Source organism: Phaseolus vulgaris, chromosome 10 (genome assembly GCF_000499845.2).
Source record: "Phaseolus vulgaris cultivar G19833 chromosome 10, P. vulgaris v2.0, whole genome shotgun sequence".
Classification (NCBI taxonomy): Eukaryota; Viridiplantae; Streptophyta; class Magnoliopsida; order Fabales; family Fabaceae; genus Phaseolus; species Phaseolus vulgaris.
Genome location: NC_023750.2, coordinates 16,662,510 through 16,733,547, shown reverse-complemented (window position 1 = coordinate 16,733,547; position 71,038 = coordinate 16,662,510). Strand labels below are relative to the sequence as shown.

The following is a 71,038-nucleotide window of genomic DNA, read 5'->3' as shown; positions in this document are numbered from 1 at the left end:
CCTTTGACACGTGGCACGATCTCACGGCTCTTAGTTAGCGCCCCTTGGGTTGCAAGTATAGAGGGCCTTATAGTCGGTCTTGGGGGGAGAACTGGACCTTGGTTTCAGGCGCACCATGATGCGGATAAATAGCTGGAGAAAGAAGAAAGGAAAAGGGTTTTAGCAAGCGATGCCAAGGCAGAAAGGGGAACAAAACCCTAGAAAATGCCAACCACACGAAGAAACCCAGAAAGGGGGAGAAGAGAACGGAGAAGAACGGAGGAGCGAAAGAATACAGAAATGCAGAAACATAAACAGTCCCAGGCAGTTCATCCATACATTATAGTCATGCAGCAAAGGGAGTCAACAAGGGTAGGAAAAACCGTACCTTTAAGGGTCGAAGGGTGTGGTGAGCGGAAGCACGAAAAAGCAGAGATTGCGAGAGAAGAAATTCGGAGAAGATGAATAGTGCGAGAAGGCAGAGAAAGTGGATGAAACAGTGGTTTCGAGCGCGGAGTTTGGGTAACTTAAACGTTACGAGGAGCGCGAGGGGCAATAGATGGTGACCGTGCGATGATGCCACGTGTCGCAGGACTAGGCGCTCACTGGGACCGCAAGAGACTCTTGGGGTTGACCGCACGATGAACCACGTGGCAAGTGATTAAGCGTGGCCCTAAAAGGGGTTGCTTTCCCCGTTTTAGAGGATGTTCAATCAGCCATTAAGGGCACCCCAATGGTTCAGAGAATGTCACGTCACTAACTCGAGAAGTGTCACGTCAGCAAAGAATGACACGTCACCAGGGTGACACGTGGATGGCGTGGGCGAGACCTTAGTCTTTGCGCTGAAGACAAGTCTTCAGCTTAAGACTGGGGGGCTTGTGTACCATCCCGCATCCGAGCGTTGAAAAAGTCAAGGTCAAAGTCAACATAAGGCGTCGCCTAGGTGAGGAGACGCCAAGTGCAAGCATCGCCGAGGCGGGGCGTCGCCGATAGGAAGCGTCGCCAAGGTAAGGCGTCGCCTAGGTGATGGCATCGCCAAGTCAAGGCGTCGCCCAGCTAGGGCGTCGCCAAGGTCAAATGTCACAAAAGCAAGGCAATCACAGTGTTGCTCCACGATACCCATGGGTAGGAAAGACCATGGAGGGAGTGACACCGTGAGAAGGCCTCAAACCCCGATAACCCGGGGTAGCAATAAAGAGAAGAGAAAGGTGGCTTCAAGGCCATAGTAATAGCGCCAGTGTAGAGCAATCTGACTCGTGAAGTGCCCATGCCGCCCCAGAGACGCCCTTGGGATAGTTACGACTCATGAGAAGGGTCAGGCCCGGGGGAACCCAGGTGCAGGGTACGAGAGGAAGGTAGACACGCTCTCAAAGTGAGTGACTAGAGGTTTGGGGGCATGAGTTGGCACCCAGGAAGTCACCCCTTGCGCAGATGCACTCCCAGGTAGGAGGACTCACACGAGGAAATACCCCCAGATGGGGTCACGGCGCTGTGAGGCCCTCCACGTGTACAGCAGCCAAGTCAGAATAGAAACGTCATTTTGTCAGGTACAAGGTAATTAAAGTTATTTAACACAGTTTACGTTTCGAGCATTTAAGGTACTATAAATGCTCCCAAGCGGTTTAAACGTCTTAAATGCGCTAGACGTTTTATAATTAAATGCGCTTTAAGGTGCTTTGAATGTGGGGGTAGTTTAAATAGCGCCTTGAATGTTGGAAACGGGGTTCGAACTTTTGGCAGACTTTCCCAGAGTACACTCTAGTTGCTTGCTCGAGTCTTGAGATTACGCACAAGGGACTAGAGAGAGAGAGGTTGTTTGCCAGAGGGAGAAAAGATACACAATACACAGTTTCTTTTGACCGCCTTCAGAGTGCCATTCACGTTACTCCGATACGGAGGTGTAGAGTTTTGGTGTTTCTTGCTAGCTGACTTGAGCGTCGGAGTGCAAACGGCCGCTAGGGCGCCCTTTTGTCCTTCTTTGCAGGAATCCACAGGTAAGCAGTGGGAAGGAGTCCCTAGCTGACGGGTGAGGTTGCGCACAAAGACGTCCCAGGTCAACCGGCCGGAACAACATTCACTCCGCAGCTCGTCTCTCAGGGCGTTCTCCAGCCATGAAAACTCCAGTCCTTTCATCGTCATATCGCATTTAAGTTTTTAGACTTAGGCCCTCGCAGTGCTAGCTTCCTCCCGTTGAGTGCGATTGTCGAACTCGTATTGGCTCAAGGAGTCCCTTAGAGCCTCACCCATCATCTTGTGAAGACGTTTCTCCACGCACTCAGCAGTTATGGCGCTAAGGTGAGCGGCGTGGGCCTTCAAGACTTCTTTAATGGGGGTTGGGAGAGCTGGGGTTGGAGGAGGTGTTGAGGGTTGGTTCTCACCACCACCCTCATAAGCTTGGATGGCGAGGGGAGCATCAGGGCATGGTGGTGAGATGGCTAGCTCCACTGCAGGTTGGGGGGATGATTGAGCGTCCAGAACTTGCTCTTGAGCGCCCCCAACAGCTGAGGTGTTTGATTGGAGAGCATCCCCAGCGCTCTCAAAGGGTGTGGAGGCGCTGGGGGGGTTCTCTGCATAATTTGGGCTTGTGCTTTCAACCGCTGGCGGCTCAGTTGTGGTTGCTCTTTTCCTTTTGCAAACAAGCCCATCCTCAGTGCTCTCGTCCTCTTCTTCGTCCGATACCACCGTGGGAGTCTTCCTCTTGGACCTTTTTAATGGTAGTTTTTTCCTCTCAGGGGCAGGAAGAGTGGCAGGGGAAGGTGAGCCCGCTTGGGGGAACTTGCCCAGGGCAGCAGCAGCTTCCACAACTGAATTTGGGACGGTTTGAAAGTCCGCCGCTAGGTCGTGACATTTCATTATAGAGCGTAGCCTAGCCATGTGCTCCTTCCCCAACATTGTATCTGCACAAAGAGATCAATGTTTGGAAATCAATTCAGTTCAAGCAATTAATAATGCATAGGAAAGCAAGCAATGGGAACACTAATGCATGAATCAAACAGCCAAGAACAAATGCAGATCAGTGTAATGCAAGCAAATTTGATAAAAAGTAAAGTGGACTTAATACAGAAAGAGAAGTTTGGAGAAGAAGGGAGGGCAGACCTATGTGAAAGTCCAGTTGACTTTCAGCAATTCGAAGTTGATGATGGAGAGGGTGGCCAAAGTGATGTTGGAGGAGGCAACTACTTTCCAGAAGTTGCACAAGTCTTTGTCAAGCTCCCGCATTTTTTCTGGACTCCTAGCCCTCCGAAAATTGTCCTTGGACTCCTTCTTCCCCTTGTTCACCCAGTACAAGGGGAATCCATCAAGAAGGGTAGGATCCCGATCATGGCGGCACACGCGGACAAACTTGCCCTTCCAGTCTTTGTAGAATTGCTGGAAGATTGAGATGATGGATCTCCCAGCAATCCCATTAAGGCTCACCCACAAACGATCCCCTGGCTTCTTGGCCTCGAACAGAAATAGGAATACATCTATAGAGGCTGGGTGGCCTAGATGTGCGCATATGATTTGGTATGCCCTGACGAACGCCCAGCTGTTGGGGTGCAGCTGGGCGGGGGCGATGTCAAGCTCAGTCACAAGCTCCCTCTCAAAGCAAGTGAAGGGGAGTCTGAGCCTGACCTTCTTGAATACGGTTGCGTAGACAAAGCAAAAGGGGTGACCGTTATTCCCTTCATTGTCAGTGCAGATAGGTTCCCCAGGAAGACAAGGGCGAATGGCCACCTTGTCATCATGTTCCTTACTAAAGGAAAGGTGGGCCTTGTCTCCTCTCTTCAAACGAAGAACATCTGCTTCAGTGTTAATAGAGGAGGTCTCGCTCAACAAGGCTGGAGTGGCCCAGGGTATAGTAGTTTGTAGTCAAGGGTGGGGCGTACAGTGGCATTGGTTTGTGGAGGGGTTGGTCGCGGTTGGTCGGGTCAAGAGGGTGCAGGTCTCTCAGCCCGGCTTGAAGGGACGCTGGGATCCCTAGGTGGGTTACGAGATGAGGAAGGGTTTCCTGATGAAGGGATTCTGCGTGTTTTTGGAGGTGGGTTTCGAGAAGAGGCAGGGGGTTTGGTTTGATTCTTGTACGAGCCATCAGGAGAGCTGCAAAGAAGACGAAAAGAAGATGAAAAAGGGAAGAGTGGAAGGTTGATAAACAGAATGACTCGATTGAAAAACGAAAAAAAACAGCATGAACAAGGGGGGCTCGCAGAGAAGAGAAAACCTAAACGCAGAAAAAGCAAAACAGAGAACAAACAGCCCACAACGTATGCTCTAGACAGTCAATGGATGATGTAAACAGATTAAAATGCAGCAAATATCAGTGGGAGAAGTAAAAATGTTACCTTTTGATGTGCGAAGATGCTTCAAGGAAAAAGGTGATTGAGGGAGATGAAGCGTTCGCTAGGGTGCTTCGAAAGTTTGAGAATGAAGAAGAAGATAATGGAACAGTAAAGTGGCGCGAGAGTTTTAAGAGTTTCGAACGTTACAAGAAGCGCAAACGGCAGTGAATGATCGTCGTTGATAAGTCCACGTGTCAGTTGACAGGAGGGGGTTGGTGAAATGTCGAATCAGTAAATAGCGTGGGCGTTAGCGCGCAAAGCCACGTAGGTCGCCGAAATTTCAACTTCTTAGTCTTTTCGTTGAACAAGTCACAGCTTAAGACTGGGGGGCTTGTGTACTGATCAGGTCATCGGGTGTGATGACGTGGACAAGAGAAAGGTGGGTGGTCAAGAAGGCAACATAGTCGCCGTTTATGGAAGTGGCGTTCTGCGGCATACATAATTGGTTGTCGCCGCTTTGTGTGTCACCAACGTGTTAAATAATGGAAGATCAGGTGGTCTGACATCGCCCAAGAGAGGCATCGCCGAGCAAGGACATCGCCCAAGAGAGGCATCGCCAAGCAAAGACATCGCCCAAGAGGAACAGTCGCCAAGTTAAGGCGTCGCCAGGAGAAGACGTAGCCAAGCGAAGATATCGATGGTGTTACCCCCCGATGCCCTGGGTAGGAAAGACCGTGAAGGGGGCGACACCATGAGGAAGCCTTGGACCTTAATAGCTTAGAACAGTAACAAAGAAAGGTGGCTTCAAGGCCATAAGTTCTAGTACCAGTAGGGGGTAAACCTGACTCGTGAAGTATCCACGCCACTGCTGGGAGACCCTGGTACAGATACGACCCATGAGAGGGCCATGATCAGGGGAGAACCACGTGTATGATACGAGAGAAAGGTAGATGCACCCCCAGGACAAGTGACTAGCGTTTGGGGGGCATGAGTTGGCACCCAAAAAGTCACCCCACACGCCAGAAGCACTTCGAAGGAAGAATGGCCCACACAATGAAATAACCCTAAGTTGGGTTGCGACGCTATGGGACCCTCTCCGCAGAATAACGATCAAGTCAGAAGGGCATGTGGCAATGCACACGTGCTCATTAAAGGTTTCAGTGAAAGTTTGCTAAGGTACGCGTTAATTTAGTTTACGTATCAAATGTTTCAAGGCACATTTTTATACGATTTCAATGCGCTTCAACGCGCTTTAAATGCAGGAGGTGTATAAAAAGGGGCCTTGGGACATTTGAAAAGGGAGAGTTTTTTACCTAATTCTCATAATTACACTGTTCTGTCCGGTTGACCTGGGACGTCTTCGTGCGCGACCTCAACCGTCAGCTAGGGACTCCTTCCCACTGGTTACCTGTGGATTCCTGGAAAGAAGGACAAAGGGCGCCCTAGCGGCCGTTTGCACTCCGACGCTCAAGTCAGCCAGCAAGAAACACCAAAAACTTTGCACCTCCGTATCGGAGCACTGTGAATGGCACTCTGAAGGTGGTAAAAAGGAACTGTGTCTATTGTATATTTCTCGTTCTGGCCAAAAACCTTCCCTAGTCCCTTGTGCGTAACCTCAAGGCTCGAGCAAGCAACTAGAGTGTTTCTGGGAAATTAGCCAAAAGTTCGAACCCCGTTTCCAACATTCAAGGCGCTATTTAAGCTACTCCTGCATTCAAAGCGCCTTAAAGCGCATTTAATTATAAAATGTAGCGCATTTAAGACATTTAAAACGTTTGGGAGCATTTATGGTACCTTTGTTCCGTCCGGTTGACCGGGACGTCTTCGTGCACGACCTCAACCGTCAACTAGGGGCTCCTTCCCGCTGGTTGCCTATGGATTCGTGCAAAAAGAAGAGGACAAAGTGGCGCCCTAGCGGCCGTGTGCACTCCGACGCTCAAGTCAGCCAGCAAGAAACACCAAAAAACTGTCCACCCACGTATCTGAGCACCGCGTGTGGCACTCTGAAGGTGGTCAAAGAACTGTGTATCTGTGTGTGTGTTATCTCCTTCAGGCAAAAATATCTCCCAGCCACTTGTACGTAACCTTAAGCACGAGCAAGCAACTAGAGAGTTCTCTGCTAAATTTGCCCAAAGTTCCAACCCTCTTTCCAACATTCTCCGCGCTATTTCAACTACCCCAGCATTTAAAGCGCCTTAAAGCGCTTTTAATCTCAAACGTAACGCACTCATTAAAGCGCTTAATTACAAAACGTAGCGCATTTAAGACGTTGAAACGCTCGGGAGTCATTATAGTACCGGAATGCTCGAAAGGGAAACTGTATTGAATATCTTTAATTACCTGGCACCTGACTAGAGGGTGTTTCTATTCTGGCATGGCTGTCGTACACGTGGAGGGCCTCACGACGCCATGACCCCATCTGGGGGCGCTTCGGCCCGCCTGGTGACGTTTCTACGTGTGAGTCCTCCTACTGAGAGTGCTACTGCGCTAGGGGTGACTTTTTGGGTGCCAACTCATGCCCCCAAGTATCTAGTCACTTACTTTGAGAGCGTATCTGCCTTCCTTTTGTACTCTGCACCCGGTTGCCCTGGGCGTGACTTTCCTCTTGAGTCGTATCTGCCCCACAGGCGTCTCTGGGGCGGCAGGAGCACTTCACGAGTCAGGCTGCCCTTCACTGATACTATTACTATGGCCTTGAAGCCACCTTTTCCTTCTCTTTATCACTTTCCCGAGATATCGGGACCTAAGGCCTTCCCACGGCGTCGCTCCCTCCATGGTCTTTCCTACCCATGGGTATCGGGGAACCACACCGTGATTGCCTTGCTTTAGAACTGTTTGATCTGGCGACGCCCTGGTTGGGCGATGTCTTCACCTAGGCGGCGCCTTCATCTGGGCGACGCCTGGCATTGGCGACGTTTCCTCTTGGCGCCTCTATCCCTAGTCGACGCCTTGCGTTGACCTTTGACTATCCAGTCGTTGACTTTGACCTTGACTTAGTCAACGCCCGGATACGGGACGGTACAACCTTAAACGCTCGAAACGGAAACTGTATTAAATAACCTTAATTACCTTGTACCTGACAAAATGGCGTTTCTATTCTGACTTGGCTGTTGTACACGTGGAGGGCCTCACAGCGCCGTGACCCCATCTGGGGGCGTTTCTTCGTGTGAGTCCTCCTACCTGGGAGTGCATCTGCGCTGGAGGTGACTTTTTGGGTGCCAACTCATGCCCCCAAACATCTAGTCACTCACTTTGAGAGCGTATCTGCCTTCCTCTCGTACCTTGCACCTGGCTACCCTGGGCGTGACCCTCCTCTTGAGTCGTATCTATCCCAAAGGGCGTCTCTGGGGCGGCAGGGGCACTTCACGAGTCAGGCTGCCCTACACCGGCGCTATCACTATGGCCTTGAAGCCACCTTTCTCTTCTCTTTATCACTACCCCGGATTATCGGGACTTGAGGCCTTCCCACGGCGTCGCTCCCTCCATGGTCTTTCCTACCCATGGGTATCGGGGAACCACACTGTGATTGCCTTGCCTTAGTGATATTTGATCTTGGCGACGCCCTGGTTGGGCGATGCCTTAACTGGGCGATGCCTTCACCTAGGCGACGCCTTACCTTGGCGACGCTTCCTCTTGGCGACGCTGGCACTTAGCGTCTCTTCACCTAGGCGATGCCTTACGTTGACCTTGACCCCCGACGTTGACTTTGACCTTGACTTTGTCAACGCCCGGATACGGGACGGTACACAAGCCCCCCAGTCTTAAGCTGAAGACTTGTCTTCAGCGCAAAGACTAAGGTCTCGCCCACGCCGTCCACGTGTCACCCCGGTGACGTGTCATTCCTTGCTGACTCAACACTTCTCGAATTGTTGACGTGACACTCTCTGAACCATGGGGGTGCTCTTAATGGCTGATTGGACATTCTCTGAAGCGGGGAAAGTAACATCTTTTGGGGCCACGCTTAATCGCGTGCCACGTGGCTCATCACACGGCCAGCTTCTAGTGTCCCTTGCGCTCCCCTTGAGCGCTTAATCCTTTGACACGCGGCACGATCGCACGGTCCCTGATTAGCGTCTCTTGGGTTGCAAATGTAACGTTCAAGTTACCCATAACCCCGCGCTCAAACCACTGTTTCATCCATTCTCTCTGCCTTTCTGCACTGTTCATCGTCTTCGAGCCCTTCCTCTGCAATCACTGCTCCCTCCTTCGCACTTCCCTTCCCTCCACATCTCGACACCAAAGGTATTGTTCCGTCCAGTTGACCTGGGACGTCTTCGTGCGCGACCTCAACCGTCAGCTAGGGACTCCTTCCCACTGGTTACCTGTGGATTCCTGCTAAGAAGGACAAAAAAGCGCCCTAGCGGCCGTTTGCACTTCGACGCTCAAGTCAGCCAGCAAGAAACACCAAAAACTATGCACCTCCGTATCGGAGCACCGCGTATGGCACTCTGAAGGTGGTAAAAAGGAAACTGTGTCTAGTATATATTGTCTCCTTCTGGCCAAAATCGTTCCCTAGTCCCTTGTGCAAAACCTCAAGGCTCGAACAAGCAACTAGAGTGTTTCTGGAAAATTAGCCAAAAGTTCGAACCCCCTTTCCAACATTCTCGGCGCTATTTAAACTAACCAAGCATTTAAAGCGCCTTAAAGTGCTTTTAATCATAAAACGTAACACACTTAATTAGCGCGTCTAATTAGAAAACGTCGCGCATTTAAGACGTTGAAACGCTTGGGAGCCTTTATAGTACCTTAAACACTCGAAACAGAAACTGTATTAAATGACTTTAATTACCTGGTACCTCACTAAATGGTGTTTCTATTCTGACCTGGCTGTCGAACACGTGGAAGGCCTCACAGCGCCATGACCCCACCTGGGGACGTTTCTACCCATCTGGGGACGTTTCTTTGTGTGAGTCCTCCTGCTTGGGAGTGCTACTGCGCAAGGGGTGACTTTTTTGGGTGCCAACTCATGCCCCCAATCATCTAGTCACTCACTTTGAGAGTGTATCTACCTTCCTCTCGTACCCTGCGCCTGGCTACCCTAGGCGTGACCCTCCCCTTGAGTCGTATCTGTCCCAAAGGCGTCTCTAGGGCGGCAGGGGTACTTCACGAGTCAGGCTGCCCTACACTGGTGCTATCACTATGGCCTTGAAGCCACCTTTTCCTTCTCTTTATCACTACCCCAGATTATCGGGACCTGAGGCCTTCCCACGGCGTCGCTCCCTCATGGTCTTTCGTACCCATGGGTATCGGGGAGCCGCACTGTGATTGCCTCGACTTAATGATATTTGATCCTGGCAACACCCTGGTTGGGCGACGCCTTCACCTAGGCGACGCCTTGCCTTGGCGACGCTTCCTAGGTGACGCCTTGTGTTGACTTTGACTCCAGACGTTGACTTTGACCTTGACTTTGTCAACGCCCGGATACGGGACGGTACACAAGCCCCGCAGTCTTAAGCCGAAGACTTGTCTTCAGCGCAAAGACTAAGGCCTCGCCCACGCCGTCCACGTGCCACCCTGATGACGTGTCATTCCCTGCTAACTCAACAATTCTCGAATTACTGACGTGACACTCTCTGAACCATAGGGGTGTTCATAATGGCTGATTGGACATCCTCAGAAGCGGGGAAAATAACACCTTTTGGGGCTACGCTTAATCGTGCGCCACGTGGCTCATCACACGGCCAGCCTCTGGAGTCTCTTGCGCTCCCCTGGGGCGCTTAATCATTTGACACGCGGCACGATCGCACGACTCCTGATTAGCGCCTCTTGGGTTGCAAATGTAACGTTCAAGTTACCCTGTACCGTCCCGTATCTGGGCGTTGACTAAGTCAAGGTCAAAGTCAACGACTGGACAGTCAAAGTCAACGTAAGGCGTCGCCTGGGTGTAGAGATGCCAAGAGGAAGCGTTGCCAAGGCCAGGCGTCGCCCAGGTGAAAGCGTCCCCAAGACAAGGCGTCGCCTAGGTGAAGACGTCGCCCAACCAGGGCGCCGCCAGATCAAACAGTTCTAAAGCAAGGCAATCACGGTGTGGTTCCCCGATACCCATGGGTAGGAAAGACCATGGAGGGAGCGACGTCGTGGGAAAGCCTCAGGTCCCGATATCTCGGGAAAGTGATAAAGAGAAGGAAAAGGTGGCTTCAAGGCCATAGTGATAGTACCAGTGAAGGGCAGCCTGACTCGTGAAGTACCCCTGCCGCCCCAGAGACGCCTTCGGGACAGATACGACCCAAGAGGAAGGTCACGCCCAGGATAACCGGGTGCAGGGTGTGAGAGGAAGGCAGATACGCTCTCAAAGTAAGTGACTAGATACTTGGGGGCATGAGTTGGCACCCAAAAAGTCACCCCTAGCGCAGTAGCACTCTCAGCAGGAGGACTCACACGTAGAAACGTCCCCAGATGGGCAGAAACACCCCCAGATGGGGTCACGGCGTCGTGAGGCCCTCCACGTGTACAACAGCCATGCCAGAATGGAAACACCCTTTAATCAGGTGCCAGGTAATTAAGAGTCATTCAATACAGTTTCCCTTTCGAGCATTCAGGTACTATAATGGCTCCCAAGCGTTTCAACGTCTTAAATGCGCTACGTTTTCTAATTAAACGCTTTAATGAGTGCGTTACGTTTGTGATTAAAAGCGCTTTAAATGCTTGGGTAGTTTAAATAGCGCGGAGAATGTTGGAAAAAGGGTTGGAACTTTCGGCAAATTTACCAGAGAGAACTCTCTAGTTGCTTGCTCGTGCTTTGAGGTTACGTACAAGTGACTGGGATATTTTTGCCTGAAGGAGACAACATACACACATATATACAGTTCTTTTACCACCTTCAGAGTGCCATACACGGTGCTCAGAGACGTGGGTGGACAGTTTTTGGTGTTTCTTGCTGGCTGACTTGAGCGTCGGAGTGCACACGGCCGCTAGGGCGCCTCTTTGTCCTCTTTTTTGCAGGAGTCCACAGGTAATCAGTGGGAAGGAGTCCCTAGCTGACGGTTGAGGTCGTGCATGAAGACGTCCCGGTCAACCGGACGGAACATTTGGCGCCCACTGTGGGGCCGATATAAAACATCTGTCCCATCACAAGTTCGAGATAGTTTACCAGGTCACAGTAACGTTGGAGGAGGTTGGAGTGACAATGGCCCCCACCAGACGAAGAGCAGCACGCGCAGCCCCAGCAGATCTATCCATGCAACAGGTCCTGGAGATAATGAGGGGGCTGCAGCAGGACATGGCGGATTCGAAACTGGAACAGGAACGCATGCAGGCAGACCTCGATGCCTCGCATGAGCGGAACGAAGAGCTCCACCGTGTGAATGAGGAGTTGCGCCAGGGCCTGAGAAACGATCGGAGGCGGCCTGGACAGGACGAGGCGGAGAACCATTCCCCACCAAGGGAGTTTTCCACTCCCTTCTCGCAGGCGATCCTGGACGCAGCGATCCCGAACACGTTCGCGGGACCCAAGGTGATCTTCACCGGGATGGAGGACCTAGAGACGCACCTGGCCGCTTTCCACACACAGATGGTCCTGATAGGCGGTTCTGATGCTGCCAAGTGCAAGCTCTTCATGAGCACCTTGACCGGGATGGCTATGGACTGGTTCATTAGCCTCCCAGAGGGCCATATCACATCTTTCCGCCAATTGTCACGGTTATTCAGAGAACAGTACTTAGCCAACAAGGCCCCGCCGCCGGTCTCCTACGATCTGTTTGATGTGAAGCAGTATCAGGGGGAGACCCTGAAGGAGTATATCAATCGCTTCGGGGCCCAGGTTGTGAAGGTTGGTACAACAGAGGAGCCTATGATCGTGTACGCATTTGTGAAAGGCGTATGCCCCGGCCCCTTTGGAGAATCCATTATCCGCAATCGCCCTAGGACCTTCGCTGAATTACGGCGTAGGGCGGTAGAGCACATTGCTTCGGAAGGGGAGGTATGTGTGAAGCGCACCAGCGTCGTACCCTCACGCCCGAGGGGACCAACGCGAGTTCAACCCGTCAGAGTCAATGAGACCACGATGGGAAGAAAGAAGCCAGAGGCGAGACGCCCCTATGAGGCCAGAAAGCCCCAGCCCCGGGGCCCAGCAGGAGGCGAACGCCCCGCCAGAGAAAGAGCGAGACCAGCGAGGTCCACACCATTGCTGGAGGTTTCTCTGGCGGAGGGCCCACCGCCTCCCAGCGGAAGAAATACGCGAGGGGGGTAAATTCAGTTGAAGAGAGGCTCTCGGGGGAGCCTTGGGAGTTAGATATTGTGTTCACAAGAAGAGACCTCCGAGATGTGGTACCCCACGACAACGACCCCGTCGTCATCTCAGTCGTCACCGCCGTAAGGAAGGTGCACAGAGTGCTTGTAGACCAAGGGAGCTCGGCAGATGTCATGTTTCTGTCGACTTTTAACAAGTTACGGCTGTCCCCCGATCTGTTGAGTCCATATACTGGATGTTTGTATGGGTTCGGGGATAACCAGGTAGAAGTCCGGGGGTACCTGGAGTTGAGGACTACGTTCACCGACGGAGAGGCTTCCCGTACCGAGAGCATCCGGTACCTCGTCGTGAACGCTAATTCTGCCTACAATATTTTGCTGGGCAGACCGGCGTTAAACCGTCTGAGCGCGGTGTCCTCCACCCGTCACATGAAAATGAAGCTGCCGGACCTCAGTGGCCGGGTGATAGTCATCAGGTCAGATCAGGAGGAGGCGAGGAAATGCTACGAAAACAGCCTGAAAACGAAGAGAGGCGTATTCATGGTGTATGAACGTTCGCTAAGCGCGGACGCGACGATGATTGAGGCGACGCCCGCTGGGCTGACGCCTGAAGCGGCCATAGCGGAGAGGGCGATGCCCGAAGCAGATGTGCCAATGGAGGAAGGCCCTGACGACGCAGCGCCCGTAGAAGAGGCGGCGCCCGTCGAAGAGGCGGCGTCCGTCGAAGATGATAGCAGGGAGCAGCCTGCGGCTAACGCCATAGAAAGGGAGATTGGCGGCAAAACTTTCAAGTTAGGAAGTTCGCTAAGCCCAGAAGAACAGGAAGGGGTGGCAGAAGTGATTTCGCGACACCTGGATGCCTTCGCATGGTCCGCTTCGGATATGCCAGGCATCGACCCTGATTTCCTGTGTCACCACCTCAGCATGGACGCCACGGTCCGCCCCGTGCGTCAGAGAAGGAGGAAGTTCAATGAGGAACGACAACAGGTGGTGAAAGACGAAACGCAGAAGCTGCTAAGTGCTGGCAACATTAGGGAGATTCAGTACCCTGAGTGGCTCGCTAACGTCATCTTGGTGAAAAAGGCGAACAGAAAGTGGAGAATGTGCGTTGACTTCACGGACCTGAACAAGGCGTGCCCAAAGGATTCCTATCCGTTGCCCAGCATCGACGCCTTGGTAGACAGTGCGTCCGGCAGCAAGGTGTTAAGTTTCCTGGACGCCTTCTCAGGGTACAACCAAATCAAGATGCACCCAAGAGACGAGAGCAAGACTGCGTTCATGACGGAGACATGCAGTTACTGCTATAAGGTGATGCCCTTCGGGCTGAAAAATGCGGGCGCCACGTACCAGAGGCTAATGGACAAGGTCCTGGCGCCAATGCTTGGGAGGAATGTGTACGCTTATGTTGATGACATGGTGGTGGCGTCGCAGAATAGGGTGCAGCACATGGCAGACCTGGAGGAGTTGTTCAACACAATATCCAAATACCGCCTCAAGTTGAACCCCGAGAAGTGTGTCTTCAGGGTAGAGGCCGGAAAGTTCTTGGGTTTTTTGCTCACCGAGAGGGGGATAGAGGCGAACCCCGACAAATGTGCGGCTATTATCGCCATGCGGAGTCTGACATCGGTAAAGGAGGTGCAACAGTTGACAGGGCGGATGGCGGCGCTCTCGAGGTTTGTTTCCGCCGGAGGAGAAAAGGGGCACCCGTACTTCCAGTGCCTCAAGAGAAACAGTCGCTTTGCATGGACTGATGAATGCGAAGCGGCTTTCGTTAAGCTGAAGGAGTACCTGGCGACGCCTCCGGTTCTCTGCAAGCCGGTAACGGGCGTGCCCCTCCGGTTGTATTTTACTGTAACGGAGCGGGCCATCAGTTCTGTGTTGGTCCAAGAGCAGGACCAGAGTCAGAAGCCCATCTACTTCGCAAGCAAGGCCTTACAGGGGGCTGAGACGAGGTACCAAGCACTGGAAAAGGCGGCGCTAGCGGTAGTGTTCTCTGCTAGGAGGCTCCGTCATTACTTCCACAGTTTTACGGTGGTAGTGATGACCAACCTCCCTATACAGAAAGTGTTGCAGAAACCCGATGTGGCAGGAAGAATGGTACACTGGGCAGTGGAACTATCAGAATTCGACATCCAGTACGAGCCTAGAGGATCCATCAAAGGGCAGGTGTACGCGGATTTTGTAGCAGAACTTTCGCCCGGAGGTGAGCAAGAGGTGGAGGCGAGTGCGCAGTGGTTGCTCTCGGTTGATGGCTCTTCAAACCAACAAGGGAGCGGTGCGGGAATAGTATTGGAAGGACCCGACGGCATACTGATCGAGCAGGCCTTGCGTTTTGCCTTCAAGGCAAGTAACAATCAGGCAGAATATGAAGCCCTGATAGCAGGAATGCTCTTGGCCAAGGAGATGGGCGCACAGAACCTCCTGGTGAAGAGCGACTCTCAGTTGATTACGGGGCAGGTGTCGGGTGAGTTCCAGGCGAAGGACCCACAGATGGCGGCGTATCTAAAATACGTCAAGTTGTTGAGAGGGGCGTTCAACGCTCTTGAGTTGATACACGTCCCGAGGGAGCAGAATGCCAGAGCTGACCTGCTCGCAAAGCTGGCCAGCTCAGGCAAGGGGGGTAGACAGAGGACAGTGATCCAGGAGACTCTCAAAGCTCCGCGTCAATTCGTGGAAGACAACGGGGTGGATGTCCTCCAGATTTATGCATCAAGGGGAAGGCCGAGGAGTCACTCCTCTTTGACCCAAGATACGCAGAGGGCGCCCCGCATCAGCATATACGCGGGTGTGCCTGAGGAAGAGCAGATGCAGGTCTGTGTTTTGTCCAAGGGAGACACCTGGATGACGCCCTATAAACGATACCTGGCGGATGGGGCTCTTCCAGTGGACCCTGAAGAGGGTAAGAAAGTCAAAAGAAATGCCGCAAGATATACCTTGGTGGATGGAGTGCTGTTCAAGCACGGCTTCACTCACCCTATCCTAACATGCGTCAGTGGCGATGAGTGCACCAGGATAATGGCGGAGCTACACGAAGGCATCTGCGGAAGCCATGTAGGAGGAAGGTCCTTAGCCTCCAAAGTAATACGTGCAGGTTTCTTCTGGCCAACAGTGAAAGAGGATTGCGCACGGCACGCCCAGCGGTGTAAGCAATGCCAAAAGCACGCCGACTGGCACAAGGCGCCGCCGGAAGAGTTGCGGTCCATATACAGCCCGTGGCCTTTCCACACATGGGGAATTGACATCCTGGGCCCTTTCCCACTAGCAATCAGGCAGATGAAGTATCTGATCGTCGCCATCGAATACTTCACCAAGTGGATAGAGGCAGAGCCCGTGGAACAAATCACTGCGCATAAGGTACAACATTTCGTGTGGAGAAACATTGTGTGTCGCTTTGGCGTACCTAGGCGCCTGATATCTGACAATGGGACCCAGTTTGCCAGTCAGCAGTTGAGAAATTTGTGCGCTGAAATAGGAATCAAACAAGTGTTCGCGTCGGTTGAACACCCCCAGACAAATGGACAAGTAGAGTTGGCAAACAGAGTTCTGCTGAGGGGGTTAAAAAGAAGGTTAGAGAAAGCCAAAGGGGCGTGGGCGGAAGAGGTGCCAAGGATTGTATGGGCATATCACACCACGCCCCAATCCTCTACTATGGAGACGCTCTTCAGTTTGGTGTACGGTTCGGACGCGATGATTCCAGTAGAAATACATGAAAGCTCACCACGTTTTCAAAACTTCGTGGTGGAGGAGTCCAATTAGGAGAGGCGGGTAAACCTGGATCTGCTAGAAGAGGCCAGGGAAGAAGCTAGAATAAAAGCTGAAGCGATGAAGAGAAGAGTAGAGCGCCATTATAGCTCTAAGGTAAAGCCGCGACAGTTTCAGGTGGGCGACCTAGTGATGAGGAAAGCCCACCCATACGAGTTGGAGAATAAGCTGTCCCCCAAGTGGACCGGGCCCTTCAGGGTTACTGAGGCTAAGGGCAACGGTTCGTACAACCTGGAGACTTTAGATGGAGGCCCTATCCCGCGCAGTTGGAATGCAGCCAACTTAAAATTTTATTTCAGTTGACTTATGTAAGCAGTATGTAACGATTTAGTTGAAGGGGACACTCTTTTTCCCTCTCGGGGGTTTTTTAATGAGGTCACCCTAATAAAAGGAAAAAAAAACCAGTTTGAGAAAAAGAAGTGCCTCGGTTTTCAACCTTTATCTTTCCTTGTTTGAAGATTATGCGATGCGCCGCCTAGGCCATGGCATCGCCAAGTAAGAAGGCGTCGCCTAGGTCCTGGCGCCGCCCATAAAGAAGGCGCCGCCTAGATAAGGGCATTGCCCTGAGAGGGCGTCGCCCAAGTGAAGGTATGCAACGTTGGAAGAACGAGACGAAAGGAAAGTTCGCAGTGCATGAAGCATATGCAAAGTAAAGTGGCGTTGCAAAAAATTATGATATTGAAAAGTTGTTGTTACAAGCAATGTTCAGTACAAACGGAGCAAACGCTACAAATCATGCAAAAACACAAACAAGCCACTTCTCAGCGCTCATCAGAGTCATCACTGGAGGAAGGCGAAGCCCCTTTCCCAGCCCGCAGCGCTCGAGTAAGTCGTGTCCTCTTTTCTTGGCTTATTTTCGAACTTGCACAAAGGGAAAAGATGTATTAGAGACACCGTGAAGAAAGACAGGCACAGTTAGAAAGTAACGAAGGCCGAAGTTGCCTAAGGCAGTGGTTCTTACATATGTACTTCTCAAGAGTCCTAGCGTTGAACTCCAAGCTGATCACCGTAGCAGAGTCAAAACCTCCCGCCTCAGCAAGAATCCGGCAAGCTATTTGATCACTTGGAGCCAGATTCTTGAGGGGTTTGGCTTTGAGGACCTTTTCCTCTCTCACCCAGTACAACGGAAACCCATCAAGGGCGTCGGGAACAAGATCAGTACAGCAGATCTTGAAGAACCGGCCTTTCCACCCCGTGAACGAGCTTTGGAAGGGCGTGAAGAGAACTCTTCCGGGTACATTGCTGAGAGTTACCCAGAGGTTGTGTCTCTGTCTCTTCACCTCAAAAAAGTGAAGAAAGAGGTCAACCGAGGGTGCACAACCCAGAAACCCGAAGAGGATATCGAAGGCCTTGACAAAGGCCCAGCTGTTGGGGTATAACTGGGCCGGAGCCACGTTGATCTCCGTCAGCAGTTCCTTCTCGAACCGGGAGAAAGGTAAGCGCACTCCGATGGTCTTGAACACCACCTGCTAAAAGTAAAAGAAAGGAACCCCTCCGTTGGCCCGTTCGTCTCCACATACTGGCTCCCCTAGAGTGCAAGGGAGCACAGCGATGTCGTCATCATGCCTCCTCGCAAAGGCCCGGTGATCATAGGAACACGAATCCCCTTTGTGTTCCCGTATGGCCCTGGTTGAGAGCAAGCATGAATACTCGTCAAGAAGTTCACTCGAGGCCCAAGGGTACAAGTCTTTGGGACGGACCCTGGAGGAAGCATCGTGAGCAGACATTCTTTAACAAGATCAGGATTGCCAGAAGTGCAAGAGTTGAGCGAGGGGAGCGAAGGTTAGAACAACCTTTCGACAGAGAAGGAAGGGTGCAAGAAGGAAGGGTGCAAGAAGAAAGAATGCAAGTAGGTTATGAAGAGTGAGAAAATGATGAAGATAGTTCCAGAGTTTGAAGAGTTAAATAAAGCGGTTAGAGCGCCAAACGACGCGAATGGATGAACCGCACGATCGATACACGTGGCAGAAGACGAAAGGATGACGCTGGCACCACTGGTTTAAATCAGAAAACGTCGTATCAGCAGAATAACCATTGGTACGATGCGCCGTCGAAAGTGAGTCAGGGGTACAGCAGGAGTCAGAACTTAAAGGAATGACTGGATGCCCCATCAACCATACAAGCAGCACCACGCTGATCAAGTCGAATGACGGAACGTCCCATCAACCATACAGGAGGTGCCACGCGGATGGCACAGACAAAACCTCGAGCTCTTCGCTATTATCAGGCGTTGACCAAGGCAAGAGTTAAAGACAATGTCGAAGTAAAGGTAACGCCCAAGGCGTAGCCCGGACGGATGTGAAGGGCGACGCCAGCGTGAGGCGTCACGGGCGTCGCCAACCCAAATACCAACTGGCGTCGCCTCCCCGATACCCACAGGTAGGAAAAACTGTGGAGGGAGACGAAAGTGGAAAAAGCAGAGTTAGTTGTTGGCGTCGCCTCCCCGATACCCACAGGTAGGAAAAACTGCGGAGGGAGACGAAATCGAAGAAAGAAAGGTTAGTCATAGGCGTCGCCTCCCCGATACCCACAGGTAGGAAAGACTGTGGAGGGAGATAAGACCGCCAAACGCCAGCGAATCATTGGCAGGGCGTTCCCCGATACCTATGGGAAGGAAAGACCATGGAGGGAACGGACCCCCCCAGAGCACCCGGCGTTTTAGACACCCGAGGACGATACGGCGCTGCTGTAGCCGGCCTCTCCTTAGGCGTGGGCGCCGGGCATTAAGAATAATGGAAAGGACCTTTTGGGTATGAGAAACACCCCGTGGACGAAACGGCGTCACTAAGTGAGCCTCTCCACGAAGTGGGGTCGGCACGCGACTTTTCCCGATCATACAGAACCGCCCAACGAAGTGAAAGAAATGGGCCAAACACAGATAAAATAATCAAAGCGCGTGAAGGGAAAAGATGGGGATGAGATCGCATAAGCAGAATTGTATATGGCAAAGACATAAAGGCAACCATGCGAACATCCCAGATCAGTAACAAGAATACGGATAGTTCGAAGAATTACAAGTTTTGACAGATAAGATCAAAAAACGAAGGTAAAAGTATAACGAGGTTAAGCGTGAAGCTGAAGGTGGCGGTTGAGAGGCGGCGGTTTAGTTATCCAAGTCCATGGGCACGACCTTCCCGTCGACGACATGGCATGTGGGGTCACAGTTCGAAAGGTTGATGCCAGGATTCTCGCAGGACGCCTGGGTCAGGGCCTCTTGAAACCCCTCCTCGAAAGTACCCGCCATCTCCTGGATGAGGGACTTTTTCTCCTTCTCCAGCTCCTCAACGGCGGCATCTCCAGAGGTCACCTGCTTCTCCAGAGCCTCTTTCTCCACGCGAAGCCGGCTGACCTCGACCTGTAGTTTGTCGTAGTCAGCGCGAAGAAGGTCCATAGCTTTGGCCTAGGTAGCCATTTCCCCCTCCATCCGCTCCGCCTTGGCAGCCTGTTCACAGCAACGGTCCTTCAGGTCCTTTTGAGTTTCTGCATCCGCTTTGACCAATTCCTAAAGACCCGCTACCTGTACTTGGAGAGCAACTTCACGAGCGTAGAAGTCAGCTTGGAGCTCTAAGGCCTCTGCCAGTTTCCTCTCAGTTTCTGCTTTGGACTCTTGTATTTGTTTCAGAGAGGTTTCATAGGCTTCGTTCTGGCGTCCCATGGTCCTCATTTCCTCTTCCAGGGTAGTTGCCTTTGTTTCCAAGGCTTTGAGGGTTTGAGCTTGCAAGACCGCGTTTCTGGCCTGGGAGCGCCATTCGAGAGCCACCGCCAAGAAGGCCCCCAAGTAGAAAGGCATGCCTTCCCTCCTGTCGGTACCCTCTGGCATAGTCCCGCCACTGAAACCCCTCATCAGATGCATGATTGGAGGAGAGATGGCGATGAAGTCGGGGGCGGCAGCGTCAGGAGCCGGGGAAGCAGTGGTTTCTGGCGGCGGCGGAGGCGGGGCAGATTCGGCGCCTTCGCCCCTTTCCTCTTGGGGTATCATGGGAGGGAGTGAGGTTGCACTTGGAGGGTTGTCCATGAAGGGGTTCCCTCCCTGCGGCGACGTCTCTACCAGAAGAGGAACCCGCGCGGATTTTCTTCTCCTGAAGGGTGCCACGCCTTCTGATTCCTCATCATCTGATAGAATCTCCAAAACCCCTTTTCCTTTGTCAAGAGGGGTTGGAGCCGGTGACGAGGCCGCAGCTAGGGGAACGGCGGCAATAGGCGGAGGAGAATTGGGGGTTGGAAGCGCTGTGGAGCCAGGTGGAGATGACGGAGATGGGCTAGAGGGAGCTTCAGCAGTGACCGGAGGTGGCGGTGACAGAACCGGTGGGGGAACCGGATTGGCAGCAGGGGTGGAGGAGGCGCCCGCCTTGGCGGCGCGTGCCTCCTTCAGTGCTTTCGCCAACATCGTTCTCTTGGAAGCGCCCATCACCGATCCTACATCAAGACAGGCCAAACAGCAAGAATTAGTACTAAAACAGCTATGCGAATTCACAATGCATGAGGAGGCGTGAAATGCAAGCAACATATCACACTATAAAATGAGTATAAGAGCCCAGAGGAACCAATGCTGGATAGCAAGCTGTTCACAACAAAAGGATGAGGGGAGAGCCCCTTACCAAAATAGGTGGTCAGGGCGTGGGCGTTGTACTCGCTGGCGACCAGCTTCAAGGTATCAAAGACGATCCCCAACCCCGCCAAGGCTTTGCTTACCTCCCTATCGGCGGGAGATAGCTCTTCCAGGGTTTTGGCCCTGAGCAGTTTAGGGCGCTCCGTCCAGTAGAGGGGGAAGCCATCCAAAGCCGTGGGGTCGTGCTTGGCGCAACACACCCTGAAGAACTTCCCTTTCCAGTTCTTGTAAGAATTCTGAAAGAGGGAGAGGAGGATCCTGCCAGCGATCCCGGAAAAGCTTACCCAGAAGCTTTTCCCCTGCTTTTTCACCTCAAAAAAGTGCAGGAAGACATCTACAGAAGGAGGAATGCCCAGGTATCCACAAAGAATTTGAAAGCCCCTCACGAATGCCCAGCTGTTGGGATGGAGCTGAGCGGGGGCAGTGTTGATTTCAGTAAGAAGCTCCCGTTCGAAGGGAGTGAACGGGAGACGCACTCCTACGCGCTTGAACACGGTCTGGTACATGAAGAAGAAGGGTTTCCCCTTTCTAGGTTTGTCGTCCAAACAAACAGGTTCCCCAGGCCTGCCGGGACGGACGGATATGTGGGCGTCGTGGGTACGGCAGAAGGCGTTAAAGTTGTACAAATGGGGATCCCCCCGGTGAGCTTCCAGGTCCTGGAAGGAAGTCAGGCTGGTGCATTCACTCAGGAGCTCATCGGAGGCCCAGGGGTAGAAGGCTTTGTAGTTGGACTTGGGGGTCGTAGGGGAAGAATCAGGCTCCGCGTTCGCGCGCGTCATGGTGAAAATAGATAGCTGGAGAAAGAAGAGAGGAAAAAGGGTTTAGCAAGTGTAGCCATGGCAAGAAGGGGAAAGAACCCCAGGAAGCGTCACCCACGCGAGAAAAATCAGAGGAGGAAGAAGAAGCGGAGAAATGCAGTAATAACGAGAATAACAACAGTCCCAGGCAGTTTAATAAATCCTATAATGCGATGAAAGGGAAGAGTCGTGAGTACTCGAAATCGTACCTTTGCTATTGGAATGGAGGCAGTAGAAGAGCGCAGGGAGGAGAGAATCGCAATTGCAGAGGAAAAGGTGTTGGAGGCGATGAACAGTGCGGAGTAGCAGAGTGAATGAATGTAACAGTAGGGTGAGCGCGGGGTTTGGAGTAACTTAAACGTTACATTTCGCAACTCAAGAGGCGCTAACTGAGGGCCGTAGGATCGTGCCACGCGTCAGAGGGTCAATTGCCCAGGGGAAACGTAAAGGTCTCTGGAGAATGGCCGCGCGATGGGCCACGTGGCGCGCGATCAAGGTTAGCCCAAAGAGTGTTATCATCATCGTTTCAGAGGAGGTCAAATCAATCAGTAAGAGCGCTCCTACGGTTCAGAGAGCGTCACGTCAACAATTCGAGAATTGTTGAGTCAGCAGGGAATGACACGTCATCAGGATGGCACGTGGACAGCATGGCCGACGCTTTAGTGTTTACGCTAAAGACAAGTCTTCAGCTTAAGACTGGGGGGCTTGTGTACCGTCCCGTATCCGGGCGTTGACTAAGTCAAGGTCCCAGAGACGCCTTCGGGACAGATACGACCCAAGAGGAAGGTCACGCCCAGGATAACCGGGTGCAGGGTGTGAGAGGAAGGCAGATACGCTCTCAAAGTAAGTGACTAGATACTTGGGGGCATGAGTTGGCACCCAAAAAGTCACCCCTAGCGCAGTAGCACTCTCAGCAGGAGGACTCACACGTAGAAACGTCCCCAGATGGGCAGAAACGCCCCCAGATGGGGTCACGGCGTCGTGAGGCCCTCCACGTGTACAACAGCCATGCCAGAATGGAAACACCCTTTAATCAGGTGCCAGGTAATTAAGAGTCATTCAATACAGTTTCCCTTTCGAGCATTCAGGTACTATAATGGCTCCCAAGCGTTTCAACGTCTTAAATGCGCTACGTTTTCTAATTAAACGCTTTAATGAGTGCGTTACGTTTGTGATTAAAAGCGCTTTAAATGCTTGGGTAGTTTAAATAGCGCGGAGAATGTTGGAAAAAGGGTTGGAACTTTCGGCAAATTTACCAGAGAGAACTCTCTAGTTGCTTGCTCGTGCTTTGAGGTTACGTACAAGTGACTGGGATATTTTTGCCTGAAGGAGACAACATACACACATATATACAGTTCTTTTACCACCTTCAGAGTGCCATACGCGGTGCTCAGAGACGTGGGTGGACAGTTTTTGGTGTTTCTTGCTGGCTGACTTGAGCGTCGGAGTGCACACGGCCGCTAGGGCGCCTCTTTGTCCTCTTTTTTGCAGGAGTCCACAGGTAATCAGTGGGAAGGAGTCCCTAGCTGACGGTTGAGGTCGTGCACGAAGACGTCCCGGTCAACCGGACGGAACATACCCCAAACCCCGCGCTCACACCACTGTTACATCCATTCTCTCTGCATCTCCGCACTGTTCATCGTCCTCAAACCCTTTCCCTGCGACTCTCGCTCTTTCCTTCGTGCTCTCCTTCTTCCCTTACTTCGACAGCAAAGGTATGATTTTTGCATATCCCGATTCTTCTCTTTCGTCGCATTGCATGGTTTATTGAACTGCCTGGAACTGTTTACATTTATGCACTACTGCGTTCTTCCGCTTCTCCTTTCTTCTCTGTTCCCTTCTCCTTCCTTCTGGGTTTTCTCGTGTGGGTGGTATTTCCTGGGGTTTTACCCCCTTTTCTGTCTTGGCATCACTTTGTTAAAAACCTTTTTCCTTCTTCTTTCTCCAGTTATTTATTCACACCATGACGCGCCCGAACTCCCAGTCTGGTTCTCCCCCCAAGACCCCCAAGTCCAACTATAAAGCCTTCTATACATGGGCCCCCGACGAGCTTTTGAACGAGTGCACCAGCCTGACATCCTTTCGTATAACTTCAATGCTTTCTGCCGCACTCATGACGCGCACATCTCCGTTCGTCCCGGCCGACCAGGGGAACCTGTGTGTGTGGATGACAGGCCCAGAAAGGGGAGTCCCTTCTTCTTTATGTACCAGACGGTGTTCAAACACGTCGGGGTGCGCCTCCCATTCACACCCTTTGAGAGGGAACTCCTCACCGAGATTAACACCGCCGCCGCCCAACTCCATCCCAACAGCTGGGCATTTGTAAGGGGTTTTCAAATCCTCTGCGGGTACCTGGGCATCCTTCCCTCTGTGGATGTCTTTTTGCATTTCTTCAAAGTGAAGAAACAGGGGAAGAGCTTCTGGGTAAGCTTCTCCGGGATCGCGGGTAGGATCCTTCTCACCCTCTTCCAGAACTCCTACAAAAACTGGAAAGGAAAATTCTTTAGGGTGTGCTGCGCCAAGCACGACCCCACAGCCTTAGACGGCTTTCCCCTGTACTGGACGGAGCACCCTAAGCTGCTCAGGGCCAAAACCTTGGATCAGCTAACCCCTGCTGACAGGGAGGTATGCAAGGCCTTGGCTGGCCTGGGGATCGTCTTTGATACATTGAAGCTTATCGCGAGCGAATACAATGCTCACGCCCTGACCACATATTTTGGTAGGGAGACCCTTCCCTTTCCATATTTTGTTATCTGTGCCTTGCTACTATATGTTTGTTTCTCTGGCTTCTTTCACCTGTTTTCCATTGTGCCATGTGATTCGCGTCTCACGTTTCTACGCGTTTTGTGATTTTGCACAATTGCTTTGGCTTTGACTTCTGCTGCTTGGTTTATCTGAATGTAGGATCGGTGATGGGCGCCCCAGGGAGTCTTGCAAGATGTTCGTGAGCACGCTCCAGGGAACAGCGCTGGAATGGTTTGTGAGCCTGCCTACAGGTCACATAACCAATTTCCAGCAGTTTTCGAAGCTTTTCGTCGAGCAGTACATAGTGAACAAGGCGCCGCCTAGGGGGTCTTATGATCTGTTCGACATAAGGCACCAGGGAGAGTCCCTCAGGGGCGCAGATGGTCCGCTCGCCGGCCAAGGACGAAGAGATGTTGGTCTACGCCTTCAAAAAGGGCGTGCTGCCGGGACCTTTCTGCGAGGCACTGATCAAGGCTCACCCCGCCACATTTGCTGAGGTTAGGCAACTTGCGGTGGCCCACATCGCCGATGAAAGTGAGGTCGCTGAGAAGAGAGGGAGCGTGGCCCCCGCTAGGCCACGTGCCCAGATCAGGATCCAGCCACAGAGGGTGCTGGAGACAGTGGCGGCCAAGAGGGATCAAAGGACCCGCCATCCTTATGATCCAAGGAAAAACAAGGGCAGGGGCCCAGGGCGCCCCAGGGAGTACAATCGCCCACCAAAGCATAAGTTTGTCATGGGGTTGGCGGACCTGATCGCCATTCCCAATATAGCAGCCAGGCTCAAGGCGCCCGAGAAGGTGGGCGACAAGGTGTTGGGACCAAAGCCAGACGCCTGGTGCGAATTCCACCAGGGTTTTGGCCACACCGTGGACTCATGTTTGGCATTAGGATACCAGCTCGACGACTTGGTCAAGAGCGGGTTCCTAAATGATTACCTGTTGAACAGAAGGACGGGGGGTGCGTCGAGCTCCCAGCCGGCGGGTGGTGAGGCTCAGCAGCACGAAATGCCCACTCACGGAGAGATCCACACCATCGCGGGAGGTTTCTCGGGTGGTGGATGCACCGTGTCGCAGAGGAAGAAGTATGCGAGGTCTGTGATGACAGTGGACATGTTCGAGGACCACTCGCCAGATGTGGACATCACGTTCACAAGGGAAGATCTCAGGGACGTTGTGCCTCATGACAACTATCCAATAGTCATCTCGCTTGTTACGGCGGGAAGGAAGGTCCACAGGGTTCTGGTGGACCAAGGAAGCTCGGCAGATGTGATGTTCTGGCCGACTTTCACACGGTTGCAGTTGCCCCTTGACCAGCTGAGGCCCTATGGAGGGTGCTTGTATGGTTTCGCTGGCGATCAGGTGGAGGTCAGGGGTATATAGTGTTAAGAACTACATTCATGGATGAGGCGGGCTCGAGGACGGAGAAAATCAAGTACCTCGTCGTGAATGCTCTTTCAGCATACAACATTCTGTTGGGAAAACCAACACTCAACAAAATAGGAGCTGTGCCTTCAACCAGGCACATGAAGGTGAAGTTGCCATCGATGGAAGGGGTGGTGATCACCATCAAATCTGACCAGAAGGAAACGAAGAAATGCTATGAGAATAGCCTTAAAAACAAGAGGTCAGTAAGTTACATCACAACAATGCCGCCTCCCGGTGTGAAGCCGAAGCCAACAGAGTGGCGAGTTGTTGGTGCAGCGATGGAGGTGGCCGCCGGAGGCGACGTCACCATGATGGATGCTGAGGCTGAGGGGGAGAACGCCGATCGGGAAGAAGAGGCGAGGAACCGCCCAGAGGAAGCGAGGGAGCTGGGAATCGCCAGGGCGGTGATCGCCAGGGAAGCTAGACCCAAACCCGTCGAGGAGTGGCTCGAAAGGGAGATCGAGGGAAAGGTATTCAAGTTGGGAAGATCCTTGGAGGCTGAGCTCCAAGACCAGATTGCCAAGGTGATAGAGCGGCATTTCGATGCTTTCGCATGGTCTGCTTCAGACATGCCGGGAATCGACCCCGACTTCTTGTGCCACCATCTAGCAATGGACAACCAGGTCAGACCAGTGCGACAGAGAAGAAGGAAGTTCAACGAGGAGAGAAGGCAGGCGATCAGGGATGAAACACAGAAGCTCCTCGCTGTAGGCCATATCAGGGAAGTCCAGTACCCTGAGTGGCTGGCCAATGTCGTGCTGGTGAAGAAAAGCAATGGGAAGTGGCGCATGTGCGTCGATTTCACTGATCTGAACAAGGCTTGCCCAAAGGATTCGTATCCTTTGCCAAGCATAGACGCCCTGGTCGACAGTGCTGCAGGGTGCAAGTTGCTGAGCTTCCTAGACGCCTTCTCGGGGTACAATCAGATAATGATGCATCCCATGGATGAAGAGAAGACCGCCTTCATGACCGAGAGATCGTGCTACTGCTACAAGGTGATGCCCTTTGGGCTGAAGAACGCGGGGGCCACGTACCAGAGGTTGATGGATAGGGTCCTTGCATCGATGCTGGGGAGGAATGTGCAAGCGTACGTGGATGATATGGTCGTGACCTCGCTGGAGAAGAGCAAGCACGTTGCGGACATGGAGGAGTTGTTCACTACAATCGCCAAGTTCAGGTTAAAGCTGAACCCCGAGAAGTGCATTTTTGGCGTGGAGGCGGGGAAGTTCTTGGGTTTCCTCTTGACTGAAAGAGGAATAGAGGTAATCCTGATAAGTGTGCTGCCATCTTGGCGATGAGGAGCCCGGCTACCGTGAAGGAGGTGCAACAACTTACAGGTCTGATGGCCGCCCTGTCTCGTTTCGTATCAGCTAGCGGAGAGAAGGGCCACCCGTACTTTCAGTGTTTAAGGCGGAACAACAAGTTTGCCTGGATCAAGGAGTGTGAAGAGGCCTTCGTCAAGCTTAAAAAGTACCTGGCGAGCCCGTCGGTTTTGTGCAAACCGTTGGTGGGAACGCCTCTCAGGTTGTATTTTGCTGTGACTGAGAGGGCGGTGAGTGCGGTGCTCGCCCAAGACCAGGACCAGGCTCAGAAGCCTATTTATTTCGTCAGCAAAGTGCTGCAGGGCCCGGAGGTGAGGTATCAAGCCTTGGAGAAAGCCGCGCTGGCTGTGGTATTTTCGGCGAGGAGGTTGCGCCACTATTTTCACAGTTTTACAATACTGGTGATGACCGACTTGCCCATCCAGAAGGTTCTGAAGAAGCCTGATGTAGCTGGGAGGATGGTGAAGTGGGCGGTGGAGCTGTCGAAGTTCGGTATCAAGTATGAGCCCCGAGGTCTGATTAAGGGGCAGATTTTCGCTGATTTTGTGGTCGAGCTCTCGTCAGAAGCAGCGCGAGTTGAGGGGGATGATTTGCGTTGGGTGCTCTCGGTGGACGGATCATCGAACCAGCAGGGTAGCGGTGCTGGAGTCATCCTGGAAGTGCCCAACGGTGTGCTGATTGAGCAGTCCCTGAGGTTTGCCTTCAAAGCCAGCAACAATCAAGCAGAATATGAGGCGCTGATCGCCGGAATCTTGCTGGCCAAGGAGATGGGAGTTAGGGTGCTGATGGCTAAGAGTGACTTGCTGCTGGTCACGGGACAAGTAACAAGCGAGTTCCAGGCCAAGGATCCACAAATGGCGGCTTACCTGGAGTATGTGCAGGAGCTGAAGAGTTCCTTTGTCTCCTTTGAATTGGTGCATGTGCCCAGAGAGCAGAATGCCCGTGCTGACTTGCTAGCTAAGCTCGCCAGTTCCGGCAAGGGGGGTAGGCAGAGGACGGTGATCCAAGAAACTCTGAAGACGCCTAGAGCATTTGTGGCAGATCACCTGGTTCTTCAGATAAGCAAGTCGACGGAGAAAGCGACGAGGAGTCACAGGTCTTTAACTCAGGAGATCTTGAGATCGCCGAGAATAAGAGCATGTCGGGGAGAGAGGGTGAACATGATGTAGGTCTGCGCTACGCACGAGCCAGACACGTGGATAACACAGTACCAGCGATGCCTGGCAGATGGCCTTTTCCCGCTGGATCCGACGGAGGCTAGGAAGATAAAGAAGAACTCTAGCAAGTTCACAATGATTGATGGCGAGTTGTATAGGTTTGGGTTCACACACCCACTCCTGGAATGTGTGCACGGAGAGAAATGTACAAGAATCATGGTCGAGCTCCATGAAGGGATATGCGGAAGTCACGTCGGGGGTCGAGCTCTGGCCGCAAGAACCCTCCGTGCAGGTTACTACTGGCCAACAATGAGGGAGGACTGCAAGAGGTATGCGCAGTGTTGCAAGCAATGTCTGCAGCACGCCGATTGGAACAAAGCGCCTCCCGAAGAGTTGAAGTCGATTTACAGCCCTTGGCCGTTTCATACATGGGGGATCGACATCCTGGGACCTTTCCCATTGGCGATCAGGAAGATGAAGTACTTGGTGGTGGCGATTGAATATTTCACCAAGTGGATCGAAGCAAAACCAGTGGCCTAGATCACCGCACACAAGATCGAAAGCTTTGTATGGAAGAACATCGTGTGCCGGTTTGTTGTGCCTAAGCGCCTGGTGTCGGACAACGGGACTCAGTTTGCAAGTCACCTGTTGAAGAAGCTGTGCGAAGGGGTGGGAATTCAACAAGTATTTGCATCCGTCAAGCACCCTCAGACAAATGGCCAAGTAGAGTCCGCTAATCGGGTATTACTAAGAGGCTTGAAGAGAAGACTAGAGAAGGCCAAGGGATCGTGGGCAGAGGAGGTACCCCGTATAGTTTGGGCATACCACACCACCGAGCAGTCAGGAACCCATGAGACCCCGTTCAGCTTGGTCTATGGATGTGACGCAATGATTCAAGTGGAAATCCAGGAGAGCTCTCCGAGATTCCAGAACTTTGTAGCGGAAGACTCGAATGAGGAAAGAAGGCTGAATCTGGATTTGCTGGATGAAGTCAGGGAGGAGGCGAGAGTAAAAGTTGAGGCAGTGAAAAGAAGGATTGAACGAAGGTATAACTCGAAGGTGATGCCAAGGCAGTTTAAAGAAGGCGACCTGGTGATGAGGAAGGCCCACCAGTACGAGATGGAGAACAAGTTGTCGCCTAAGTGGACGGGACCGTTCAGAATAACCGAGGCGCTCGGGAACGGCGCCTACCGCTTAGAAAGATGGGAAGGAGGGGCGATTCCTCGCACTTGGAACGCCACGCACCTCAAGTTATATTACAGTTAAAAGCTTTGTAAGTAAGAACAAACACGAAGAGTTTGCAAGCTTTCTGTTAAAACAGTTTGAGGGGGGCACTCTTTTTTCCCTAAGGAGGGTTTTTAATGAGGCCACCCAATAAAGAAGAGTTTTTCAAAGTTTAAAGTGTTTTAGATTGCATGCTTGTTGTTGTTACGAAAGTTTTTGAAAAAAGACCTTGTCACTCGTATGTGATTTAAGGCGAGTTTGAAGTTATGTTGCATGCTTTCTAAAAAGTTTTTAAGTCCCCATCGCTTTTCGGCGATTGGCGGCATCAGTTAAAGTTAAAAGTCCTCATCGTCTTTCGGCGATCGGAGGCACCAGCAATGTTTAAAAGACCTCAACGCCCTCGCGCGTCCTGAGGCGAGAAAGAGATAAAGTCCTCAGTGCATCCAGGGGGGAGGAGATGTACGCCCTGGGCAAGTTGAGGCATCGGTTAAAGTCCTCCTCGACTTTGTGCGAGTGCAGGCGAGAGCAAGTTAAAAGTCCTCAGTGCATCCAGGGAAGAGGAGATGTAATCCCTTGGCAAAGTAGAGGCATCAGATAAAGTCCTTCTCGTCGTCGAGCGAGTTCAGGCAAGATAAAGTCCTTCTCACCGTCGAGCGAGTTCAGGCAAGATAAAGTCCTTCTCGCCGTTGAGCGAGTTCAAGCAAGATAAAGTCCTTCTCGCCGTCGAAGCGAGTCCAGGCAAGATAAAATCCTTCTCGTCTCGAACGAGTTCAGGTACGGCGTGGAGGGTGGAAGAAGTTTAAAGGATAGCTAAGGTAGGTTCGAAGAGAATGCCTAGCTATCCGGCTTATTGTTCTAAAACTCAGGGAGGTAGAGAAGGATCCGAAAGGCGCCTCTACCCCCAGATGAGGGACTAATAGCCAAGTTATGAAGGCAAAAGGAGGCTTACATCGCCGGGACCAGATGGTGATCAGAGGAGATTCAGGCGATGACAAGAGTAAGGGCCCGTTTCGATGGAGCAGATCAGTTATTAGAATGCTATCGTTCAAACGTTGATGGTTTGATCAAGTTCGAAGCAGTAAGTAAACAGTTGCGCCCGCAGAATCGTCATAAGTCCCTGACGCAAGAAACTTTGAGATCGCCGAGAATTAGAGCATGTCGAGGAGAGAGGGTGAACATGACGCAAGTCTGCGCTATCCCTGAACCAGACACCTGGATAACACAGTACAAGCGGTGCCTGGCAGATGGCCTTCTCCCACTGGATCCGACAGAGGCTAGGAAGGTAAAGAAAAATTCTAGCAAGTACACGTTGATTGATGGCGATCTGTACAGGTTTGGATTCACTCACCCACTCCTGGAATGCGTACATGGCGAGAAGTGCACGAGAATCATGGCAGAGCTCCACGAAGGTATATGCGAAAGCCACGTCGGGGGTCGAGCTCTGGCCGCGAGGACTCTCCGTGCAGGTTACTACTGGCCATCGATGAAAGAAGACTGCAAGAAGTATGCCCAGTGTTGCAAACAATGCCAACAGCACGCCGATTGGCACAAGGCGCCTCCCGAGGAGTTGAAGTCGATCTACAGCCCTTGGCCGTTTCATACTTGGGGAATCGACATCCTGTGACCATTCCCGCTGGCGATCAGGCAGATGAAGTACTTGGTGGTGGCGATTGAGTATTTCACCAAGTGGATCGAAGCAGAACCAGTGGCTCAGATCACCGCACACAAGATCGAAGGTTTCGTGTGGAAGAACATTGTGTGCCGGTTTGGTGTGCCTAAGCGCCTGGTGTCGGACAATGGGACTCAGTTTGCAAGCCACCTGTTGAAGAAGCTTTGCGAAAGGGTGGGAATTCAACAAGTGTTTGCATCCGTCGAGCACCCTCAGACAAATGGCCAGGTGGAGTCAGCTAATCGGGTGTTGCTGAGAGGTTTGAAGAGAAGGCTAGAGAAAGCCAAAGGAAGCTGGGCTGAGGAGGTACCCCGTATAGTCTGGGCGTACCACACCACCGAGCAGTCAGGAACCCATGAGACCCCGTTCAGCTTGGTCTATGGGTGTGATGCCATGATTCCAGTACAGATCCAGGAGAGCTCGCCGAGATTCCAGAACTTCGTAGAGGAAGACTCGAATGAAGAGAGAAGGCTGAACCTGGATCTACTGGATGAGGTCAGGGAAGAGGCGAGATTGAAGGCTGAAGCGGTGAAGAGAAGGATTGAACGAAGATATAACTCGAAGGTGATGCCGAGACAGTTTAGAGAAGGCGACCTGGTGATGAGGAAAGCCCACCAGTACGAGATGGAGAATAAACTGTCGCCCAAGTGGACTGGACCGTTCAGAATAACCGAGGCGCTCGGGAACGGCGCCTACCGCTTAGAGACATTGGAAGGAGGGGCGATTCCTCGCACTTGGAACGCCACGCACCTGAAGTTATATTATAGTTGAGAACTTTGTAAGTAAAGATAAACACGAAGTTACTTTACAATGTCTCTGTTAAAACAGTTTGCAAGGGGCACTCTTTTTTCCCTAAGGAGGGTTTTTGATGAGGCCACCCAATAAAAGAAGATTTTTCAAAGTACAAGTTGTTTTAGATTGCGTGCCTGTTGTTTTCAGAAAGTTTTGAAGAAAGACCTTGTGACTTATATGTGACTTAAGGCAAGTTAAAGATGTATTGCATGCTTTCTAAAAAAGTTTAAAGTCCTCATCGTCTTTCGGCGATCGGAGGCACCAGTTAAAAGACCTCAACACCCTCGCGCGTTCTGAGGCAAGATAAAGACCTCCTCGCCGTCGAGCGAGCGCAGGCGAGGAAGAGTGAAAAGTCCTCAGTGTTTCTGGGGGCGAGAAGATGTAACCCCTGGGGCAATGTAGAGGCACCAGTGAAAAGTCCTCAGTGTTTCTGGGGGCGAGAAGATGTAACCCCTGGGGCAATGTAGAGGCACCAGTGAAAAGTCCTCAGTGTTTCTGGGGGCGAGAAGATGTAACCCCTGGGGCAATGTAGAGGCACCAGTGAAAAGTCCTCAGTGTTTCTGGGGGCGAGAAGATGTAACCCCCGGGGCAATGTAGAGGCAAGTAAAAGACCTTCTCGCCTATGAGCGAGTTCAGGCGAGTTAAAGACCTTCTCGCCTATGAGCGAGTTCAGGCGAGTTAAAGACCTTCTCGCCGATGAGCGAGTTCAGGCAAGATAAAATCCTTCTCGTCTCGAACGAGTTCAGGTATGGCGTTAAGGGAGGACGAAGCTTGGAAGGTGGCTACGGTAGGTTCGAAGAGAGCGCCTAGCCACCCGGTCTTTTGTTCTGAAGTTCAGGAAGGTAGAGAAGGATCCGAAAGGCGTCTCTACCCCCAGATAAAGGAACAATGGCCAAGGCATGAAGCCAGAAAGAAGCTGATATCGCCAAGAGTCTTTGGTGACCAGGAAAAGTTCAAACAGTGGCGAGAAAGTTAAAGACCCGTTTTGATGAAGCGGATCGGGTGAAGCAATGTTTTAAGCCAGTAGTTGAGTTAAAGTTTGTTGCTTAAAGAGTAATTTTACGCTAAGGTTAATTGCCTTAAGATTACGAGTTGTTAAAGTGATTGTTGTTTGAAGTTGAAGTGGTTCGAAACAGTTAAGTATAAGATCGTGCCTACGAATTCGCTAAGTCTTTTCTTTTAAGTAAATCACGCAAGGGAAGTTAAAAGCAGACAAGGAAGTTACAGGAAGAAATGCCAAGGTAATTTCATTAAGTAAATACCAGTTCGGGCACATATACAGAAAGAGGGAAAAAGTTTATTACAAGTTACATACAAAGAAAAAGCATAAAGGTGGTGGATGAGGGGAAATTGATTAGTCTTCAGCGGGAACCAGTTTTCCATCCACCACCTCATTGTTAAGGGACACCATGCTGAGATCCAGATCGGGGAACAAGCAGGCGAATTGTTCCCGTGCAGCTTCGAATCCAGCAGCCAGAATTTGGGAAGAACTCAGATTAAGCTCTTCAATCTGTTTCTTGAGTTCTTCAGTTTGTTCTTTCAGCCCCTTGTTCTGCTGCTCCAGCTCTTCTACTTGCTTCTTGAGTTTTTCGTTGATTTCTTGAGCCTGGAGAAGGTCTTCAGCAACCTTTTTGGATTCTGCTTGCACTTGGCCCAATTCAGCAGCGATCTTCCCCTTCTCTTTGTTGGCCTCGGCAAGCTCAGCCATGGCGTCGTCCCTCGCCTTTTCCACCTTTCCCAGGAAGATCTCCCGATCAGCGGACCTCTGCTCCAGTTTCTTCACCTTGGCGGTGTCAGTTTTTATTAGGGCCTCTAAGTCAGCCACCTTAACGCGATAAGGCACAATCTTGCTTTCCAGCTCAATCTTCTCTTGAGCCAGAAGCTGCACCTTGTGGCGAAGATCGGTGGCCTCCTTGCGCGCCAACCGGAGCTCGGTGCTCATCGCATCTTCTACTCGGGAGTGTTCAATCTCCGTGAGTGTCAGATTGAAGGACAACTTCTCCACCTCAACCCTCATGGTGCTATTCTCAGTTCTAAGGTTGAAGAGGTCATCCTGGAGCTTCCTGGTGGAGCTCTCTACAGCTCTAGTTATGATGGTGGGGATGTCTTCTGCCATCGTCTTCAGCTTGGCAGATAAAGGCTCCCACATCCTCGTGACCTCAAGAGGGAGGTTTGCTGCTTGTAGAGGCGCCGGGTGGGCCTGTTGTTGGTTTTCGTCGCCACCTTCTTTAGTTGGTTCTTCAGTAGGCGCTTCTGGGCGTGGTGGCGACGTCGGGGATTCGGTAATCAGAATTGGAGAGGTATGGGCAACCTCATCCCCGATTGGAGCAACGTCTGCGGCTGAGGCATTTGAAGGAGGACCCCCTCCAGCTGATACATACGGCGTGGAGGCGCTCGGGGGGTCCTCCATGAAGTTTGGCTCGGGGGCCTCAACCGTAGGTGGCGCAGTTGCCAGTGGAATGTCTTGGACTAGTGAAGCAGGAGCTTGTGGGGGTGGCGATGATGGGGGAGGAGCAGGCGTAGATGGCGGCGTTGATGTGGGAAGAGGGGGTGGTGCAGGTGGTGAAGAAGGTGTCACCCTCTTCCTCTTCGTGACAAGGCCATCTTCAGTGGCCTCGTCGTCCTCCTCTTCCTCCTCGTGGATTACCTGGGGGGCTTTCCTTTTGGGTCTCTTGAGGACAAGTTTCTTACGTTGGGCGGCGGTTTGGACATCGGAGGGAGCTGCACCCTTGGGTGGCGATCTGCCTTGAGCAGCGGCGATCTCCACCATAGAATTTGGCACTTTTTGAGAGCCCGTTGCCAATCCGTGGGTTCGGGCAAGCGCCCTCAATTCAGCAAGCTTTCCCCGCCCCAACATGTTATCTGCATAGGGCAAAAATGCATGGGTTAGCTCAGAAAGGAAATAGATGCATAAGACATACGCAACAGCAAAGCAGATAAAGGGTGCAGAAAAATAAAATCAAAGTCCTGTGCACAACGCACAAGACGCCCAGAAACAGTTAACAGGAGCGGTATTAGAATAAGAGCTTAAATGTTCTAACCTATTCGAATTTCGAGCTGGTCCTCGAAGAACTCGAAGCATATGAGTGTGGTGGTGAGGAATGTGATGTTGGCGTCCGCCACACTCTTCCAAAAGAAACAGAGATCTCTGTCCAAGGCGCCCATGCTATCAGGACTTCTGGGTCTCCTGAAGCAGCTCTTGGACTCTTTGCTCCCCTTGTTTACCCAGTACAAGGGGAAGCCGTCGAGTAGGGAAGCGTCCTTGTAGTTGGGGCGCACTTGGACGAATTTTCCCTTCCAGTCTTTATAGGATTGCTGGAAGATGGAGAGGATCGACCTCCCAGCAATCCCATTCAAGCTTACCCACAGGCGATCTCCTGGGTGCTTGGCTTCAAAGAGAAATAAGAATACATCTACGGATGCTGGCAACCCCAGATGGTCGCACATAACTTGGAACGCCCGCACAAACGCCCAGCTGTTGGGATGGAGCTGGGCGGCGGCGATGTTGAGCTCGGTGAGGAGCTCCCTCTCAAAACGAGTAAAGGGAAACTTGAGCTTCACCTTCTTGAATAAAGTTGTGTAAACGAAGCAGAAGGGCCCGTCATTGCTCGCCTTGTCGTCGGCGCAAACTGGCAGCTCGGGGGGGCAAGGCAGCACTGTCATCTTCTCGACCTGCTCCTTGTGGAATGTTTGGTGAGGCTCATCCCCCTTAGTCAACCGCAAAACTGCCCCAGCAGTGTTCACAGAAGATGTTTCCCTCAAGAGGGTCGAGTTGGCCCAGGGATACAGGGTTTTGAAGTCTGGTGGGGGAACGGAGGCTCCTCCGGTGGCAGGCGGAGCAGCCTGGGCCAGGTTGGGGCGGGAAGGTGCAGGCCTCTCAGCCTGGGAAGACGAAGCACCGCGTGCTCGCGGTGGGTTGAGTGCTTGAGAAGAGGGGTTTCGTGTTGAAGGTGGAGGATTTGGGGTGATCTTTGAACGAGTCATTGTCGAAGCTGCAAAGGAAGAAGAAAAGGAAAAATGATCAGGGTTCACAGAGGCTGACTCGATCATGAAGGAAGGGTGAAAAACGAACGAACGTATGTTCGTTGTGAACGTTGACGAAGCCCTAAGTTACGAAGAAGGAGAAATAGCAAAAACAACCCACAACGTATGCACCAGACAGTTACAGGATGATGCGAATCGGTTAAAATGCAGTAAAAACCAGCAGAAGAAGGAAAGGAAGTACCTTTTTATGATCAGGAAGGCGATGAAGAATGTTGGTGATACGGGAAGTTGAAGAGCGTCGAGAGCTTTTTTGCAGAAGAAGGTTGGAGCGTTCGAGAATACGAAGAAAAGTCATGGAACAGTGGAGCGAAAATGGGTTTAAGGGTTTTTCGAAATGGGTTTGGGAAGCGCAAACGTTAACTGAAGGGAACCGTTGATGAAGCCACGTGTCGTGCGATGGGTGAGGGGTTTGGTAGAGCGTCAGAGAAGCAGAAAGTACAACCGCTTGAAATTCTGCGCCAGGGCCACGTAGATCGGTATTGGCGTGACTCTTTTAGTCTTTTCGCTGGACAAGTCTTTTCGCTTAAGACTGGGGGGCTTGTGTATCGCCCTGGTAGTCGGAAGTGATGACGTGGCACCAAGCTACAGTGTAGGCGTGTTGACAAGGCGCCAGATTCGCAGAAGGGAAGGAAGTCGGGGGGCTCGTGTAGTCGCCAGTTATTAAGTTGGCGTGCTCCGATCTCTAGCATACCAGGCGATCGCCCAGTTGAAGATGAAGTCGCCAGATGTAAACTCAGGTGACCAAGTGATTGGAGATCGCCAGAGCAAGCACATCGCCGAAGATGAAGGTGGTGCAGATTATGAAGGCGGCCGGCGAGACCACAGGGAAGGTGTACGAGAGCACCCTAACTCGCCAATTCCAGTAGAGATCGCGCTCCCAAGTTAGCTATGCACTGGGCAGTACCATGCGTAAGTAACTTAGCCACAAAGAGAGTCAGAAGCAGCGCCCAAGTCAAGGAGGCTCCAGATGATGGCACGTGTACGACTGGATGCGAGCCACGTGTCCAGGTCTGTAACTGCCAGGAGAGAGAAAGTGACCAGGTATATAAGAGTTCTCAATGAACTTTCTGAGGTATGCGCGTTCAGATTATACTCTTTACGCTTGCGAGTTCTAGAGCTTGCTGTGAGAGAGAACATTGCACGGTTCCTTGAGATTTCTTGAGTGTTCTTGCTCTTAGTATTTGGTGGTTCGGTCACTGACTTGGGCGTTGGAGTGCGATCGGCCGCAGCGGCGCCGCTCTGTTCTTTTGCAGGTTCTTGAGGTGGATCTTGAAGAAGGACGGAGGTTTGAAGCGGTGCACACGTCGATCCTTTGATGAGGCAGGTTCCAGCGTTCTGGTCAACAGGCAAGATCAATCGTCATGTCTGCACACGGCGGACGCTCATACACCATGAACACGCCTCTCTTCATTTTCAGGCTGTTCTCATAGCATTTCCTTGCCTCCTCCTGATCTGACTTGATGACTATCACCCTGCCACTGAGGTCCGGCAGCTTCATCTTCATATGGCGTGTGGAGGCTACTTCGTTCAACCGGTTCAACGCCGGCCTGCCCAACAAGATGTTGTAAGCGGAGCTGGCGTTCACAACCAAGTACCGGATGCTTTCGGTACGCGAGGCCTCTCCGTCCGTGAACGTAGTCCTCAACTCCAGGTAGCCTCGGATTTCCACCTGGTTGTCCGCAAACCCATATAGGCATCCTGTGTAGGGCCTCAAAAGGTCGGAGGATAACCGCAACTTATTGAATGTCGACCAGAACATAACGTCTGTTGAACTTCCCTGGTCGACAAGAACTTTGTGCACCTTTCTCCCTGCTGTGACAACTGAAATGACCACGGGGTCATTGTCGTAAGGCACCACGTCCCGGAGATCCCCTCTCGTGAATACGAGGTCCGACTCCCATGGCTCACCCGAGATTCTTTCTTCGATCGAGTTGACCCCCCTCGCGTATTTCTTTCACTGGGAGGCGGTGGGTCCTCCACCGGAAAATCCCCCAGCTATGGTATGGACCTCGCCGAGAACCGGCGTCTCGTGTGCTTGTTCTTCTGCTGGCGGTGGCAAGGTGGCGGTCGTTGTGGGCTCTGCGACATAATCCTTCAAAAACCCGGTTCTCACCAGCTCATCCAGCTGGTAACCCAACGACAGGCAGTTATCAATGTGGTGACCGATAGCCTCGTGGAACTCACACCAAGAGTCTTTTCGAGGCCCCAACACCTTATCAGACTTCGTTGGTCGCCTCAATCTCTCAGCTATATTAGGCACGGCGATCAGGTCCTTCAAATCCACCACAAAATTGTATCTCGCCGGCCTCGTTCTTTCTCTGGCCGGGCGATCGCCTCCCGCTGAACCCCGGGGCTGGGGCTTTCTGGCCTCGTAGGGGCGTCTCCCATCTGGTTTCTTCCGTCCCGTCGTGGTCTCATTGACCCTAGCGGGTTGAGCTCGGGCGTGAGGGTACGACGCTGGTGCGCTTCACGCACACCTCTCCTTCAGAAGCGATATGTTCTACCGCCCGACGCCGTAGCTCAGCAAAAGTCCTAGGGCGGTTGCGAATGATGGATTCTCCAAAAGGACCGGGGCATACACCTTTCACGAACGCGTACACGATAATAGGTTCCTCTGTCGTACCAACCTTTACTACCTGGGCCCCGAAGCGATTGATGTACTCCTTTAGGGTCTCCCCTTGATACTGTTTCACATCAAACAAATCGTAGGAGACCGGCGGCGGGGCCTTGTTTGCTAGGTATTGTTCCCTGAACAATCGTGATAGTTGTCAGAAAGAGGTGATATGACCGTCCGGGAGGCTGATGAACCAGTCCATAGCCATCCCAGTCAAGGTGCTCATAAAGAGCTTGCACTTGGCAGCGTCAGAGCCGCCTACCAGGACCATCTGTGTGTGAAATGCAGCGAGGTGCGTCTCAGGGTCCTCCATCCCGGTGAAGATCACCTTGGGCCCAACGAACGTGTTCGGGATCACTGCATCCAGAATCTCCTGCGAGAAGGGAGTGGAAAACTCCCTTGGCGGGGAATGGTTCTCCATCTCGTCATGTTCACATTGCCCCCGATTATTTCGCAGGCCCCGGCGCAACTCCTCATTTACACGACGAAGCTCTTCATTCCTCTCATGCGAGGCTTTGAGATCTGCTTGGATGCGTTCTTGTTCCAGTTTCGACTCCGCCATATCCTCCTGCAGCCCCCGCATTATCTCCAGGACCTGTTGCATGGATAGTTCTGTTGGGGCCGCGCGTGCAGTACCCCGTCTTGTGGTGGTCATTGTCACGGTCTTTTCAAACCTCTTCCAACGTTACTATAACTTGGTAGATCTTCTCAAACTTGTGATGGGACTGATGTTTTATATCGGCCCCGCGGTGGGCGCCAAATGTTCCGTCCGGTTGACCTGGGACGTCTTCGTGCGTGACCTCAACCGTCAGCTAGGGACTCCTTCCCACTGGTTACCTGTGGATTCCTGCAAAGAAGGACAAAAGGGCGCCCTAGCGGCCGTTTGCACTCCGACGCTCAAGTCAGCCAGCAAGAAACACCAAAAACTATGCACCTCCGTATCGGAGCACCGCGTATGGCACTCTGAAGGTGGTAAAAAGGAAACTGTGTCTAGTATATATTGTCTCCTTCTGGCCAAAATCCTCCCCTAGTCCCTTGTGCAAAACCTCAAGGCTCGAGCAAGCAACTAGAGTGTTTCTGGAAAATTAGCCAAAAGTTCGAACCCCCTTTCCGACATTCTCAGCGCTATTTAAACTAACCAAGCATTTAAAGCGCCTTAAAGCGCTTTTAATCATAAAACGAAACGCACTTAATTAGCGCGTCTAATTAGAAAACGTCGCGCATTTAAGACGTTGAAACGCTTGGGAGCCTTTATAGTACCTTAAACATTCGAAACAGAAACTGTATTAAATGACTTTAATTACCTGGTACCTGACTAAATGGTGTTTCTATTCTGACCTGGCTGTCGTACACGTGGAGGGCCTCACAGCACCATGACCCCACCTGGGGACGTTTCTGCCCATCTGGGGACGTTTCTACGTGTGAGTCCTCTTGCTTGGGAGTGCTACTGCGCAAGGGGTGACTTTTTTTTGGTGCCAACTCATGCCCCCAATCATCTAGTCACTCACTTTGAGAGCGTATCTGCCTTCCTCTCGTACCCTGCACCTGGCTACCCTGGGCGTGACCCTCCCCTTCAGTCGTATCTGTCCCAAAGGCGTCTCTGGGGCGGCAGGGGTACTTCACGAGTCAGGCTGCCCTACACTGGTGCTATCACTATGGCCTTGAAGCCACCTTTTCCTTCTCTTTATCACTACCCCGGATTATCGGGACCTGAGGCCTTCCCACGACGTCGCTCCCTCCATGGTCTTTCCTACCCATGGGTATCGGGGAGCCGCACTGTGATTGCCTCGACTTAATGATATTTGATCCTGGCGACGCCCTGGTTGGGCGACGCCTTCACCTAGGCGACGCCTTGCCTTGGCGACGCTGGCACTTGGCGTCTCTTCACCTAGGCGACGCCTTGTGTTGACTTTGACTCCAGGCGTTGACTTTGACCTTGACTTTGTCAACGCCCGGATACGGGACGGTACAGGTATGATTTTTCTACCTCCTTTACTCTTCCTCTTCATTGCATTGCATCGCTGCGTATTGAACTGCTTGGGACTGTTTATGTTTTTGCATTTCTGTGTTCTTCCGCTCCTCCGTTCCCTTCTCCTTCTTTCTGGGTTTTCTCGCGTGGGTGGCATTTTTCTAGGGTTTTATCCCCTTTTCTGTCTTGGCATCACTTGTTAAAACCCCTTTCCTTTCCTCTTTCTCCAGTTATTTATCCGCATCATGGTGCGCCCGAACTCAAAGTCTGGTTCTCCCCCCAAGACCCCCAAGTCCAACTATAAAGCCTTCTATTCATGGGCCCCCAACGAGCTTTTAAGCGAATGCACCACTCTGACGACCATGAAGGACTTGGAGAACCATCGCGGTGATTCCCACCTGTACAATTTTAACGCCTTCTGCCGCACCCATGATGCACATATTTTCGTCCGTCCCGGCAGGCCTGGGGAACCTGTTTGCGTGGATGACAGACTCAGGAAGGGGAACCCCTTCTTTTTCATGTATCAAACGGTATTTAAACGCGTCGGGGTGCGCCTTTCGTTCACGCCATTCGAAAGGGAACTTCTTACAGAGATCAACACAGCCCCAGCCCAGCTACACCCCAACAGTTGGGCATTCGTTCGGGCCTTCCAAATTCTTTGCGGATATCTAGGCATCCTTCCCTCTGTGGATGTCTTCTTACATTTCTTCGAGGTGAAGAAACAGGGGAAAAGCTTTTGGGTGAGCTTCTTCGGGATCGCGGGTAGGATCCTCCTTTCTCTCTTCCAGAACTCGTACAAGGGCTGGAAGGGAAAATTCTTCAGGGTATGCTGCGCCAAGCATGACCCTACAGCCTTGGATGGCTTTCCCCTGTACTGGATAGAGCACCCCAAGCTGCTCAAGGCCAAGGCCCTGAATGAGCTATCCCCTGCTGATAGGGAGGTATGCAAGGCCTTGGCTGGCCTGGGGATTGTCTTCGACACGCTGAAGCTCATCGCAAGCGAGTACAATGCCCACTCCCTGACCACCTACTTTGGTAGGGAGACTCCTCTCTTATTGTCTTCTGTTATCTGCATTTTACTGCTTCATGCTTGCTCTATTGGCCTCTTCCACCTGTTTTTCCTTCGTACTAAGTGCCTTATGTCTCATTCATCTACGCGTTTTGTAGGTTTGTATAACTGCTTTGGTCTTAACTTCTGCTATTTGGTTTACCTGAACGTAGGATCGGTGATGCATGCCTCCCACAATGGTCCAAGAGGAAACAGGCGAAGGGGCCGAATCTGCCCCACCCCCACCACCGGCAGAGGTCTCCGTTGCTCCCGCCTCCGTCGCCGCCGCCTCAGATCTTATTGCCATCCCTCCTCCAATTATGCATCTGATGAGGGGCTTCAGCGGGGGATCAATGCCAAAAGGCTCCGACAGGAAGGAGGGAATGCCCTTCTACTTGGGAGCCTTCTTGGCGGTGGCCCTTGAATGGCGTGCCCAAGCTAGAAATGCTGTTTTGCAGACTCAAACCCTCCAGGCCTTGGAAACAAGGGTAGCTGCCCTGGAGGAGGAAAAGAAAACTTTGGGATTCCAAAACGAGGCCTACCAAACCACTCTGAAGCTGGCGCAAGAGGCCAAGGAGGAGGCTGAAAAACAACTGGCAGAGGCGGTGGCGCTTCAGGCCGACTTCTACACTCGGGAAGTCACCCTCCAAGTTCAGGTAACGAGCCTCGAGGACATAGTCGAAGCTTACGAAGAAGTTCAAAAGGACTTGAAGGACCGATGCTGTGGGCAGGCTGATGAACTGGAGCGGATGGAGGGGGAGATGGCTACTCAGGCCAGGGCTTTGGGCCTTCTCCAGGTTGACTACGACAAACTGCAAATCGAGGTCAGCCGGCTCCGTGTGGAGAAGGAGGCTTTGGAGAAGCAGGTAGCTTCTGGGGACGCCACCATTGAGAAGTTAGAGAAGGACAAGAAGACCCTTATCAATGACATGGCGGGCACCTTCCAGGAGGGGTTCAAAGAGGCTCTGGCCCAGGCCGTCTGCGAGAACCCGGGAATCGACGTTTCCAACTGCGATTCCACTCATCACATCGTTGACGGGAAGGTCATGCCCTTGGAGCTGGATGATTGAACCGCCGCCCTCGACCACCACCTTATCCCTTTGTGCTTTGTCTTGTTTTTGACCCTCTTTGATAAACTTGTAATTCTTTGAACTATTTGCACTTTCGTCACAACTGTGGGTTTTGCATGACAATTTTTGTACCTTTGAGTTATCGAATTCCGCCTATATGATTTTACCCTCATTTTTTCGCCTTCATGTGCTTCGATTGTTTTTCCTGTACTCTACCCGTTTCTTTCGCTGCGTTGGGCGACCCTGTATGCCCGGCGCCTATGCTTCGTGAAGGCGTCAGTGGCTTTACCATTGCCGCAACGCGAAAGTTGAGACCTACTCTGGGTCCTAAACACTTGGGATAAGGTCACGCGTTGATGCCCACGCCCATGGAGAGGTTTGCCTAACGGAGCCGTATCGTCCATGGGGTGTCTCAAACACCAAAGCGATCTGTCCCTTGATTCTTGGTGCCCGGCGCCCACGCCTAAGGAGAGGCCTGCTACAGCAGCGCCGTATCGTCCCAGGGTGTCTAAAAATGCCGAGTGCTCTGGGGGGTCGTTCCCTCCGTGGTCTTTCCTTCCCATGGGTGTCGGGGAACAACCCTGCCAGCGGTCCACTGGCGTTTGGTGATTTCGTCTCCCTCCACAGTCTTTCATAACTGTGGGTATCGGGGAGGCGACGCCGCCAACGACTAGTCTCGACTTCTTCGATTTCATCTCCCTCCACAGTCTTTCCTACCTACGGGTATCGGGGAGGTGACACTGCTGATACTTGGGTTAACGCCTCCTGCTAGCGTTAACCCTCTGCGCCTTCATGCTGGCGTCGCCCTCTGCGCCTTCCCTGGCGACGCCTTGGGCGTTAACTTTACCTTGGCGTTGACTTTAACCTTGGTCCTGGTCAACGCTTGGGGATAGCGAAGAGCTCAAGGTTTCGCCTGTGCTATCCACGTGGCGCTGCTCGTATGGCTGATGGGACGTTGAGCCACTTGACTTGGTCCTGACACTTTCTGTGCCTCTGACCCACTCTCGACGGCGTATCGTACCCTCGAGCATTCTGCCGATACGACGTTTTCTGAGTGTCAACTAGTGGTGCCAGGGTCATCCTCTCATCCTCTGCCACCTGGCTCGATCGCACGGTGCATCCATTTGCGTCGTTTGGCGCTATAACTGCAACACTTCCATTTGCGTCGTTTGGCGCTCTAACCGCAATATTTAGTTCTTCCAAATCTTGAACCTGTCCTCATCATTCCTGCGCCTTTCGTAACCTACTTGCACCCTTTCTCTTCTCGCGAAGAGTTCTTCTAGTTTTTCGTTCCAACCAGCGTTTTACCCTTGCGTTACCAGTGGCCCACTCACCTCCAAACCTCCCAGATTCTGTTCAGGCATGTCTTCTCGTGATCCTCCCCCCAGGGTTAACCCCAAGGATCTGTATACTTGGGCCTCGAACGAGCTCCTGGACAAGTGCTCGTGCCTGCTTTCTACCCGAGCCATAAAGGAACACAAAGGGGATTCATGCTCCTATGATCATCGTGCCTTCGCGAAGAGGCACTACGACGATATTGCTGTGCTCCCTTGCACTCTAGGGGAGCCAATATGCGGAGACGAACGGGCCAACGACGGGGTCCCCTTCTTTTATTTCTATCAGGTGGTTTTCAAGACCATCGGCGTGCGCCTGCCCTTCTCCAGGTTTGAGAGGGAACTGCTGACAGAGATCAATGCTGCTCTGGCCCAGTTATATCCTAATAGCTGGGCTTTCGTTAAGGCGTTTGACATCCTTTTCGATTTTCTGGGTTGTGCACCCTCGGTTGATATCTTTCTTCACTTCTTTGAGGTGAAGAGGCAAAGGAATAACCTCTGGGTGACCCTCAATAACGTTCCTGCCAGGGTTCTCCTGACCCCTTTCCAAAACTCCTTCACTGGGTGGAAGGGCAGGTTCTTCAAAATCTGTTGCTCTGACCTCGTTCCCTCCGCCCTAGATGGTTTTCCACTGTACTGGGTGAGGGAGACGAAGGCCCTCAAATCCAAACCCTTCAAGAAGCTAGCCCCGAATGACCAGGTGGTTTGTCGGATCCTTGCTGAGGCAGGAGGTTTTGACTCCGCCACCTTGATCAGTTTGGATTTCAATGCTGGAACCCTAGAGAAGTATATATGTATGAGTCACTGCCCTAGAAACTTCCGCCTTTGGTGCTTTCTAAGTGTGTGTGTTTTGCTTCATGGTGTCTCTGACACGTTCATCTCTCTTGGTGCAGGTTCGAAGATAAACCAAGAGCGGAGGTCACGACTTACCCGGGCTCTGCGGACTGAGAGCGGGGCTTCGTCTTCCTCCCGTGCTGACTCCGGCGGCCACTGAAGAATGGTTCGTTTGTGTTTTTTGTATGAGCACAGGGATTGTAATGTTTGCCCTATTCGCATTACTCCCATTTGTCTCGAACACTGCTTGTAAATTTAATTCTACTATACCATGTTTCTGTAACGCCGCTTTACTTTTGCACACACCTCAAACTGTGCGTTTTTCCTCCGTTATGTTTCTTAGCGGCGCCTGCGCTTGGGCGACGCCTTCTACCTTGGCGACGCCTTCTCTTGGCGACGCTTTCTCTTGGCGGCGCCTTCTTTCTTGGCGACGCCTTCTTTCTTGGCGACGCCTATCGCCGCTTCAAACGGGGAAAAGATAAAGACTAAAAACCAAGGCAAGGTTTTTCTCAAACTTGTTTTTTCTTTTATTTGGGTGACCTCATTAAAAAACCCCGGAAAGGGAAAAAGAGCGTCCCCTTTAACAAGACCGTTACCTCGCTGCTTACATAAATCAACTAAAATAAAACTTCAGGTTGGCTGCATTCCAACTGCGCGGGATGGGACCCCCCTCCAAGGTCTCTAGGTTGTATGAACCGTTTCCCTTAGCCTCAGTAATTCTGAAGGGTCCGGTCCACTTGGGAGACAGCTTATTCTCCAGTTCGTATGGATGAGCCTTCCTCATAACTAGGTCGCCAATCTGAAACTGTCGTGGCTTTACCTTAGAGCTATATTGTCGCTCTACTCTTCTCTTTACCGCTTGGGCTTTTATTCTGGCTTCCTCCCTGGCTTCGTCTAGTAGATTCAGGTTCACCCGCCTTTCTTCGTTGGATTCCTCAACCACAAAGTTTTGAAAACGTGGCGAGCTTTCGTGTATTTCTACCGGGATCATCGCATCCGACCCATACACCAAACTAAAAGGCGTCTCCAAGGTAGAAGATTGGGGCGTGGTATGGTATGCCCATACGATCCTTGGTACTTCCTCCGCCCACGCCCCTTTGGCCTTCTCTAGCCTCCTCTTTAGTCCCCTCAGCAAAACTCTGTTTGCTGACTCTACTTGCCCGTGAGTCTGAGGGTGTTCGACTGATGCGAACACTTGCTTGATGCCTACCTCAGCACACAGGTTTCTCAACTGCTGACTGGCGAACTGGGTTCCATTACCGGATATCAGCCGCCTAGGTACGCCAAAACGGCACACAATGTTCTTCCACACAAAGTGCTGCACCTTGTGCGCAGTGATCTGAGCCACGGGCTTCGCCTCTATCCACTTGGTGAAGTACTCGATGGCAACGATCAAGTACTTCATCTGCCTTATCGCCAGTGGGAACAGACCTAGGATGTCAATCCCCCAGGTATGAAAAGGCCACGCTCTTCTGGCGGCGCCTTGTGCCAGTCAGCGTGTTTTTGACATTGCTTGCAGTGCTGGGCGTGTCGCGTGCAATCCTCTTTTACCGTTGGCTAAAAGAAGCCTGCGCGTATCACCTTGGAGGCTAAGGACCTTCCCCCTACGTGGCTCCTGCAAATGCCTTCGTGGAGCTCCGCCATTATTCTGGTACACTCGTCGCCACTTACACACGTTAAGATAGGGTGAGTGAACCCGTGCCTGAACAACACTCCATCCACCAGAGTGTATCTTGCGGCATTTCTCTTGACCTTCTTACCCTCTTCAGGCTCCACTGGGAGAGCCCCATCCGCCAGGTGCCGTTTGTATGGTGTCATCCAGGTGTCTCCTTTGGCTAGGGCACATACCTGCATCTGCCTCCCTTCTTCGGGCATGTCCGCGTATGTGCTGATGCGGGGCGTCTTCAGCGTATCTTGGGTCAAAGAGCGATGACTCCTTGGACTCCCTCTTGATGTACAAATCTGGAGGACATCCACTCTGTTATCTTCCACGAATTTACGCGGAGCTTTGAGCGTCTTTTGGATCACTGTTCTCTGTCTACCCCCCTTGCCTCAGCTGGCCAGCTTGGCAAGCAGGTCGGCTCTGGCATTCTGCTCCCTTGGAACATGTATCAGCTCAAGAGCGTTAAATGCTCCCTTCAATAGTTGGACGTATTTCAGATACGCCGCCATCTGCGGGTCTTTCGCCTGGAACTGACCCGACACCTGCCCGGTAATCAACTGGGAATCGCTTTTCACCAAGAGGTTCTGCGCGCCCATCTCCTTGGCCAGGAGCATTCCTGCGATCAGGGCTTCGTATTCAGCCTGATTATTACTTGCCTTAAAGGCGAAGCGCAGAGCTTGCTCAATCAGCACGCCATTGGGTCCCTCCAAGACTATTCCCGCACCACTCCCTTGTTGGTTGGATGAGCCATCAACCGAGAGCAACCACTGTAAGCCCACCTCCACCTCTTGTTCACTTCCGGGCGAGAGTTCTGCCACAAAATCTGCATATACTTGCCCTTTGATGGATCCTCTAGGCTCATACTGGATGTCGAATTCTGACAACTCCACCGCCCAGCGCACCATTCTTCCAGCCACGTCAGGCTTCTGCAGCACCTTCTGTATAGGGAGGTTTGTCATCACTACCACCGTAAAGCTGTGGAAGTAATGACGGAGCCTCCTGGCTGAAAACACCACTGCTAACGCTGCCTTCTCCAGTGCTTGGTATCTCGTCTCCGCGCCTTGTAATGCCTTGCTCACGAAATATATGGGCTTTTGACTCTGGTCCTGCTCCTGGACCAGCACAGAGCTGATAGCCCGCTCTGTCACTGTGAAGTACAGCCGGAGGGGCACGCCTGTTACCGGTTTGCAGGGGCCGGTGGCGTCGCCAGGTATTCTTTCAACTTAATGAAAGCCGCTTCGCATTCGTCGGTCCATGCAAAGCGACTATTTCTCTTGAGGCACTGGAAATATAGGTGCCCCTTCTCTCCCCCGGCAGAAACAAACCTTGAGAGCGCCGCCATCCGCCCCGTCAGCTGCTGCACTTCCTTTACTGACGTCGGGCTTCGCATGGCGATAATCGCTGCGCATTTGTCGGGGTTCACCTCTATTCCCCTCTCCGTGAGCATGAAACCTAGGAACTTTCCGGCCTCTACCCCGAAGACACACTTCTCAGGGTTTAGTTTGAGGCGATATTTGGATATAGTGACGAACAGCTGATCTAGGTCTGCCACGTGCTGTTCCCTATCCTGCGACGCCACTACCATGTCGTCCACGTAGGCGTATACATTCCTTCCTAACATGGGCGCTAGGACCTTGTCCATCAGCCTTTGGTAGGTGGCGCCCGCGTTTTTCAGCCCAAAAGGCATCACCTTGTAACAGTAACTGCAAGTCTCTGTCATGAATGTAGTTTTGCTCTCATCTCTCGGGTGCATTTTGATCTGGTTGTATCCCGAGAATGCATCCAGGAAGCTTAGCACCTTGCAGCCGGATGCACTATCCACCAACGCGTCGATGCTGGGTAGTGGGTACGAGTCCTTCGGGCACGCCTTATTTAAGTCCGTGAAGTCCACGCACATCCTCCACTTCCCATTCGCCTTCTTCACCAAGACAACGTTGGCTAGCCACTCAGGGTATTGAATCTCCCTGATGTGGCCAGCACTTAGCAGCTTCTGCGTTTCCTCCTTTACCACCAGCTGCCTCTCTTCGTTAAACTTTCTCCTTCTTTGGCGCACGGGGCGGACCGTGGCGTCCATGCTGAGGTGATGACATAGGAAATCCGGGTCGATGCCGGGCATATCCGAGGCAGACCATGCGAAGGCATCCAAGTGGCGTGAAATCACCTCTGCCACCCCCTCCTGTTCTTCTTGCCTCAGCAAACGCCCTAACTTAAACGTTTTGACGCCAATCTCACTCTCCACAGCGTTAGCCGCCTGTTGGTCCCTGCTGTTATCCTGAATGGGCGCCGCCTCTCCCACAAGCGCCGTATCATCAGGTCCCTCCTTCATGAGTGTATCTACCTCGGGCGTCGCCCTCGCAGGTGTGGCCTCGTCGGGCGTTGTCCTGGCGGGCGTCGCCTCAATCATCGGTGTGTCCACACTGGGCGGACGCTCAAACACCATGAACACGCTTTTCTTCGTTTTCAGGCTGTTTTCATAACACTTTCGCGCCTCCTCCTGATCCGACTTGATAACTATCACCTTGCCGCTGAGGTCCGGCAGCTTCTTCTTCATATGGCGTGTGGAGGCTACTGCGTTCAGCCTATTCAACGCCGGTCTGCCCAACAAAATGTTGTAGGCGGAGTTGGCGTTCACGACCAAGTACCGGATGCTTTCGGTACGCGAGGCCTCTCCATCCGTGAACGTAGTCCTCAACTCCAGGTAGCCTCGGACTTCCACCTGGTTATCCGCACACCCATATAGGCACCCTGTGTAGGGCATCAAAAGGTCAGGAGACAACCGTAACTTGTTGAATGTCGACCAGAACATGACATCTGCTGAACTTCCCTGGTCGACAAGAACCCTGTGCACCTTTCTTCCAGCCGTGACAACCAAAATGACCACGAGGTCATTGTCATGCGGCACCACGTCTCGAAGATCCCCTCTCGTGAACACGAGGTCCGATTCCCACGGCTCACCCGAGATCCTTTCTTCGATCGAGTTGACCCCCCTCGCGTATTTCTTTCGCTGGGAGGCAGTGGGTCCCCCGCCGGAAAAACCCCCAGCAATGGTGTGAACCTCGCTGTACCGCCCTGGTGGTCGGGAGTGATGACGTGGCACCCTGCTACAGTATAGGCGTGTTTGCAAGGCGCCAGGTTGGCAGGAGGGAAGGAAGTCGGGGGGTCGTGTAGTCGCCAGTTGTTAAGTTGGCGTGTTCCGATCTCCAGCTTATCAGAATAGGCGATCACCAGGTTTAAGATGAAGTCGCCAGATGTAGTTTCAGGCGACCAAGCAGTTGGAGATCGCCGGAGAAAGCACATCGCCGAAGAGGAAGGAGAAGCAGATTATGAAGGCGGCCGGCGAGACCACAGGGAAGGTGTATGAGGACACCCTAACTCGCCAGTTCCAGTAGAGATCGCACTCCCAAGTTAGCTATGCACTGGGCAGTACCATGCATAAGTAACTTAGCCAAAATGAGAGTAGAAGCAGCGCCAAGTCAAGGAGCCTCCAGATGATGGCACGTGTACGACTGGATGCGAGCCACGTGTCCAGGTCTGTAACTGCCAGGAGAGAGAAAACAACCAGGTATATAAGAGTTCTCAACAAACTTTCTGAGGTACGCACGTTCAGTTCATACTCTTTACGCTTGCGAGTTCTAGAGCTGACTGTGAGAGAGGATTTGCACGGTTCTTGTTCTCTTAGTATTTGGTGATACCGTCACTGACTTGAGCGTTGGAGTGCGATCGGCCGCAGCGGCGCCGCTCTGTTTCTTTGCAGGTTCTTGAGGTAGATCCCGAAGAGGAACGGAGGTGAGAAGCGGTGCGCACGTCGATCCTTTGACGAGGCAGTTTCCAGCGTTCCGGTCAACAGGCAGGATCATCAGGCGCCCACCGTGGGGCCTGTAAAACTTGCTCCCATGCACAGCGTGAGTTCTTGAAAGTTTTCGAAGTTTTCTGCGTGGTTGTGTGCTGGTGCAACCATCGTTCGCTGTTTGCTTGAGTTTCATTCGGAGAATTCGCGTTTTGTACCGTTCGTTTGGCTTTTCGATCGGTGGAGTGAAGTTTCCTGCTGTTTACGCGTAATTTGTTTGGTGGAAGTTCGAGTTCTTTCGCTCGTTTGGTTGCGGTGGTTTCTGGTGAGGTTGTGGTTTTCTTTGAAGGCTTACGGTGTTCTTGAGTTTTCTTGCGCAGTTTCGCACTATTTTCTCCGGTTGATCGCTGATTCGATCGTGGTTGAAGTGTCGTTCGCTGCATTCTGAGATTCGCTGAGTTCATGAGAAAGATGAGAAGCAATCGTTCAAGTCCAGTTGCGCCCGTTGCTGACGAGTTTAAAGACCTTCTCGCCGTTGAGGCGAGTTTAAAGACCTTCTCACCGTTGAGCGAGTTCAGGCGAGTTTAAAGACCTTCTCGCCGTTGAGCGAGTTCAGGCAAGTTAAAGACCTTCTCGCCGATGAGCGAGTTCAGGCAAGTTAAAGACCTTCTCGCCGATGAGCGAGTTTAGGCAACATAAAATCCTTCTCGTCTCGAACGAGTTCAGGTACGGTGCAGAGGGTGGAAGAAGTTTGGAAGGTGGCTAAGGTAGGTTCGAAGAGAACGCCTAGTCAACCGGTCTTTGTTCTGAAGTTCAGGGAGGTAAAGAAGGATCCCAAAAGGCGTTTCTACCCCCAGATGAAGAAACTATGGCCAAAGCATGAGGCTAGAAGAAAGCTGGTATCACCAAGAGTTTTTGGCGATCAGGAAGGGTTCAAACAGCGGCGAGAAGGTTGAAGGACCTGTTTGATAAGGCAGGTCGAGTGGGACGGTGTTTTAAGCCAGTAACTGAGTTACAGTTTGTTGCTTGAGGGACATTCTTACGATAAGGTTAGTTGCCTTAAGAGTACAAGTTGGTTAAAGTGATTTTTGCTTAAGTTTGAAGTGGTTCGGAGCAGTTAAGTCAAAGTCGTGTTTGCAAAATCGTTAAGTTAAATCCGGTAAAGTTTAACATGCAAAGAAGGTTAAAGCACTTAAAGAAGTCAGGAGAGGGAATACCCAAAACTTTGTCATTAAGATAAGTATCTGTTAAAGGCACATATACACAAGTTTATTACAGAATAATACAAGGGAAATCATAAAAATAGCAGATGAAGAGGAGTTGATTAGTCTTCAGCAGGAACGACTTTTCCATCTACTACTTCATTGTTCAGTGACACCGGGCTGAGATCCAGGTCGGGGAATAGGCAAGCGAATTGTTCCCGAGCAGCTTCGAATCCAGCAGCCAGAATCTGAGCAGAGTTTAGCTTGAGTTCTTCGATTTGCCCCTGAAGTTCCTCAATCCGCTTCTTGAGGTCTTCAGTTTGCTCTTTCAGCTCTTTATTCTGCTGCTCCAGCTCTTCAACCTGTTTTTTAAGTTGTTCGTTGGTCTCTTGAGCCTGGAGAAGGTCTTCAGTAACCTTTTTGGATTCCGATTGTGCTTGGGCCAACTCAGCAGGCACCTTTCCCTTCTCTTTGTTGGCCTCGACGAGATCAGCCATGGCGTCGTCCCTCGCCTTTTCTACTTGCCCAAGTAGTTTCTCTCGGTCGATCGACCTCTGCTCCAGTTTTTGCACCTTAGCGGCGTCAGCTTTCATGAGAGCCTCCAGGTCGACCGCCCTGGCGCGAAGAGGCACAATTTTGCTTTCCAGCTCGACCTTCTCTTGGGCAAGTTGGTGAACTTTGTGGCGAAGGTCAGTGGCCTCCTTGCGCGCCAGCCTGAGCTCGGTATTCATTGCATCCTCCACTCGGGAGTGTTCGATTTCTGCGAGCGTCAGGCTGAAAGACAACTTTTCCACCTCGACCCTCATGGTGCTGTTTTCGGTTTTGAGGTTGAAGAGGTCGTCATGGAGCCTCCTGGTTGAGCCTTCCACAGCCCTGGTTATGATCGCTGGGATATCCTCTGCTATGGTTTTCAGCTTGGCAGTTAGAGGCTCCCACATCCTTGTGACCTCAAGGGGAAGGTTTGCTGCTTGGAGAGGCACCAGGTGGGCTTGTTGTGGGTTCTCGTCGCCACCTTCCTTAGCAGGTTCTTCAGTAATTGCTTCCTGGCGTGGTGACGCAATCGGGGATTCGGTAATCAGAATCGGAGAGGTATGAGCAACCTCATCCCCGATTGGAGCATTTTCTGCAGCTAAAGCGTTTGAAGGGGGCCCCCCTCCAGCTGACGCATATGGCGTAGAGGCGCTTGGGGGGTCCTCCAGGAAATTTGGCTCTTGGGCCTCAGCTGCAGGTGGCGCAGTGGCCAGTGGAACCGCTTGGACTGGAGAGGCAGGAGCCTGTGGGAGTGGCGATGATGGAGGAGGAGCAGGCGTCGATGGTGGTGTTGAGGTTGGAAGAGGGGGTGGAGCAGGTGGTGAAGAAGGTGCCACCCTTTTCCTCTTTGTAACGAGGCCATCCTCGGTGACCTCGTCATCCTCTTCTTCCTCCTCATGGATGACTTGAGCGGCTTTCCTTTTAGGCCTTTTAAGAACCAGTTTTTTTGCGTTGGGCGGGTTCCTTAGGTGGTGATCGCCCGTGGACGATAGCCTTCTCCACCACCGAGTTGGGCACTGTTTGCGAGCCCGTCGCCAATCCATGGTTTCGGGCGAGCGCCTTAAGTTCAACAAGCATGCCTTTGCCCAACATGTCGTCTGCATGAAACGAAATTGCATGGTCAACTCAGAAAAAAAAAAAAAAAACAAATGCATAAGGTAGTACGCAGCAAAGCAGATGATATGTGCAGGAAAGATAAAATCAAAGTCTTGCGCATAACGCGCAAGACGCCCAGAAACAGCTAAACAGAAGCAGTATCAAAGCGATAGTTTAATGTTCTAACCTATTCGAATTTCTAGCTGGTCTTCGTAGAATTCGAAGCAGATCAAGGTGGTGGTCAGGAAAGTGATGTTGGCATCCGCCACCCTCTTCCAGAAGAGACAGAGATCTCTGTCCAACGCTCCCATGCTATCAGGACTTCTGGGTCTCCTGAAGCAGCTTTTGGATTCTTTCTTCCCCTTATCCACCCAGTATAAGGGGAAGCCGTCGAGTAGGGATTCGTCCTTGTCGTTTGCGCGCACTTGGACGAACCTCCCTTTCCAATCTTTATACGATTGCTGGAAGATAGCAAAGATGGACCTCCCAGCGATCGCGTTCAAGCTAACCCATAGGCGGTCTCCCGGGTGCTTGGCTTCAAAAAGGAATAAAAACACGTCCACCGATGCGGGCAACCCCAGGTGGGCGCACACCACTTCGAACGCTCGCACAAACGCCCAGCTGTTTGGATGGAGCTGGGCAGCGGCAATGTTGAGCTCGGTTAGGAGCTCCCTTTCGAAACGGGTGAAAGGGAACTTGAGTTTCACCTTCTTGAATAAGGTTGTGTAGACGAAACAGAAGGGCCCGTCGGCACTCACCTTCTCGTCAGCACAAACAGGCAGCTCGGGGGCAAGGTAGCACTATCATCCTTTCGTCGTGCTCCTTGTGAAACGTTTGATGAGGCTCATCCCCCTTGGTCAGCCGCAAAACTGCTCCCGCAGTATTCACCGAAGATGTCTCCCTTAGAAGGGTCGAATTGGCCCAGGGATACAAGGTTTTGAAGTCTGGCAAGGGAGCAGAGGCTCCTCCGGCGATGGGTGGAGTCGCCTGGGCCAGGACAGGTTGGGAAGACGCAGGCCTCTCAGCCTGCGAAGATGAAGCGCCACGAACTGGTGTTGGGTCGTGTGCTTGTGAAGGAAGGTTTCGTGCTGAAGGAGGAGGGTTCGGGGTAATCTTGGTGCGAGTCATGATAGCAGCTGCAAAGGAAGAAGAAAGGAAAAATGATCAGGGGGTTACAAAGGCTGACTCGATCATAGAAGGAAGGTGAAAGACGAACGAATGTAGGTTCGTTGCGACGATTGACGAAGCCCTAAGTTACGCAGAAGAATAAATGGAAAAACAACCCACAGCGTATGCACCAGGCAGTTACGGGATGATGCGAATCGGTTAAAATGCAAGGAAAGCCAGCAGAAGAAGGAAAGTAGGTACCTTTTGATGATCAAGGAGACGATGAAGGTTGATGGAGATGCAGGATGCCGGAGAGCGCTGAGAGTTTTTCACAGAAGAAAGTTGGAGCGTTCGTGAATGCGAGGGAAAGTGATGGAACAGTGCTGAGTGAAAATGGTTTTAAGGGTTTTTTCGAAATGGGTTTAGGAAGCGTAAACGGCAACTGAAGAGAGCCGTTGATGAAGCCACGCGTCAAGTGATGAGTGAGGGGTTTGGTGGAGCGTCAGAGCAGCGGAAGGTACAACCGCTTGGAATTCTGCGTCAGTGCCACGTAGATCGGTGTTGACGTGACTTTTTCAGTCTTTTCGCTAGACAAGTCTTCGCTTAAGACTGGGGGGCTTGTGTACCGCCCTGGTGGTCGGGAGTGATGACGTGGCACCCTGCTACAGTATAGGCGTGTTTGCAAGGCGCCAGGTTGGCAGGAGGGAAGGAAGTCGGGGGGTCGTGTAGTCGCCAGTTGTTAAGTTGGCGTGTTCCGATCTCCAGCTTATCAGAATAGGCGATCACCAGGTTTAAGATGAAGTCGCCAGATGTAGTTTCAGGCGACCAAGCAGTTGGAGATCGCCGGAGAAAGCACATCGCCGAAGAGGAAGGAGAAGCAGATTATGAAGGCGGCCGGCGAGACCACAGGGAAGGTGTATGAGGACACCCTAACTCGCCAGTTCCAGTAGAGATCGCACTCCCAAGTTAGCTATGCACTGGGCAGTACCATGCATAAGTAACTTAGCCAAAATGAGAGTAGAAGCAGCGCCAAGTCAAGGAGCCTCCAGATGATGGCACGTGTACGACTGGATGCGAGCCACGTGTCCAGGTCTGTAACTGCCAGGAGAGAGAAAACAACCAGGTATATAAGAGTTCTCAACAAACTTTCTGAGGTACGCACGTTCAGTTCATACTCTTTACGCTTGCGAGTTCTAGAGCTGACTGTGAGAGAGGATTTGCACGGTTCTTGTTCTCTTAGTATTTGGTGATACCGTCACTGACTTGAGCGTTGGAGTGCGATCGGCCGCAGCGGCGCCGCTCTGTTTCTTTGCAGGTTCTTGAGGTAGATCCCGAAGAGGAACGGAGGTGAGAAGCGGTGCGCACGTCGATCCTTTGACGAGGCAGTTTCCAGCGTTCCAGTCAACAGGCAGGATCACTCGCCGAGAACGGGCATCTCGTGCGCTTGCTCCTCTATCGGTGCCGGCAGGGCGGCGGTCGCGGCGGGTTCTGCGTCGTAATCCTTCAGAAACCCGCTTCTCACCAGCTCATCAAGCTGGTAACCCAACGAGAGGCAGTTGTCAATGTGATGACCAAAGGCCTCGTGGAACTCGCACCAAGAGTCTTTCCGTGGCCCTAACACCTTGTCAGTTTTTGCCGGTCGCCTCAACCTCTCAGCTATATTAGGCACGGCGATCAGGTCCTTCAACTCCACTACAAAGTTGTATCTCGCCGGCCTTGCCCTCTCCCTACCCGGGCAATCGCCCCCTGCTGGACCCCAGGGCTGGGGTTTTCTGGCTTCATAGAGGCGTCTCCCCTCTGACTTCTTCCTTCCCGTCGTTGTCTCGTTGACCCTGACGGGCTGAACCCGCGTGTGCACCTCAGACCCCGGCGCAACTCCTCATTAACGCAACGGAGCTCTTTGTTCCTCACATGCGAGGCGTCGAGATCCGCCTACATGCGTTCTTGTTCTATCTTCGACTCCGCCATATCATCCTGCAGTACCCTCATTATCTCCAGGACCTGCTGCATGGACATTTCTTCTCCCGCAGTGTGTGCGGTACCTCGTCTAGTGGTGGCCATTCTTCACTGTTTTCTCAATCGTTATCGTGACCTGATAGATCCTTTCAAACTTGTGATGGGACCAATGTTTTATATCGGCCCCACGGTGGGCGCCAAATGTTCCGTCCAGTTGACCTGGGACGTCTTCGTGCGCGACCTCAACCGTCAGCTAGGGACTCCTTCCCACTGGTTACCTGTGGATTCCTGCAAAGAAGGACAAAGGGCGCCCTAGCGGCCGTTTGCACTCCGATGCTCAAGTCAGCCAGCAAGAAACACCAAAAACTCTGCACCTCCATATCGGAGCACCGTGAATGGCACTCTGAAGGTGGTAAAAAGGAATTGTGTCTATTGTATATTTCTCGTTCTCGAGCAAGAAACTAGAGTGTTTCTGGGAAATTAGCCAAAAGTTCGAACCCCGTTTCCAACATTCAAGGCGCTATTTAAGTTACTCCCGCATTCAAAGCGCCTTAAAGCGCATTTAATTATAAAACGTAGCGCATTTAAGACGTTTAAAACGCTTGGGAGCATTTATGGTACCTTAAACGCTCGAAACGGAAACTGTATTAAATAACCTTAATTACCTTGTACTTGACAAAATGGCGTTTCTATTCTGACTTGGCTGTTGTACACGTGGAGGGCCTCATAGCGCCGTGACCCCATCTGGGGGCGTTTCTTCGTGTGAGTCCTCCTACCTGGGAGTGCATCTGCGCTGGAGGTGACTTTTTGGGTGCCAACTCATGCCCCCAAACATCTAGTCACTCACTTTGAGAGCGTATCTGCCTTCCTCTCGTACCCTGCACCTGGCTACCCTGGGCGTGACCCTCCTCTTGAGTCGTATCTATCCCAAGGGCGTCTCTGGGGCGGCAGGGGCACTTCACGAGTCAGGCTGCCCTACACTGGCGTTGTCACTATGGCCTTGAAGCCACCTTTCTCTTCTCTTTATCACTACCCCGGATTATCGGGACTTGAGGCCTTCCCACGGCGTCGCTCCCTCCATGGTCTTTCCTACCCATGGGTATCGGGGAACCACACTGTGATTGCCTTGCCTTAGTGATATTTGATCTTGGCGACGCCCTGGTTGGGCGATGCCTTAACTGGGCGATGCCTTCACCTAGGCGACGCCTTACCTTGGCGACGCTTCCTCTTGGCGACGCTGGCACTTGGCGTCTCTTCACCTAGGCGACGCCTTACGTTGACCTTGACCCCCGACGTTGACTTTGACCTTGACTTTGTCAACGCCCGGATACGGGACGGTACATACACAAAGCACAAACTCTAGTTGTTTTCGTTGCGCACCCACTGTGAGCACAAGGCAATTAGTGCAACACAGTTTTAGTCACTCAATTACTTCTGACCACCTTCAGAGCATTCGTTTACGGTGTTCCGATACGGAGGTGCGCCAACTTTGATGTTTCTCGCTAGCTGACTTGATCGTCAGAGTGCAAACGGCCGCGAGGGCGCCCTTTTTTCACTTCTTTTCAGGTACTCACCGACGGAGCAAAACGAAGGTGCCCTAGCTCGCGAGGACAGGCTACGCGCAAAGACGATCCCGGTCAACCGGCGGGAACATTAACTGAATTAACGCGTACGTTAGCGACCTTTTAGGAAAGCCTTGATGTTTTCAGTGCTTATTGCCACGTGTTCTTCTGACTTGATCATGACTCTTCGTGGAGGGCCCTACTGCGCCGCAACCCAACTTATGGTTAACCTATCGTGCAAACCCTCTTTTCTTGAAATGCATCTGGCGCAAAGGGGGTGACTTTCTGGGTGCCAGCTCATGCGCCCCAATCTCTGGTTACTCACCTTGGGAGTGTATCTACCTTACTCTCGTACCATGCACGTGGTTCTCCCCTGGGCGTGGCCCCCTCATGGGTCGTATCTGTCCTAGGGTTTCCCAACGGTGGCGTGGGTACTTCACGAGTTCGGTTACTCCCTACTGGTACTAGAGCTTATGGCCTTGAAACTATCCTCTCTTCATTGCTGTTCTGAGCCATCGGAGCCCAAGACTTCCTCACGGTGTTGCCCCCTCCATGGTCTTCCCTACCCATGGGTATTGGGGGGTAACACCGTCGATATCTTAACTTGACTGTTTCTTTACCTGGCGACGCCGTTCTAGGGCGATGCCCTTGCGAGGCGTCGCCTTTCTTGGGTGACGCCTTTCTTAGGCGACGCCTTTGCGAGGCAACGCCTTTCTTGGGCGATGCCCCACGCGGTCAACCTGTTGACCTTCCTTCCCTTCTTTGGGGCCCTCGAGCGGTCCCACCATATGTTGACTTTGACTTTGACTTTTGGTCAACGCCCCGGGACGGTACACAAGCCCCCCAGTCTTGAGCTGATAACTTGTTTTCAGCGAAAAGACTAAGGCCTCGCCCTATCGTCCACGTGGCATCCTGATGACGTGTCATTCTCTGATCCGCTGACGTGACATTCTCCGTACCGCTGACGTGACGCACCTTCGAGTGCTTTGACGATATGACGTTCTCTGAGCGAGAAAGGTGACGCTTTGGGTCACGCTCTAATCTTCTTCACACGTGGCTCGATCGCACGGTCTACGTTTGGTGCCCTTTGCGTTTTACTTTGGCGCTTAATCCTTCAACACGTGTGCGATCGAACGGCGGAGGGTGCGTGTCGTTAGCGCTTCTTCGAGTTAACGTTATAACCTTTCAAGAAATGTGCGCTTCTCCGTGAAAAGCCGCCAGAGATGGTGTGCACTTCTCCGTGAGTTGGGACTTCGTGCGCTTGACCTTCCTCTGGCGTCGCCGTGACTGGGGTCGCAGTGGACCCAGCGAGATAATCTTTCAAAAATCCGTTCTTCACGAGCTCATCCAACTGATAGCCCAGCGCCAAGCAGTTGTTAATGTGGTGTCCGAATGCTTCGTGAAATTTGCACCATGATTCCTTGTGAGGTCCCAGTACCTTGTCTGACTTCACTGGTGGCCTCAACCTGTCAACTATATTGGGCACAACGATGAGGTCTTTAAGTTCTACCACAAAGTTGTGCCTTAAAGGTCTATTGCTTTCTCTCCTTCCTTCTGATCGGCCCTTAGGTTGGGTTCTCCTTGTCTCGTATGTGCGCCTCCTATCTTGATTCTTTCTTTCTGTAGTAGCTTCGTGGACTTTGGCGGGTTGCGTACGTATCTGTGCTCTGGGGCGTGTAGGTACAGTTGTTGTGCATTTCTCGTATGTCTCACCCTCAGAGGCAATGTGTTCTACCGCCTGACGCCTTACTTCAGCAAAGGTTTTGGGGCGGCTGCGATTGAGTGATTTGCTGAAAGATTCTGGACTCACGCCCTTCTTGAATGCGTACACGATCATGGGTTCGTCGGTGGTACCCACTTTCACCACCTGCGCCCCGAAGCGGCTTATGTACTCTTTCAAGGTCTCCCCTTGATATTGCTTTACGTCGAAAAGGTCGTATGAGACTGGGGCTGGGGCCTTGTTAGCCAAATATTGCTCTCTGAATAGTCGCGAAAGCTGTGTGAAAGATGTGATGTGACCCTCTGGGAGGTTGATGAACCAGTCCATGGCCATCCAAGTCAAAGTGCTCATAAAGAGCTTGCATTTCACGGCATCAGAACCGCCTACCAGCATCATCTGGGTGTGGAACGCAGTGAGATACGCCTCAGGATCCTCCATCCCCGTGAAGGTTACCTTGGGCCCTGTGAATGTGTTGGGGATTGCTGTCTCTAAGATTGCCTGTGAGAATGGCGTTGAGAATTCTCTAGGTGGGGTGGTAGTCTCAGGCTCGTCCACGTCGCGCCAACCACGTCGTAACTCCTCGTTAGCACGGTGAAGCTCGTCATTTCTCTCCTGAGATGCTGTGAGATCCGCCTGCATGCGTTCTTGCTCCTCCCTTGACGCCGCCATTGCTTCTTGCAGCCCTTGCATCATGCCCACCAGTTGTTGCATGGTCATCTCTTCACTCCTAGAACGTGCAGGCCTTGTGTTCTTGGCTTTCTGGAAACCTTCTTAACTTATCTGGGTTTTGGGAACTGGAACTGAAGAACTTGAGTAGTGGGACTGATGTTTTATATCGGGCGCCAAATGTTCCGGCCGGTTGACCAGGGACGTCTTTGCGCGTGGCTTGTTCTTATGAGCTAGGGCACCTTCGTTCCGCTACGTCTGAGAATACCTGAAAAGAAGTGAAAAAAGGGGCGCCCTCGCGGCCGTTTGCACTCAGACGATCAAGTCAGCTAGCAAGAAACATCAAAGGTGACACACCCTCTGAAGGTGGTCGAGAACTATACTGAATGACTGAAACTGTGTTGCCCTAATCATCTGGTGCACACAGTGGGTGCACAGCGGAGCAACTAGGGTTTGTGCTCTGTGTAATGCTACGATTATTAGGTCAAAACTCGGATCCCTTTCAAACGTCCCAAAGTCCCATTTTTATACACCTCTCGTATTTAAAACGCGTTAAAGCGCATTGAAAGCGTATAAAAATGTTCCTTGGAACATTCAAATCTTAACTGAATTAACGCGTACCTTAGCAACCTTGGTGCCCTAGCTCGCGAGGACAGGCTACGCGCAAAGACGATCCCGGTCAACCGGCGGGAACATTAACTGAATTAACGCGTACGTTAGCGACCTTTTAGGAAAGCCTTGATGTTTTCAGTGCTTATTGCCACGTGTTCTTCTGACTTGATCGTGACTCTTCGTGGAGGGCCCTACTGCGCCGCAACCCAACTTAGGGTTAACCTATCGTGCAAACCCTCTTTTCATGAAGTGCATCTGGCGCAAAGGGGGTGACTTTCTGGGTGCCAGCTCATGCGCCCCAATCTCTGGTTACTCACCTTGGGAGTGTATCTACCTTTCTCTCGTACCATGCACGTGGTTCTCCCATGGGCGTGGCCCCCTCATGGGTCGTATCTGTCCCAGGGTTTCCCAGCGGTGGCGTGGGTACTTCACGAGTTCGGTTACTCCCTACTGGTACTAGAGCTTATGGCCTTGAAACTATCCTCTCTTCATTGCTGTTATGAGCCATCGGAGCCCAAGACTTCCTCACGGTGTTGCCCCCTCCATGGTCTTCCCTACCCATGGGTATTGGGGGGTAACACCGTCGATATCTTAACTTGACTGTTTCTTTACCTGGCGACGCCTTTCTTGGGCGATGCCCTTGCGAGGTGTCGCCTTTCTTGGGTGACGCCTTCGCGAGGCGACACCTTTCTTGGGTGACGCCTTCGCGAGGCGACACCTTTCTTAGGCGACGCCTTTCTTGGGCGATGCCCCAAGCGGTCAACCTGTTGACCTTCCTTCCCTTCTTTGGGGCCCTCGAGCGGTCCCACCATATGTTGACTTTGACTTTGACTTTTGGTCAACGCCCCGGGACAGTACACATTCCATTCTATCTTAAACATGTTCTTAGTTTTGCTTCTTTGAATTTCAATTCGATCTTCTCTTTTGTTCCTTTATTGTTTGTTCAATTCCACACTATATTTATCATCATTCTCACCATATAATTGTGTTTTCTTTTTTGCTTTTGAGAAATGAACCTTCACATCTACTTAACCACTTGGTTAAGTTAATGTCCAGTGGGGATTTTCCTTAGGTTTTCACTCTTTAATTGTCTTAAAATCTCAATCATAAATATCTAAGTGTCACCTAATGATCAATCCAAAAATCAACTCACATCATGTGGTTATTAGAGCTTAGGTTCTTATGCTTAAATTGCTTGAGTTGATTTGGCACTTTATAATTTCTTTACATTTTAGCACCTTTAATTCTTGTCTTTAAATTCAAGTACCTTTACTTTCTTGTCTTTAAATTCAAGTACCTTTAAATTCTTGTCATTATTTTCTTGCTTTTTATTTTTCCAGCACCTTATTCTCTTGCAAAAAACAATTCAGCCTTTCTTTATATTCATAGCATTTTTTGTTTTGAATATGTTTCTTGTTATGTCTTTTATTGATCTTTTCTTTTACTTTAAGTCTTATGTTCATTAGTGTTTTAGGTGTCCTTGTTTTGATTCTACTTGTTTTTAATTGTGAAGTTTACTAATTAATTAGAAACTTGTTTTAGTAGAAGTTGATTTAAAGTTCCAAACATATCATTTCAAGTGTTCAATTATAATGAATCCAACCAAACTTTTTTGTGAAAATTGCAAGTTTTTGAAAATGTGCAAGATGCAACCTATGTCCATTCTTTGCCATAAGTCACATTAGGATAATAAAAAGAAAAAAAAAAGAAAAAATGTAATGGTTTTCAAACCAAAAGTGACGTTAAAAATACAAAAACAGCAAAGAACCAATTTACAAAGCATCTTTGGTTATCCTTTGGTCAAGAAAATCATTTTCCAAAATTATGGGTTCAACTTGATTGGCAAATAGTTTCAACTTTGTGGAATTTTTTTTCTCCTTTTAATTTAGCACTTTTCTAATCACAAAAGTTTCATAGTTAAAAGTTTAGTGAATTTCTTAGAGTCTTCTTTTGTGCTTTTCTTGCTTGTCATGTTTTTCAAAGTTTGTCATATCTCTTAATTCAAATTTGGTTTAGCCTTTTCTTATTTTAAGCTTTTCTTGTTTGTCTTTTCTTCTTTCCCCAAGTTTTGTGGTGAATTACCTTTTTGCATGTGTGGAGGTTTTGACCTTTTTCACTTGAGAGTGTTCATACTGTTAGAATATATGGCCTTAAACGACAGGGGGAGTGAATTATTTAAAGGGGGTTTTCGAAAACTTTTTAAGCTAGAACAAAAATCCTTTGAATGAAACTCAATTAGAAATTCAGTTAGCCAAGATATAAAGCACAAAACAGCAAGCACCAGAAAAACAATCGGTTGTTTCTGTGAAACAATCGGTTGTTTATACCAACAAGGCAATAACAATTGAATTTAAACGAGTTTAAGGGAAGAAAGAGATACACAAATAGTTTATACCGGTTCACTCTTAAACCAAGAGCTACACAGTCCCCAGAATCCACTGGGCAATCCACTAAGCAATCAAATACAGATTACACACAAAACCACCAAAGAAGTGACCTTGAACCCTTCAAGAAACACACTTCCTTTGGCACAGCACACACCAAGATTGTTGATCTTGACAACCTCAAGAGCACACAACACTCCTTGGCTTACAACACCAGAAAGTACAAAGTATTCAGAACGAATTACATTTGTTTACAGAATAAACTGAAATCAATACAGATGTAATCCTATTCCACTCTCTCTTGAAAAAACCAAAGCTGAAAAGTGAATGTTCAAAACTTGAAAGCAATTTCTCACAACTGAAAAACTCAAATCTATTTTTTCTTGTTTGTTATGAAACATAAACAAACTATTTAAATCTTTCAAAGATTGGTCAAAGCATTTAATATAGGAGCATATTCAGTTGAAATCATTTAAAGCACACCCAACTAACAAAACAGATTCTATTAGGATTTTCAAACAAACAATCGATTGAAAGCACAAAACAATCGATTGTTTTGGTTTGACAGCAAGTCAACCAACCAAAACAGTTTTCAACCTTTTCAAAAACACCTAAGTCTAAAACAATCGGTTGTTTCTACAAAACAACAGGTTGTTTTTCACTTAGTTTGAAAAACACTTTACACTTAAAAGATTTGAAAACACTTAAGCTTTAGATTCAACAAAGAGTGGATTACAAAGATAAACTACCCAGATCCTACTCTAAAACACAACAACAACTTCAAGCAATTTCAGCCTTCCATCAAACACTAGGATTTGGATTCTTCAAAGTTTTTTATCACACTTGATTCAACAGGGAGGTCTATGATATAAAAGGGGCTCGAGACCCTGAGCAAAGGTAAGTTTCAATCTAGAGAGACTATACTCGTATAGTTACTTTGTATTCAGATATTGATAGTTATATGCTCTCACTGACATGATCATCGGAGTGTAATCAATAGGTGAAGCTCCTCTCACTATGAGTTATTAGCATTCCAAAGCAGCAACAACAAAAAAGAAAAGTCAGCCCGCAGTCCACCACCAAGGTCCGATCCAGGTCAGCCAGCGAGAACATTTATTACAACAAGTTACTAAAAAATTTTAAATAACATTTTTATGTTACTATTTTATTAAAAAGTATTACTAAAAAGATTTAGTAACATTTTTAAAATCTTACATCTTTATTAAAACCAGTTACTAAAAATAATTAGTAACATTTTTATATTGATACTTTTTTAAAAAAAAAATATTACTAAAATGATTTAGTAACATTTTTAAAATGTCACCTTTATATTAAAAAAAGTTACTAAAGATTTGTAATAACATTTTTATAGTGTTACTTTTTATTGAAAAAACATTACTAAAAAAATTTAGTAACATTTTTAAAATAATATATTTTTATTAAATAAATGTTACTAAAAAGTATTTAGTGACATTTTTAAAAATGTAGTTATTAAATGTAAAAATGTTACTAAAAGTCTTTAGTAATATTACGTATTCGTTACATTGGATAAAATGTTACTAAATCATATTTTATGTGACTAATTATTATATATCTAGTACTGCTTTTTTTCATAATTTCTTTTTCTATAAGTGGTTACAAATAAATTCACTAAACAACCCTAGATCAATCATATTTTTGAAACTATCTAATGTTGAACAACATATGTTGTGGAATAAAAAAACAAATAAAATAAAAGAATAAATTGTTGGAATGGCCCCAATGTCTGCACATAATATTTGGGATTGCCAAGGGGCTTTTGCATCTACATCAAGATTCCCAATTGAGGATTATTCATAGAGATATCAAAGCAAGTAATATTTTACTTGACCAAAAGTTAAATCCAAAAATATCGATTTTGGAATGGCCAAGGTTTTGGAGGAGACCAAATAGAAGGAAACAGAAATAAAGTTGTTGGGACTTAGTGAGTGTTTGTCTAACTATACTACACCACACTTGTTTAGGTATGATTTTTTTTAATCTAAATTTTTCCTACAGTGGATACATGGCCCCAAAACATGTTGTTGATGGATTATATTCAATCAAATCAGACGTTTTTAGCTTTGGTATTTTGTTGTTGGAGATTATATCTGGCAACAAAAATAGAGCTCTTTGTCATGGAAACCAAACTCTGAACCTTGTTTGTTTTCGTTCGAGGATGGGGCCTAAACAACTATTGAGAGGACTTGTTTTCTTCCTTCCTGTCGGTTGGTCGCGCTACTCTTCAACCTCCTTCCTTGCTTGTTCCTCACCTTTCCTTACTAGCCTCGACTCTCGGTCGTCTCGTGAGCACCGAAGACACTCTGACGCTCAAGTCAGCAAGGGGTTTGACACTCGATAGCTAGAGCATTGTAGATAATGACGCACCTAGTTTCTTGGAATGTGTGTTATTTATATCACTATCATGGACCTTACCTTGTTGGGTCGGATTAGGGAGTTGGATCGTGATTAGGATTGCATTACCTGGCTCCTAATCATGGGTTAGCCTTGCTGATCTCGTTTGAGCGTAATTGGGTTCATGATGTCGGTCGGCCTTATAGATACAGGTCGTACGGCCTTGGTCAGCCCAATGATGGGGTCTGAGGCGTGATATCAATTGTACAGCTAGTACAAGTACATTGTTGGTTAAGTGAGCACTCAAACTTATTATTTATCTATGGTGGTGTTTTTTTGTCATGAAACTCGTTTCATCGATAACTAATCTCCATTAAGAAATTGATTGATAATCTTTGGTGAGTTCTTCCTTTCTTCCATAAGACTATTTGAGACTTTATTTAAAAGAACCAAGTGTAGTACCACAGATACCAAGCACTTGTTGGTTATGGTAAGTTTGAACATGAATAACTTTTTTCTCTTTCATGTTTCAAGCATAGAAACTTTGGAAAGAGCAAAATGTTTCACAGTTCATTGACTCAAGCATAAAAGACTCGTGTGTTGTCTCAGAAGTACTGCGATGCACCCATGTTAGTCTCTTGCGTGTGCAACAATACCCAGATGAATTCCAGAAATTCAACTGGTTGTTTTTATCAACAGAGTGTAAAAACAACTAAAAACAAATATACAAGAGTTAAGGGAGAGAAAGAACCACACAAGCAATTTTATACTAGTTCACTCTTATACCAAGAGCTACATCCAATTCTCAGAAACCTCTGGGTATCCACTAAGTAATAAAAAGCCATATTACAAACACACAACCACCAAAGAAGTGATCTTGATCCTCTCAAGAACACACACTTCCTTTGGTACACCACAATCACACCACAGATCAGAACACCCTCTGACTCTGTGAACACCAGTACTTACAAAATTACAAATCAAGAAGAAATAGGATTGATCACACCTGGTACAAATCAAATCAAAGTACACAACAAGTCCTACTTCACTCTTAGAGAAATATCCAAAGCCTTAGACAATCTTGGAGAAAACTTGATTTCAAAAACTGATCTTGTAATCTTAATTCTAAGAGCATATAACAGAACATTTATACTCCAATTAGTAGTTGAAAACATTTATTGTAATAGCCAAATCAGTTTCAAATCAGTTAAAGCAGATTTAACAAACTTAACAGAATTCTATTAAGACAGTTTAAAAAGCATTTGGTTGTTTTGTCGAATAACCAATTGAATTGGTTTGACAACACAGTTAACCAAATTCAAATATGCCAAAACTAGTTTTAAAAACTATAAGTATGAGACAACCGATTGAAACGATAAAACAACTGGTTGTTTTTCTACTTCTTCATAAAACACTCTTTTCAAAAAGATTTGAATTAAACCAACTTTGGATTCAAACTAAGAGTGAATTAACAAATTCAAACTACCCCAGAACACACCCAACTAAGTTAAAAACAACCTTCAAGCAATCCATGGATATTTGGAGTCATCAAAGCTCTTCTTCAACATAAAATTCATCAAAGGTTTTAAAATAATATTACTTTCTTCTATGGGCAAAAAAACCGATATTGATAGCATAAATGATACATGTTGTGTAATAAAGGCTTACATGAGAAAATCCTAGCCACAAATTCCATGTTAGTCTACTACTGGTGCAATAATAACTAGAGGATTGGCCTAAGATGGTGTTAGATGTTGAAATTACAAAAACCACCATAAGAAGATAAGGAAAAACCGGCTCCAGACTTTGGTTCCCTGATTTTTCTCAGCTAGCTTTTAGTTTTCTTCACTGTTTCTTAGAGTTTTGCACTCTATGGCGAAACTCTATAATCAATCTTTGGACCATTCGACCATTCATTTTGTGCCCCAATGATTTTAATTTTACTCCCAATTTAAGTTAATTTGATTTTTTTTCAACCTATTTAGAATTATGTTGTTTTAAATGAATCCGATTACAAAAAACTCATTACTACATTTTGTTTTTAACCCTAAATATGTTTAAGAATCAGGATGTTAGGTTCCCAAAAGGAAAACAAAGAATCCCTCACGAACATATCAAAAAGAAAGAAAACTTTGTTTTATTCCAGTACTGTTCAAAACTCACAAAAGAATTACAAAGGAATATAGCTCCTTTCACACACGTTTGATCCTGTCAAACTTTACACAACAAATCAGTTGACCTCCCCCCACAGCAGGTTGGTCTTTATTTAAAGACCCCCCGTAACAACTTACTAACCTCCTTATCCCTTATTTTTAAATTTCCTTCTATGATACACCCTCTAAGTACTGTCTTTATTTTCCTACCTAACATTACTTCCCTCTGCCAAAACAACCTTGCCCTCAAGGTTGAAATTTGGAAATTGCTCCTTGGTGGTTGCCACATCCTCCCATGTAACAGGATCATTGTCCCTTTCATTCCATTTAATTAAGATATGTGGAACGCGTGCTTCTTGCGCTGTTACTTCACGTTTATCCAAAATTTCTTTTGGATAGAAATTCACACCCTATCCCTGAAATTCTTGAGGAAATTTAGAATATATTTAGTGTTGTCCCACTGCTAACTTGAGTTGAGACACATGAAAAACTGGGTGTATTCGAGCTTGTTCCGTTAATTGTATTCTAAAAGCCACTGGACCCACTTTTCCTAGAACTGAAAAAGGCCCATAATATCTGGCTACCAGTTTCGGATGCAATCAACTAGGCATATATAGTTGTCGATGCGAACGAATTTTCAAGTATACCTTATCTCCTACTTTAATTGGGGAAATTTTCCTGTGGCGATTAGCGAACTTAAGGCCTCCAATGCTGAATCGCTAACACCAAGGCCTCATATATAGACTTTGTTAGAGAAGTCTCTACTAAAGCGTTGCTAAAAAACGCAATAGGTGTTTTATTCTAGGACAACACCGCTCCCAAACCAGTGCTTGAAGCATCGCATTCAATGCAAAATGGTTGGCTGAAATCTGGCATCATTAACACTAGAGCATTAGTGACCACATTCTTTAACTGTTGCATGGCATTTGCACTCTCTTCTGTCCACACAAAATTCCCTTTTTTCAACAACTGTGTTAAGGGTTTCGCCATTCTTCCATAGTTATGGATGAATCTTCTATAGTAACCCGTGAGGCTTAAAAATCCACTCAATGCCTTCAATGATTTGGGAGTTGGCCATTGCATGATAACTGAAATCTTCTGAGGATCCATCTGAACTTCCTCTCCTGAAATTACATGCCCCAGATACTAGACTTCCCGTTACCAAACTTTCATTTTTTGTAATTTACGTAAAACTAGTGTTGTTTGAGAGTCTTTAAAACCTGTTTCAATTGTGTCATATGCTCCTCCCAGGTTCTATTATATATCAGAATATAATCGAGGAAAAAACAGCACAAATTTCCTCAAGTACGAATGAAGAATATTATTCATGGTGCATTGGAAAGTAGCAGGTGCATTAGTTAGCCCAAACGGCATAACTAGCGATTCATAATGCCCATGGTGAGTCCGAAAAACAGTCTTCTCTATGTCCAATTCATGCATACGAATTTGGTGATAGCCAGCCTGCAAATCCACCTTGGAGAAGTAATGTGTCCCAAATAATTCATCCAACAATTCCTCTATTACCGGAATTGGAAATTTATCTGGAATAGTTGTCTTATTCAAGGCCCTATAGTCCACACAAAACCTCCAGCTGTCATCCTTCTTTTTTACTAGGATCACAGGGCTTGAATAAAGGTTGTTGTTTTGTCTGATTATCCATGCCTTCAACATTTCTTCAACCTGTTTCTCTATCTCAGTCTTTAGCAAATGTGGGTATCGATACGGTCTCACATTAATCGGGTCTTTCCTAGCTTTAATTGGATTCTTATGATCACTTTCCCTGTTGGGTGGCAAATGCTTGGTTTCTTAAAAAAAAACCCTCACATTCCTTCAAAACATCTTTCAATTTTGTTGTTTGCTTCAAAGTTAACCCAGTAATCTTCTTGTCAATCCCAATCTGATATGAATTGGGTTGGTCAGCGCCCTCTATTCCCCTATGAGGAACACCGCTTTGATATCCTTCTCCTTTTTTAAAGTTTTAGAAGTCACCAAAGTCCTAGATAACTTAGGGTCTCCTCTAATTTGCACCTGTTGACCGTTAATGCAGAAATTCATTGTCAACGTTTTCCAATTGACTTTCACATCGCCCAACGTCAGCAACCATGCTACTCCCAAGATCACATCCACTCCTCCTAACCCAAAAAGGAAAAAAGTCTCTTCAAACATATAATTTCCCAGCTTCACCTTCACACCTTGACAACACCCACTCACCCTTTTTTTGTGGCCATCACCTAACCTAGCGTTACACGACGATGTGGACTCAACTAGTAACCCCAATTGGCTAACCAACTCGACATATATGAAATTGTGGCTAGCCCCACTATCAATCAACACCAACACTAATCTTTCCTTCACTTCCCCTTGTAACTTCATGGTGTTGGGTTGTGTTAGACCCCTAGCAGAAAAGATGGATAAATCCATTTGTTGACACTCCTTCTCCTCTTCTTCATCCTCCAAATTCTCCTCAATCTGCCCCAACATACATTGATTCACCTATGTAGGGCCTCTCTCATCCTCTGCACAGATGATTACCCTCAAATTCTTTTCAAGGCAGCGATGCCCTGGATCGTACGCTCTTCCACAATGGAAATATCTTCCCTCTTCCCTTCTTCTCACATATTTGGGATAGGGAAGGGTCCATGACCCCTTATTTATTGAACCTTCTCCTCGTCGAAACTCTCTACTTGAGGTGGAAGACTCCTTCCTTGCATTTCTAGCCAAACTAGACGAAATTGGCCCACTATTTCCCTTATACAATTTTGTTTGGCTTGTTATTCTGGTACGTCCTTGATAACGCCCAAAAGAAGCATTATTCCTATTCCCTATGTTGCTAGTTTTTTCTTCCCTGAAAAACTCCTCTACATCTAGTGCAATCTCCATTGCTCTCATCAATTCTTTGGATCATTAGATCTGATTTGGTTACGAATCTTGGACTGTAACCCAACAAAAAAATATCCCAGCAGTTGTTCCTCGCCTGTCTGTGGTGCTTGTGATACTAACAGCTCAAAAATATTGAATGTACTCATCAACTCTTCCATTTTGTTTGATCTTTGCCAACTTCTAGAAAACATAAGTCCTCTCTTTTACCCAAACCTCCTATTTAGCGCCATGGAAAACTCTTTCTAAGAAGGGTTCTTCGAATTCTTTCTCCAAAAATTGAACCAAGGACTGGCGCTCCCTTCCATACTGATGAAGGCCAGTTTTAATCTTTCCCAGGCTGTGACATTCTGCACCTCGAAGATTTTTTCTACTCTGGCTAGCCAACCCATTGGGTCCACGCCCTAAAAAATCGGTAATTCCACCATCCTAGATCAAAGATTCACACTGGTTATCCTGTCTTGATCGTTCCTCCCTTCTTTCATCGCCATTCACCGAACTCTCTCCCTCT

The 71,038-nt window shown here is 49.9% G+C and overlaps 2 protein-coding genes across 2 annotated transcripts; one reads left to right on the top strand and one right to left on the bottom strand.

Moving 5' to 3' along the window:
- Nucleotides 1–2,139: 2,139 nt before the first annotated feature.
- On the bottom strand, nt 2,140–2,871 carry LOC137815713 (uncharacterized). The gene has a single exon (XM_068618829.1). The coding sequence runs from the start codon at nt 2,869–2,871 to the stop codon at nt 2,140–2,142; it is 732 nt and encodes a 243-aa protein (XP_068474930.1).
- Nucleotides 2,872–41,798: 38,927 nt separating this feature from the next.
- Nucleotides 41,799–42,671, top strand: LOC137815706 (uncharacterized). The gene has a single exon (XM_068618820.1). The coding sequence runs from the start codon at nt 41,799–41,801 to the stop codon at nt 42,669–42,671; it is 873 nt and encodes a 290-aa protein (XP_068474921.1).
- The last annotated feature ends 28,367 nt before the right edge of the window (nt 42,672–71,038 follow it).

Excerpts from the sequence above, each read along its gene's own strand:
- LOC137815713 (XM_068618829.1), bottom strand. The coding sequence starts at position 2,871 with ATGTTGGGGAAGGAGCACATGGCTAGGCTACGCTCTATAATGAAATGT.
- LOC137815706 (XM_068618820.1), top strand. The coding sequence starts at position 41,799 with ATGGTCCAAGAGGAAACAGGCGAAGGGGCCGAATCTGCCCCACCCCCA.